The sequence below is a fragment of the Callionymus lyra genome, chromosome 19 (genome assembly GCF_982586985.1).
Source record: "Callionymus lyra chromosome 19, fCalLyr1.hap1.1, whole genome shotgun sequence".
Classification (NCBI taxonomy): domain Eukaryota; kingdom Metazoa; phylum Chordata; class Actinopteri; order Syngnathiformes; family Callionymidae; genus Callionymus; species Callionymus lyra.
In genome coordinates this window covers 10357440-10424104 of record NC_141836.1, presented here as the reverse complement: position 1 = coordinate 10424104, position 66665 = coordinate 10357440, and the positions used below count along the sequence as shown (strand labels likewise).

Here is a 66665-nt window from a genome sequence, read left to right as displayed (position 1 = left end):
TATTAACAGTCAAAAAAGTGCCAAAAGACAGTGAGGGGAACCAAACATTAGTCTGCATTAATGAGTAATAGCTTGAGTGAATGCGAGTAACGGTAGTGTTTGGCAGACACTTATTTTCATACGTTTAATCTCAACATTATAGCAGCAGAGTGAGACCTCCTGTTTTCTCAGAGGGTTTTCATCCAGTTCTTTTACTGCAACCGTTTTTTACTTGAAGGTTTTCAAATCCTCTTCTTCCTAAACTTCATCTTTTTATTGTAAACACAGCATTTTGTGACTGTCGTGAACCTTTGGACCCGTATTTACACAGAGTTGTGTTTCAAGTCTATCAATAAATCAGTCATTGATCAAATGATTCGTCTGGACAAACATGTTTTTCTTCATCCATGACTCTAGTTCGTTTGCTTCTGTTGCTGCGTCCCATTCTTTCTCTGACTTCTATCTTTGGATTTTCTTTTCATAACCTTCCTCCTCTTCCTCCTCCTCCTCCTCCTCCAGCGCTCCCTCCCTTTTCTGTTCTCTTGACTTCCTCCCACTCTGATCACACAGAGAATCTTCATCCACACAAATCAATAACAGCGACAATGACGACCTCAGTAAACTAAACAAACGTTCCTTCTGACATTTCACTTTAATATCTATTTTATACCTCGAGTTTTAATCCGACGTATGTTTTAAAAGCCTTGTTTGGTGTGTTTACTGTACCTCAGGGCTCTGTACTTGGACCCTTGAAGCTGCGGTGGCCAAGTTTTTTTGGAGCCACAGTATATACTGAAAGAGTAACCAAATAAATATTTATATATATTTATAAAATAAAGATTATTTAAGAATATAAGTATTTGGCAATACATTTTTTTTTACGTAAAATAAAAGTATAAAAAAATCTATATTTTTTAAAGAGCATTATAGTCTTACAGTAAAAAAAAAAACACCCCAAATTTTTACAAACACTACATACTCTTGACAAAAGTATTATTAAAAACAAACAAAACATATATTTTAATGAAATATTTTTTAAATAGCTACTTAAAAGCATGATGATCAAAATAAGGACATAGAAAATAAACTATACATTAATCCCCTGAATAAAAAATGTAATATATACAAAGTGTAAATAAATAAAAAAAAACTCATGAATCAGAGTTTTGCTTCAGGAGGTGTTGCTTCTTCAAAAGTGTAAAGTGACTGATGCAGGAAATCAACTTTTGCACTGATTGTGTGAATGTTTCAGATCCTCCGCGGTTATATCATCCTCATCATCAAGTCCACCCATGATCCTCCTCTGCATTCTAGCCGGCGAGTTGAGCAAGTGTTGATACTATAGTTTTAATGGCTGCGACCGGCGGTGGGAGTCGAAACTGTGTGGACGTGATGATTTATCAGCGACGAGAGCGTGGACGTGTGAATAATAATGTTTGCGTGTATTTCTGGGCTTTGGTGTGGAGCAGTAACACAAATATCAAGTATATTCAGTCAGACACAAAAACAGTGAAGTTTCTAATCAACCCTTGTGTTATCTCAGGGTCATGGTGACCCGAAGCCCGGAAAACTAATGTGTTTGTGGTATCCTTGTGTTGTCTCAGGTTCAAAGTCTAAAAAACAGATACGTATATGGTATTCCTCAAGGTCGAAGTGACCCGAAGGCCCTAAAACAAATATGTCTGTGGTATCCATTGTGGTTTCTCAGGGTCAAAGTGACCCGAAGGCCTGCAAACAAATGTATTTGTGGTATACTGTGTGTTGTCACTGGGTCAAGGTGAACCGAAAGCCTGAAAACTAATGTGTTTGTTGTATCCCTTGTGTTATCTCAGGGTCTAAGTGACCCGAAGGCCTGGAAACAATCGGTTTGTGGTATCCCTTGTGCTATCTCAGGGTCTAAGTTGACCTGAAGGCCTGAAAACCAATGTGTTTGTGGTATCCCTCGTGTTATCTTGGGGTCAATTTGACCCAAAAGCCTGAAGACAAATGTGTTTGTGGTATCCTGTGTGTTATCTCAACGTCAAGGTGACCCAAAGCCCCGAAAACAATCAGTTTGTGGTATCCCTTGTGCTATCTCAGGGTCTTAGTGACCCGAAGGCCTGGAAACAATCAGTTTGTGGTATCCTATGTGTTATCTCAGGGTCAAATTGACATGAAGGCCCCAAAACCAATGTTTTTTTTGGTATCCTGTGTGTTGCCTCTGGGTCAAGGTGACCCGAAAACAAATGTGTTGGTGGTATACCTTGTGTAATCTCAGGGTAAAGGTGACCCGAAAGCCTGAAAACTAATGTGTTTGTTGTATCCCTTGTGTTATCTCAAGGTCAAGGTGATCCAAAGCCCCGAAAACAAATGTGTTTCTGGTATCCCTTGTGTTGTAAGAAAAAAAAAATAATAATAATTTTAAAGAATACTTATGTAGAATACATCTTACAAACAGATAAATAACAAATGGATAAATATAACAAACACAAAAGCTTTCTTGTGACAGAAACAGTTACAAATATTTGTGTTTCACTGTAAGATTAATGTTGTGAACTCGCTCGTCACTGCCTCGTCCTCCTACCTGTGCAACATTCTTGTCCCAGTACTTCTGTGCTTGTGGGTTCATGTTTACAGGTGATGGGACACGATGGGATTACAGAAATACACACACAAAAAAGTTCCTGATAAAACACTCACTTTAATGCACGTCTTCGTCCGACAAACACGCTTCGCTCACACACCTCTGAACCTGGATCGGTGTGGGCTGCAGATCCGCCGCTTGTGTGGGAGAAACAAAGTGCGATCATCGCACTCTGAGCTGGAATGTAAGGGAGATATAGAATAAACACCGAGTGTGTTATCACTTGTTACATCTGAAATAATTCTAGCAACACAGGTTTCAATGGAAAACTATGATGGATGAAACCAAACCATCAGAACCTGTAGACGCTGAAATAAACATCAATAAATACAAATAGAATTAAACTCATTCATTTATACCTAATTACAGCTTTTACTTATTAAAAGCTTTTGGGTATAAAGTAACAGGAATAATGTGAAAAGAATAAACGGCTGTAAAAACAATGTGTATAATATAAATTATTACATCACATTTTACATTTATATAAAGTCACTCCACCTTGCCTGCACTCTCTTCTTCGCCTCTCTTGAGCACTGATCATTACTGATAGACAGTAGAAATGTTAAATAGTGATAACAATTATAAATTATTTTTGAACAGTCAAAGCATTGGTCAGTAATTGACAAGTCAAATAAATATAAGTTACCGTGTCATAAATATTAAGACTAATAGCTTTGTTCTTGGAAATTATTTCCAAAATTGAGCTTCGAAGTAAAGAATTATTCATTTAAAAATGGGATTTTCATCCGTATTTGGTTTGATTTTTAAAAAGTATTTATATGAATATTCAGTACTAAATTAAATAAATACAAATTGTTCGAGTGAAATAAAGGTTCAGAAACTGGAAACTTATAAACATAAGAAACATTATTATTATTATTATTATTATTATTATTAAATAGAGTAAAAATCTTTCCTCGTGATTTCTTCAGTTTAAAACAAAGGCTAAATCAAATCAAAAAGCATTTCGCGCTCTTGTGGTCAAGTTATAAACTGCATTCTCTGCTGCAGTGAAAACTATCAAACACTAGAGGGCAGCATAAGATTGAACACTGGGAAACGAAAAGACTTGAACGCACCATTTGGCTTTTCGCCTAAACATTATGACCACCTGAGCTGAGCTTAAATGCGATTAAAAAAATATTTAAAATATTTACACTGTTTTATTGCTTTAAATAACCACAGTTTTAATCTATAAATAAGGTCATGTAAATGAGATTTAGATTTATTGCTGTAACATTCAAAGTAATAAAAAATGTGTTGAGAACAAATGTGAGCAGATTAAACTCAAAGGGCATTTGATTTAGCGTCAAAACTGGAACTAGCTTGCTGTCTTTTCCGTGTGTCTTTATTTATTTATTCATTGTTAATAACGGCGTGACCTTTCCTCGGGAGCATCTTCAGGGCAGCTTCATGGATCGAGACGCCATCACGAGCTGATGCAGCGACACAAAGGTGAAAGCTATTGATCAGATCAACCTCTTTAGAACTCGTCGTGTCCGCGCACGTTAGAGTTCGTCCTCGTGACATAATAGTGTCATCATCGACCGAGCGACTGAGGGACGTTCTCGGTGTTTACATTAGTGCACATTATCGCAGACACGACTGACCTGTTCATTGTCTTCATTGTGTCTCGTCCTTTTCATCAGCTCTTAATATAATAATATAATTATACAAAATATAATGAAATCTATTTACAACTTACAAAGCTGTTTGTGAAGTCTCCATTCCATTCATCCTCCAGTTCATCTGTACGTCCATCCAGCCAAGCATCATCCATCCATCCTTCCTCCACTTCATATGTCCATCCATCCATCCTTCCATCCTTCCTCAAGTTCATATGTCCATCCATCCATCCATCAATCAATCCATCCTTTCTCCAGTTCATATGTCCATCCATCTATCCATCCTCCAGTTCATATGTCCATCCATCTATCCATCCTCCAGTTCATATGTCCATCCATCCATCCATCAATCCATCCTTTCTCCAGTTCATATGTCCATCCATCTATCCATCCTCCAGTTCATATGTCCATCCATCTATCCATCCTCCAGTTCATATGTCCATCCATCCATCCATCAATCCATCCTTTCTCCAGTTCATATGTCCATCTATCCATCCATCTATCCATCCATCCTCCACTTCATAGGCCCATCCATCCATCCATCTATCCATCCTCCAGTTCATATGTCCATCCATCCATCCATCAATCCATCCATCCTCCACTTCATAGGTCCATCCATCCATCCATCCTTTCTCCAGTTCATATGTCCATATATCCATCCATCTATCCATCCATCCTCCACTTCATAGGTCCATCCATCCATCCATCCATCCTTTCTCCAGTTCATATGTCCATCTATCCATCCATCTATCCATCCATCCTCCACTTCATAGGTCCATCCATCCATCCATCCATCCACCCATCCTCCAGTTCATATGTCCATCTATCCATCCATCTATCCATCCTCCAGTTATATATATCCATCTATCCATTTATCATCAATCCTCCAGTTCAATCAATTTCCCGAAGGAGACCTCCTGAGGGATCAATAAAGTTCTACCTTACCTTACCTTCATATGTCCATCCCTCAATCCATCTATCCATCCATCCTCCAGTTCATCAGTCCATCCATTCATTCATTCACCTATCCATCCATCCATCCATCCAAATATGCATTGAATTGTGACATATTTCAGACTCTGCAACAATAACAAAATGTAAAGTTTTAATTGTTTATTAACTAATTAATGATTTAATATTTTGCTGTCGTATGTCGAGAACACATCTCATGGTTTCATCTAATACATCCAGATTCCGTCTTTTAGTAGTGATTATCCTTACGATTTTCCCTGATTAATCATTAATGTAATTGTATATGCAAAATCCAAGAATAAATCTAAAAGTTGTGTTAAGTGCACTTTTATTTCAATGTTCTTCTACAATATAAACTCATTATCTTTGACGTTTGTGCAACATTTTTCCACTCTTTTCAGAAACACATATTTAGTTTAAATCTACACATCAAGTTAAACTAATGTGTGTATTTAAGTGTGTCTTAAATAGATCTTGGACCTCAATTGTATCATCAGTATGTTTCTGTTTGTACAAAACTCTTTTCATTGAAATAGTTACATCAGAAAAAGGGGTTAAGCCACGCCCACTCTGCTGTGATTGGTCAAGGTTTGTCACTGCGTCTCAACAATCCCTGAAGTCTCCACCTCCACGGAACTCGTTGTATAAACAAAGCGGGCATGATTACAGCTGGCTGGAGGCGGGGGGAAGACATTATTACGTCGTAATGGACTCCGCTCTCGTAACCTCTCGTTCGCCGAGATTTCAGATTAGTTCACATTAGTTTCCCTTTGAAAAATGTAAATATAACAGGGAACATGATAATAAATTAAAGATGATTGCCACTGCTAGTGTATTATTGATCGACAATCATAGAGATTAATGTATATATATATATATATATATATATATATATATATTGTGTGTACTTGTAAAAAGTCGCACACAAAGCAATTATAAAAAGGTAAACAGATGCATAGAACCTCCAAATACAGGAAGAAAACTGCTTCAAACAAAAGCTGCTGTTTTTTCCATTATTATTCAAATGTCATACAAATGCAAAGTTATTTTTTCATTAAATGATAAACAGTGACTGGAGGGAATTGCGTTTTAAAGAAATCAGATTTTATTATTCTCTGGCGTTATCTGGTTTATTGAAGCGTCGATCAACACACAGAATTGTCTTGATTTCTATACGTGTGTGTATTTTACCTTTGAAGCGTTTCTTTAAAAGTGTCCGTGAAGAATCGATGATTTTACTCACTCAATAGTGTCAATCATTTCTGACGTGTGTGTGTGTGGGAGTGTGTTTGTTCATGTGTTTGATCCACGTGAGCGTCTTCTTAATAATATTGTCTGACCTTTCGCCCGCGTGACGTGACCCGGGCAGTCGAGCGTTGACGTCTTGAAGCCTGTCAGAGCGTAGGGATTATTGAAACACACACACACACACACACACTCTCTCTAATCATCAGACCTTCTGCAAGGTATGTGTGGAGATTCTCGTCAGGTGTGTGTTTGGAGTGTGTGTTGACGCCGCGGAGGCATCTCTCTCATCCCCTCTACTGTCGGTGTAATTACGGCGTTGAGTTGATAAACTGCTCTCGCAGGACTCGCGTCAGCAGCGAGGAAGAGGAGAAGATGAAGGAGGAGGAGGAGCAGGAGTGCGAACAAGGTAAAAGAAGGAGGATGATGAGAAGAGGAGTGCGACAAAAGAAGATGAAAGTGGAGGGGCAAAAAGGGAAGATGTTGGTCTATAGGAAGGGAGGAGGATGTATTGATTCCCACCGACAGCGGTGATATTTCATCATGAACCTTCGCACACTTAAACGCTCTCACACGCCCTTATATGGTCTCTGATCAATTACTTTTGACTTAATTTCAAGATTAAAAACCTTGAAGTCGCTGTAAACGTCTCCTGGTGTTCAACAAGGGCACGTCCTGGGACCCATCATCTTTTTTTTTTCAATTTCCTGCTCTAGTGCAAATGTATTCAAAAGGCCTTTTTGAGTCAAACTCATGGTCTGTGGACCAAATATGGCCTGCATGTCATTTTATATAGCAGAATAAGAAGGAACATATAGTCAAAGCCAAAGGAACTGCTTAGCATTAAAAACAGAGTTTCAGTAGAACTTATTGGGACCAAATTTTGCCAAAGTGAATGTGTTTTTAAGGGGAGACTTTAGGTGCAATTCCCATCTACCTTTTTTTTTTAATGATACTGCCCGTTCTACTACTCTGAAAACAGGGTTCCAGGTGGGTATTGGTATGAAATTGAAGAACCTTTTTTGTTAGCATTGAAAAATAAATTCTGTCCATTAGAAAAGAAAGTTTCATTTTAGGAATGATCCGAAATCTTTTATATCTGTAATATCAGCTACTGAAGCTAACATCACCACCTGACGGTGCTGAGGTCTTCTTCTCACTGCACCTTCTCAGGCCTGACAAGTACATGACCGATCCATCACCCGTCCCATGACCCTGCTCGGGTCGGAGCGACATCCGTCATGTAACCACCTCAGGCTGCAGATATTTCCACGGCGACTGACACTGAAGTATTTGTATCTGCAACCAATCCTGTTCTTGATGTCAAATCAATAATGAACAACCTTACGTTCACATCCAGAAATGATACATTTAAGTTTCTTATAAGCTCAGTTGTTGAAATTATTTTCTTCATCTTTTTCATCGCACCAGTAGAAACAGAGGGAAATCTAAAGCTGTCAATCAGAGTGATTGATCCCTCATGAGCCGTTAGTTTCGACCAGTGATCGGAACACCGGTTCTCCTGGAGATCGAGGATGAAGAAGAAGAAACAATTAAAAAACATTTTCTCTTCATGATCAACACCTGCAAAAAAATTGGTCCATATTTAGTCTTTTCACTGCTGGAAATGGAGTGAATGAAATGATCAAACACTGGGTTGAGAGATGGATATATAAGATAAAACCATTAGATGTTTTTTGACAAACGACAAATAAATATTAAATCATAAATTAGTTAATAAACAATTAAAACTATACATTTTGTTATAATTGCAGAGTTTGAAAATGTGTCACAATTAAATAAATATTTGGATGGATGGATGGATGGATGGATGTGTGAATGGTAAATGGATGGATGGAAGGATGGATGGATGAATGAATGGGCAATGGATGGATTGACCGATGAACTGGAGGATGGATGGATGGATGGATGGACTGATAAACTGGAGGATTGATGGACATAGGAACTGGAGGATGGATGGATGGATGGACTGATAAACTGGAGGATTGATGGACATAGGAACTGGAGGATGGACGGATGGACATATAAACTGGAGGATGGATGGATGGACATATTAACAAGAGGATGGATGGATGGACAAATGAAATGGAGGATGGATAGATGGATGAACTCGAGGATGGATGGATGGATGGATGGATGGGCATATAAACTGGAGTATGGCTGGAAGGATGGACAGATGAACTAGAGGATGAATGGAAAGATGGACTAATGGAATTGTGGATGGATGCCCTGATGGATTGACCAATGGATGGATGGACCGATAGACTCGTGGATGGATGCTCGACTGCTTGTATAAATGAGCTGGTGTGAGGCTGGATGGATGAACCAAAAGACCAATGGATGGATGGATGGATGCACCAATAGGACAATGGATGGATGGATGAACCGATGGATGCACCAATAAATGGATGGAGATACTGATGGACCGTGAATGGAAGGATGAATATAGTTTCTGTTGCTTCCTTTGGTTGTCAAGATGCTGGTTCTTCAATATTTCAAAGTGTCTTTAATTCTCTTCTCAACATGAGACTCAGTGTCCAAACATGTATTTATTATATTTTCTACTTTCTTAAGCCACAGGATGGAAGTTGTATTTCCTGACATCCCTGATGAAACATTCAGAGCCACAAAGAACAAACATGTTCAGCGGAGAGAAAAGTGCGAAGCATACAAGTGTCAAAGAGATGAATGAACAGGTAAAAACAATAAGCGACCAACAGAAGGAGGAGGTGCAGAGGGATGGGGGGAGAAGCAGACGAGCAGGAGGAGGAGGAGAGGAGGAGGAGGAGGAGAGGGAAATTAATTGCCGGCCGCTGGCTATTGGCTGCTCGTGCTGCCACCGAGGCTGCTGTTCCTCCAGCGAGGGGAGGATGCTGCAGAAGAAGAGAGAGCAGCCGGCAGAGCTGCAGAGCTGCCGAGGAACCGCTCGCTGAATTTAACATCTCGCATCCGAGGGAAGGAGGCGCCGGAGAGACGTGAACGATCCGAGGAGGCGAGAGGAGAAGGTGAGCTGAGGGAGGACACGATGGTTTGCAGGAGCTGCTGGCGTCACGACAGAACCGGCCGACGTGACATGAGTTAAGCAGGTTTATTCTAGTGAGACGTTTCCTGTTCAACTTTTAATTCCATAGGTTCCCAGACGACCTGCAGTCGAAGATAGAGTTACACACTTGTTTGATTTATATTCCAACTTTTCCATTTTTAAGGATTGACTCCATTATTCAGGTTGAATTTGCCGGCTTGTGATTGATTTTTTTCAAATTACTTTCTGCACGTCTCTGCTTTAATTCCCCCCCGAGGTCTCTGTTAAGACTAAGTGATTCCAGATACATTGATTTAGTGACTTATTGCTTCATTAACGTTCAATCAACAAATTACACACATTGATTAGGTTTATTTTCGGTCATTGTTTATAGTTTAAAAAATAATGTAAAATCTGTTTAAATTAATATAAAACCCATCGTTTTATATTTCTAACAACCTTTTGAATAAACATTGAACAAAATGTTTGCGTTAAAAAAAATGTTTTGTAACAACCGTTTTGAATAAATATAAAACCCAGAGTTTTGTTTCGTTGTAAGAACTGATTAAATAAAGATAAAATCTTTTTTCTTTTTTTTTTCAAAAGCGTTTTTTGCAACAACTTTTTAAATAAAGATAATAGATAAAACCCATAGTTTTGTATTTTTGTAACAACTGATTAAATAAAGATTATTTTATTTTTCAAAAGCGTTTTATTTATTTTTTTAAAGGTAAAATAACCCCAAAAAAAACAACAACTTTTCATTAAAACTGTTTAAATAAATAGTATAAAAATAAATAAATAAACCCAGAGTTTTGTAAAAAAAGATAAAATCCAGCTTTTTTTAGTTTTTCAAAAACTTGTTTTGCAACAACCTTTTAAATAAAGATAAAACCCATAGTTTTGTATTTTTGTGACAACTGTTTAAATAAAGATAAAAGATCAAACCCATCGTTTTTTCTTTGGTTGTAACAAAGGTGTAAATAATGATAATAGATCAAACGCAGATTTTTTTTTTCAGCTGTATAAATAAACATCAGAAACATTTGTTGTAACAACTGATTAAAAAAAGATAAAACCCAGATTGTCATCTTGCCTGCTTGAGGCCTTGGCTCCTGCCGTCTTTGAGTGATCCCACTTGTTATCTCTAAAAAGAAGAACAATTGATCTGAGCCTGAGCAGCATATTTACAGTTATATTATGATACTTTTCTCACACGTTCTCTTTCCTCCTTTCGGGAAACTCAGGAGCGAAACTAATCCGGATTTAACCTTTGTGGCTACATGACGGAGCGAAGATGAAGGGATGAAGTGAGGCACGGAGGAGTCAAGGCCACTGGATCCACCGGCTGAAAACGCTCTTGGGTTGCAACACCAGCATCTTCCTCGACCGGAAGATTCCGCGATCACCTCCGCGGATTATCACTTTCACAAAAGGATTTTCGGGGGGGGATTGAGGAGCTCAGTGTCCTGTGGTCAACATGAACCACTGCCTCGCTGTGGAGGAAGCATCAATCCTGACACACATCTGGTTCCCTCGTCACTGAATCGTTCAGAACTTCTTCTTTTTTTTCATCCGGACCAGATGACGGATAACGGCGGCGACAACAGATAAGTGATGCTCAGCGGCAGAGGCAGCAGGGAGTAGAGGCGGAGATCACACCTGCAGTTGTAAAGTGTCTGCGGGGGCGACCGAGGTGGCAGCTGATGGAACCAGTGGGAGGCCGACGCTCCAGATAATAGCGGCAGTTTGGGGGATTTCCTGAGCGGGAAAAGCTCGGTAAAAGGATTTGGGAATTTAATTAGATCATCATTCAGACGTCTGGTCGCAATGACAGAAGTTGATGGAAACTCTAAGGGACCGTTTTGAATTATTTAAAGACTCTTTTCCCCACTTTTTAATGACTTTTACCTGCTAAACAAGGAAAGTTTTAAAATAAAATGTGAAACTAATGTGAGTAAACTTCAGAACAATAAGAATTTCCACACATTTTAAATGATTCTTAACCATAATGTGACTCATTCTAACACACACACACCTGCAACAGATGGTGCATTCAACAATTTCTCCATTTTTCACAAGCTAAATGGCATTTCAAGCACTATTACTGTAAACAGACGTTCATATTTAAGTCATAAAATGACACTTTATTCGAATTAAAGCACATTAAATCAATCAAAATGACATCGCGGGAAAATATTCAGTAAAAACACTGCAAAATCTTTAAATAAAATAATGTTTATTATGCATTTTTGGTGAACAAGCACAAAGAAAACAGTAATAAATGTGTAAACCGTGAACTGACATCATTAATAGCACAACCATATCAGACACAGTGAATATATCTTTACTTTAAGAGCGACGTTTTCTACCGAACACGGGACGTCAGAGAGAGTTTGTTTAATATTTGAGAGGTAAAATGATCCGATTTCCAATCCGTCTGCGTTCCCCGGTCGCCGGAGGAAGAAAGAAGTCGCTGATGTTCGGATGAATTATTGAACTGACGCTGATACAACTGGCAGAAGAAACTCACAGCCTGAGGAGGAATTTGTTTTTCTATTTTTTTTTTATATCGTGTTTCCTCCACACGCGACCCTGGCTCCACTCAAACCTGTCTAGTGTGTATTAAAGGCTTCAAGATTGACCCCTTCAGATGAGATCCAGGTATAATGTGAAGCAGATCCAGGATGAAAGCACATGTTTGACTCTCCTCAGCAGCACCTCTCCTGCAGGGCAGCGACAATCTGTTGAGCAAAGTTGATTATTCATTTTTTTTTCCCTCTGAAGAAAAGACGCCGAGCTTTCTCTCTCTCCGCCTGCAGGAAGACACTTGAAAGAACTTTAATGCGGCAGGACAAAAAGAAAGAAAAAAGGAGGATTCCAGCAGAGACTTTTTGTTTAATGCTGCGCTATTTCTGTCTGACGGCGACTGAAAGTGGGATTCCCTCGGGACTTTTCCCCAGCGTCACTCACATCTTGTTGAACTTTACGGGAACGATTGCATAACATTCATCCAGAGGTCTGAAGGGCTACCGTCTCAGGAATTCCGTCGTCCGACCAGCCTTTTATTCCGGTCAGAGGTCAACGCTAGAACATCTTCATGGGACAGTGAGGACCGACCTACGTTGAAGGAGACGTGAAGACCAGACCGGACGCCACCATGGGCTGCAACATGTGTGTGGTCAAGCGTCAGGAGGAGCAGTACAGGATCATGTTCCAGGTAGGACGCCTTTGTCTTGAGACTTCCTGAAACGTCAGGCAAGCATGTGACCTGAGGCTGCTCTCTCATTGGTTCCTGTGTTCCAGGTTTGAAAGCTTTTACATCAGCTTGTACATTTGGAGACACAATTAGAGACGAGACGTGAGAGATGTTGTCAATTGGCCCTGGTGTCATCTCTGGGTCAAGGTGACCTGGAGGCCCTGAAAACAAATGCGTTTGTGGTATCCCTTGTGTTTGTCTCTGAATCAATCTCCAACACTGCAAATGTATTTAGGGAAGGGGGAGGTTGTTTTTTTTGTTTTGGTCAACCTTGTTCGGGCCACTGGGTCACCTTGACCCAGAGATAACACAAGGGATAACTAAGGGAGGTATAAAAAGGGATTTTTCTTAAGATAAATATTTGATATCTAATGAACAAAAACAGAATTTCATATAGTAAACTGGACTTAATTGGTATCGTTAAAAGACTAAATAAGAGCCGGATTCAAACATAGAGTGAAGCAACCGAGCAAGAAAATACACAGAGGTTTATGAACTATTGAAGGTGAACTATTGTGAAACTCCAACTCTCCTGACTCACCCACATGTTTCAAATGTTGAAGTCTTCCTCTCCAAGATGCAGCAAGTCTCTAATCATGACCATGTTTTCAACTTCTTTATAAAGTTCCGTCTGAAATCTCAGCGAACGAGAGGTTACAAGAGCTGAGTCCATTATGACGTAATAATGGCTTCACTCCTCCCCCAGCCAGTTCTAATCACGTCTCACTTTGTTTATACAAAGAATCCCCTGGAGATAGATCGAAGATAAACATAGTGATGGACCAATCACAGCAGAGTGGGCGTGGTTATGGTGAACAAGATTTCAATCTCCAGACAAACGTGTCAAAAGTGTCAGTGGACGGGGCTTAAGATCATTTTCTAATGTACATATTTAAACGAAAAGAGTTTTGTACAAACAGACACCATTTCAATGCAGAAGCGTACAAAATCGTAAATGTCCACATTAGTTTAAAAGTTAAACTGCACTAAACCAGACAGAGATCTGACCCTGGACGACTAAGAAAGAAAAACATGAGAACGAAAAAATGTAATTCACTATAGAAACAGAGATTAACTCCTGCACAGTGTAACGCACATCAAAGGTTACAATGTGGCGCCTGTTGCTGGGGAAGAGCTGGCTTTAAGCTGTCGAGTTAATGAGTTGACGAGCTGCAGCTGCAGCAACAGGCGCCGTGGTCCTGAGTGAAATTATGGAAAAAAAAACAAGTGAAAAGACTTGTAAGCATCAGTTTTGTAGGATGGATATAGATACATTTAGATAAATAAATATAACTTAATTCCACAGTGTACAAAGGTGTTGCCTTATCATATCGTGTGTGTATCTTTGTGTCACTGAGTGTGTGCGCCATGAACAAAGAACGCTTCGGTTCACATGTTGTTGGTTTTTGTCAGCAGTTTCTTTTCCACCAGTGTTTACTGCTAATGCGGTTTGTCTTTCCTCCGCCATCCTGCCGCCGTAACTCATGTTCACACGAGTGTTGCTCACACTAGCTCTTCACTAGTGTTGTGCACGTGAGACCGGCAGAGACATGCCTGGTGTGTAGCTCCAACCCAAGAAGTGCCGCAACATGTTCAGGATCAGGGTTTGAAAAAACCGACGCCTGCTGCTGCTCCAATAATTACCAACATCGCCTTACACCTTACGTGCACGCACACATGCACACACACAACACTCACACACCGAAAGATATAATCTTCTCAAGGACACTCTAAAGGTCACGCAGGTGCGATTGTGTTAGCATACCTGCACACACTTTCAACACATTTAATTTAAGATATACCTTTAAACATCATAGCAATGGCTGGATTTATGGTGAAGGTAAAAAAAAAAGAAGAAGACGAATCTATTGGTTCGCGACCTTCACGTGCACACTTCAGCCTGCAGCGTTATTTCACAGACAAACACACACATCTCTCGTCGACATTGATATGCATCTCTAATCCCATTAATCCAACGATACACATTCCCACGCAGAATCTCTATCTCGTCTTTCTATGAAGGTTTGTCACCATCGTGAGATTAATGGTGACCATGATGGATTCTGATGACCTCACCAGGGTGAGAGCGGCGCCACTACTGGATTTTAAGTCATTTATTTGACGGTTTGTGTGACGAGATGTACTAATAAAACTGAGCGATTCCTACTTATTGTTCAAATGCACAAATATTTAACTCTTGGTTTTGAAATGGTTAGACTTTGGATGCGCCTGAATAAAATAGTAACATTTTAATGGGAACGGCAAGTGTACCTAGGTTGACTTGGAAATGTAAAGAAAAAAATTGAAGTAAAGGCAAAATTGCAATTTATATGAAATAATTAAGTTATAAGTTACAATTTATAAATAGATAAATAAATAAACGAAAATGAATTGTTGTAAATAATATAAATAAATGTACAGTATATATGCATAAACATAGCACTGTCGTTTGATTGTTAAATACTAATTTATGTATGAATTTATTTTGATATTCTGACAATTATTTGTTTATTGATAGATTTAGTTCTTTATACTGATGTAATTTATAATCTGTAGCATCGATGTACTGTAGCTGCAAATATTGCTGTCTTCGATTACGGCTACAAGTGATTTAAACACAACTTAAATGACCATTTCACAGAGAAATGTAAGTTTAAAACGATCGTTAACTACATATAAACTCTCTTGCCTGCAGTTAATACAAAACTCTTTAGCGAGAATTCTGACCCGCTCTAGTAGGAGAACTTACATTTCCCCGATCCTTAAAACTGGTCTAGAAAGACGCTTTACAAATAACCTTTACATACTTACATACTGTTTTATTGGATATTGTCTTTTTGAGTTCATTATAATGGGAGATTAATCGTCTTTAAAAATGACTTGTGATCAATTTTGTGGTTTAATTTTCTGAAACACCTTCAAACAATTTCAATCAATCAATCAATATACTTTATTGATCTCCATAGCGAAATCCCACGGAGAAATAATTTAATGACAAATAAAAAGCCTGATTAATCTGGATTAGTTCCAGGCCCTGTTTGTACAAATGATTGACAGAGAAAGGTTGTGTTTGTGAACAACTATTAAAACAAAGCTCAACCTCCTGAGAGGAGAATTTGGCAGCAACAGCGTTATCTGCCGCCGTCAGCTGTTGCTCTCTTTAGCCGTGTGTTTTCTTTGTTGGCTGCCTGGTGGACTCGTCTCTATCCCGACACGACGTTCAATCAAACGTGTGCCTTCGCATCACAGATAAGGACGATCGCGACATGAGAGTCGTGATGGAGGTTGAGGACGTGTAGATCAGCAGCGACAAGGCTACGCTAACGTTCAATGAGCCCTGAGCTAACGATGTGTTCAAGATCACCCACAACATCGAGTAAACAAACCTTTTTATTTTATCACTTTGGCGTCAGATTTATTGAGACTGTTAAACTCAGAGCAAACAGAGGAGCCTCTTCTGTTCACTTCAAGGTTTATGATACATTTATGTAATTCAATATAGTAAATCTGGTCCATTGATTTCTATTTAGGGATTAAAAACTACTATGTGGCATAACATGCGACAAACTCTGAAACTAATTTACAATTTCCTGAAACTCATTTAGAAACGCTAACACATTTGCAAACTCTGAAACACATTTAAAATTTCCTGAAACATATTTGAAACACTAACACATTTACAATTTCCTTGAACACGTTTACAAACTTTGAAACATATTTAGAAACGCTGACACATTTACAATTTCCTGAAACATACTTTGAAACTTTGAAACATATTTACAAAAAGCTAACACATTTGCAAACTCTGAAACACATTTAACATTTCCTGAAACATATTTAAAAACAGTAACACATTTACAATTTCCTGAAACACATTTACAAACTTTGAAAAATATTTAGAAACACTTACACATTTGCAAACTATGAAACACATTTAGAAACGCTAACAAATTTGCAAACTCTGAAACACATTTACAATGTCATGAAACATATTTAGAAACACTTACACATTTGCAAACTATGAAACATATTTAGAAACGCTAACAAATTTGCAAACTCTGAAACACATTTACAATGTCATGAAACATATTTAGAAACACTTACACATTTGCAAACTATGAAACACATTTAGAAACGCTTACAAATTTGCAAACTCTGAAACACATTTACAATGTCGTGAAACATATTTAGAAACACTTACACATTTGCAAACTATGAAACACATTTAGAAACGCTAACAAATTTGCAAACTCTGAAACACATTTACAATGTTGTGAAACATATTTAGAAACACTTACACATTTGCAAACTATGAAACACATTTAGAAACACTAACAAATTTGCAAACTCTGAAACACATTTACAATGTCGTGAAACATATTTAGAAACGGTAACATATTTACAATTTCCTGAAACATATTTAGAAACGCTAACAAATTAACAATGTCTAGAAACATATTTAGAAACACTTACACATTTGCAAACTATGAAACACATTTACAATGTCGTGAAACATATTTAGAAACGGTAACATATTTACAATTTCCTGAAACATATTTAGAAACGCTAACAAATTTGCAAACTCTGAAACACATTTACAATGTCATGAAACATATTTAGAAACACTTACACATTTGCAAACTATGAAACACATTTAGAAACGCTAACAAATTTGCAAACTCTGAAACACATTTACAATGTCGTGAAACATATTTAGAAACGGTAACATATTTACAATTTCCTGAAACATATTTAGAAACGCTAACAAATTAACAATGTCGTGAAACATATTTAGAAACACTAACACATTTGCAAACTATGAAACATATTTAGAAACGCTAACAAATTAACAATGTCTTGAAACATATTTAGAAACACTAACACATTTGCAAACTATGAAACATATTTAGAAACACTTACACATTTGCAAACTATGAAACACATTTAGAAACACTAACAAATTTGCAAACTCTGAAACACATTTACAATGTCGTGAAACATATTTAGAAACACTTACACATTTGCAAACTATGAAACACATTTAGAAACGCTAACAAATTTGCAAACTCTGAAACACATTTACAATGTCGTGAAACATATTTAGAAACACTTACACATTTACAATTTCCTGAAACATATTTAGAAACGCTAACAAATTAACAATGTCTTGAAACACATTTACAATTTCCCCTGGCAATTGAACAAACGCTGAAACAAATTTACAAACAAAATTACAATTTCCTGAAAAAAATCCATAAAATTCTGAAACGCATTTACAATTTCCTGAAGCGTATTTACTAACTACAATTTCGAAATACAAATGTACTAATTCATCTAACAGATCTAGAATTAAATAAAATGGTACATTTTTCATTGTGATTAACAAGTATATAACTTTAATAGCTACGATGTATTCAAATGATTAGGATCAACATTATTCTTCCTACTTCACTAAAAACAACTTGATTATTACCATTGTAAGAAAATTACAACTTTACTGTAATCAATCACCTAGATTTAACACACATTTCAAATAGTCACTTGATTAACTGATAATCTTACATATTTAATTCATATTAAATAATCCTATTCTTGCATTGCATTCACTTAAACTAAACTCAGGTTCACAACTCAAAGGCCGAGGTCACAAAGCCTTGCACACACAGAAAGATTAAACAATCCCAGATTCCAGGACGTCTGGACACCTGTTTGAGAATTCACTCTAAAGGACACAAGTCGCTGGGAACAGATTCTTGAAAACAACAACTTTTGGTAAATTTCCACTACGATCACGTGCGACCGGCCATCTTAGAATCAAATGTTTACACTTACTGACCAATCCTACATTCACATTTGACTAGAGGCGTTAACCTGAATATTCTACTATAAAGATCCACCATTTTGTCTGATCTTTGCGTTCTGGCATTCGAAGACGTCTGCGTTAGATCTCTCTGCTTGCTAGCGCCCGTGTTCACGTAAGTTTGTCTCTGACTTTTGCATAATTCACTAAACGAGCATTTTTCTTAAACTCATCCATGTGTCTGTCCTTCATTCCATCACCACGTACGAGGCTGGGGAGGGGTCGGTTCATCGGAACACAAAAACCCCTAACACCATTTAGTCTGAATTGTTATTAAATGCCTTTTTCAAATCAATGGCTATATTTAAAAATGTGTTTCCTGCTGAAAAACAACAACCACGAGCCCCAACAAGAGCCAACAGAACAACACGGTCCAGCTGCAGCTGCTCTGTAATGGTTCTGGCCGGAGATCACCGTCATATTTACTGTCACAGATCGAGCAGAAGTTGACGTTCTGAGCCAAGAGGGTTTTTTTTGGCTGAGACCAGAGAGCGTTCTGCCAGAGAAGCTGCAGCCAGTGAACGCTCAGGTTAATTGGAGGACAAGATTTTTATGCCTTCTTTTCACCACCGATGTAAACAGGACAAGACATTTGATGTTCCAGGAGAACCTCAGAGATTTCTGGAGACTCCTCTTAAAATAATCCTGAAACTGAATCAACCCACTGGAGGGTTGTGTGCGTTCGGAATGTGTGACACTGTGAACAGATTGTAACAGTTGAACCGACGCGACACAGAAGCATCTGGATTGTAGCAGGAAGTGTCATTAGACGGCGGCGGCTAACAAGACCGAGCAGATGCAGGTGCGTCCGTGACTGATGGCTGTCAGCTGGGTGTGGAGGTGTGTCACACCTGTGCACCAATGAGGTCCAAGACACAATTTAATTTGGTGTTTATTACCTATATTCTGTTCATTAATAGTCTCTTAATATTAAAATAAGGTTTTTGTCTTTCGTGATTTAAGTAAATAAATAAAAAAGAGGTTGAGGAAAAAAAGGGCTTTTTATATCAGATTCAAAGCAAAAAATACAAGAAATTTAACCTAAAAATAATACTTTTTGACTGTTTAGCTTGATTTTATGCTTTCGATTCCTTTATTTTTGCTTGACGGTCCCTAGAAACGACCCCAAGAAAATGTGGCCCTTAAGGAAATTTAATTGCCCACCACTGCATTAACTTTCAAGATAATATTTTTTGTTGGATATCTATTTATTTGTGGCTTTACTGACAATAAAATGAACAAATCGTTGAGTGTGAATAGTGGTTACAATCCATACATTTTTTTTTAAATAATTACAAAACCAGATTTAATTGTATTATTTTTTTTAATCTCAAAATATTTTGGCATTCGTGGTCGTGGGTTGAACATATTTTATATTCACCTTGTCTTAAGCAGGGAGTGTCAAATTCCCATCAATATCAGTCTCTGTTCCTTATCTTATCTTAAACACTGTCATCTTTAAAGGTCACCATAGCAACATGAACGTTCAAGTACTTTTATTTTTGGGGGGCTCTGCTCACTATCTTCTCTGAATAACACTCTTGTGAAGATCAAACCCTCTCCAAAATAAAAAATGAAAGTCTCGACCGAAGCTCCTCTCCTCCCTCTAATCCTCCACTCTCTGTTCATTTGCAGAGTCCATCCATCCGCATCCATATTTTTTCTTTCCCGGAGTCGTCTGCTCCTGTTCCTCCTCACTTCTTCACCCTCCGCACTCGTTCCTTCCAATCCTAACTTGCGCTGTCAGATTTGTCTCAATGAGATGCTGTTGCCGCGGTAACCGGGTCATTAGTGAAGCCTTATTTATGCTCTCTTACACTGAGCTGGCAGGGACCCCCTCCTCCCCCCATTCTGTCTCACACACACACTTATAGAGTTTGGATAGACAGAGCCAGACCTCACAAGAAAAATCTGGAAAAACAAAACCTTTAAATTCTTGTTTTTCATGTTGAACGGATGCTCCTCCCATTATGCAACACTAATAGACTCAGGGACTCATTCATTCCTCGTGCTATTAGGTTGTTTAATTCTGAGATTGTTTCTATCTATCTATCTATACTTGAATTTAGTTTGGTTGAAAATAAAAGGTGTCAGTCATTAAGATAAGATAATGGACTGAGGTTAAGGATGTCAAGAATTATGCAGAGACTTGTTTTTTGTTATTATTGTGGCTCCTTGTGTGATTTTGACACCCCTGGCCAAACAATACCATACATTCAACTACCTACTGTCCCAATTGCTATCCACGATTTCAAATGCTTAAAAAGGCATCAGAAGATATTGATCAAATTAATGAAGGGGGATAATAGTGGCTGAACATTGGCTGCTTGGCAGAGGTCTGCGATCTTTGTGCGCTTTTAACAAAAAGTACAGTAATTGTTTTGCTTAAACAACATTAATAACATTTAATTACATTAATTTAATACAAATGTAACTCAATTTCTAGTCACAAAATACACTTAAGGACATACTTTTATGTACGTTCTCATTCTGTTGCCAATTTGTCTCAATGTCATTATGGATATTTATAGTTGTATTTATGTTTTTGGTCAATTAAGGCTCTAAATCACTTCACAAACAGTAAACACTCAAGCTCTCCCGGGGCACGTCAGACTCATTACTAAACCTGATTATTATTCTTTTAATTTCCTGCGAACAGTGTCTATTTTAAGTAGATTTCTATAGATGTGAAAATTCCCGACAACGATGACGGTAACTGAGAATCCTCTCTCATCACCGTCTTGGTGAGGAAATCATCGGGTTCTGATTCTTTAAGGACTGCTGCTTTCAGAGAGTCATCAAAAGAACATTATCCTTAATGAGCCGTCAGAACATTAAGTCCAGGATTGACACTCCGGGGAATAGAAGTGTCCGCGTGGCGCTTAATGGCAGCTGGTGACATGTTGCTGCTGCGCTGTTGCATCCATGCGACGGCGTCGTTAACCAATTAAAATGACAAATTAATTACTTATATTTATTCTTTGCTCCAACTCTTCCATGTTGAATTGAGTTATTTGATCAAAAAGGTACAGATTCGACTCGTATGTATAATAAAAGTAGGTTAGATTTATATATTTTTTGTTTCATGAAGCTAATTAAACTAATAATTAATAGAAATTCATTATTGTTTTAATGGATTGTTAGTTTTCTAAACCCTTAAAAAGGCTACATTGTAAAGGAAAAAAAATCATCAAAAACATATGATGCATAAAGGCTCCCATTCAATATTTAAAAAAAATGTAGGTTTTGTGTCTATGTTGAATTAATAACATTTATTTTAATCTATTTTTATTAACACGCTTAACAAATGATAATATTTCACCCAGCACTCAAAAGGAGAGTTTAAATTAAATAAAACAAATATAAAAAAAAGTCAAATTTTTTCATCGCCGGGTCCACACATTTTTTTTCAATCTGAGTTTAAAGGTTGTTTTGTATTTTCGTGTTTTGTGAAATTACATTTTTTTAAATGTGTTTGGTACTGAATAGAATAGATTGAAAAAAACCTCCACATATTCTTCAACTTGAATGAGAAGAAGTGGTTTGTGTTCAAACTAAACAAAGATAAATCCCCAAAAATTGCTTTAAAAAGTGATGTTAAGTCAGTAAAAGCATGTTTTGTAACATACCAGAAAAAAGTATTACATAGTTTGATAGATAGATGGATAGTTCTATTGATAGTTTCGTAGTTCCATAGATAGTTTAATAGATTGATAGTTCCATAGATATTTTGATGGTTCCATTGAGAGTTTGACAGATTGATAGTTCCACTGACCAATAGATCCAAGGATAGTTTGATAGATCGATAGTTCCATAAATAGTTCAATAGATTGAAAGTTCCATATATAGTTTGATAAATGGATAGTTCCATAGATAAATTGATAGTTCCATAGAAAGTTAGATAGATGAATAGATTGATAGTTCCGTAGATATTTTGATAGTTCCTTGGAAGGTTAGATAGATCCATAGTTCCATAGATAAATTGATAGTTCCATGAGTAAATGGATAGTGCCATAGAAAGTTAGATAGATAGTTTGATAGTTCCGTAGATATTTTGATAGTTCCATGGAAGGTTAGATAGATCCATAGTTCTGTAGATAAATTGATAGTTCCGTAGATACATTGATAGTTCCATAGATATTTTGATGGTTCCATTGAGAGTTTGACAGATTGATAGTTCCACTGACCAATAGATCCAAGGATAGTTTGATAGATCGATATTTCCATAAATAGTTCAATAGATTGAAAGTTCCATATATAGTTTGATAAATGGATAGTTCCATAGATAAATTGATAGTTCCATAGAAAGTTAGATAGATGAATAGATTGATAGTTCCGTAGATATTTTGATAGTTCCTTGGAAGGTTAGATAGATCCATAGTTCCATAGATAAATTGATAGTTCCATGAGTAAATGGATAGTTCCATAGAAGGTTAGATAGATAGTTTGATAGTTCCGTAGATATTTTGATAGTTCCTTGGAAGGTAAGATAGATCCATAGTTCCATAGATAAATTGATAGTTCCATGAGTAAATGGATAGTTCCATAGAAAGTTAGATAGATAGTTTGATAGTTCCGTAGATATTTTGATAGTTCCTTGGAAGGTTAGATAGATCCATAGTTCTGTAGATACATTGATAGTTCCGTAGATACATTGATAGTTCCGTAGATAGATTCTCCAAGTTTAAGTAATAAATCTTTGATGACTATAGAATTTTCCCTTATTTGTTTTATTCTTATTCAAACTGCATCTTAAAATGAAAAATCCATTTCGTTTCATAACCTGTCAGCGTTTGGTGCGTCACTCATGTTGACAACGAGCCGTATTGTTCTAACCTCAGGTACGATGTTTATGCTTTTCATTTGAAGACAAAGAGGAACGGTTCCGCGACAAATCACCCGCTGGAGAATTACCATTTCAGTTGACAGAAATGCCTTTCTTGTGATTCTATTTTCACATCTTCGGCTCCACGGTGTTATATTGATGTGGAGTTGTGACACCACAAACACTGGCTCATGTCAATTACATGTAGTGAGCATGCAAAAAAAATCCATCATTCAACGTTTTTTCAAAACCATGTTGTTGGCTGCAGATTATTGGATAAAAATCTAGTTTTTCATACGTTTTTGTTACAAAATAATGAAAAAATGTAAAGTAAAATTACTTAAAAAAGGAGAATTGATGTGGTTTTGACTAAAACAAGTTGTGTGTCTAGAGTATTGTGTGTCTACATTGTCAGACATGGAGACAAAAGAAGGTCAGGATCGTCTGTGCTCTAATGAAATGATCATTTTCACGGAGCACATTTTAAAATGTACAATATCTTTGATCCATGTTCATAAACGACTGTTATTTCAAAGCGAGGCGAGCTGGATTTGCATAATACGCACACGAGCGAGAGAAAAAAAAGTGTGCGCTGTAATAACTATCACGTCGTTGTAGAGCTGATAATACACAATTTCAATCATTCCAATGTCGCAGTCATGTATATAGTTGTGCTGTTATGGATGTGATGGGATGTTGCAAATATTTATGTATGAGTGAAATCTGAATAATATGGTTGTTTGAATGAAGGATTTATTTTCCATAAGACATCGTTGAATATATATCTGATGATAACAGAAACATGATAGGGGGGGATACACGTGCCTGGGGGGGTGCACCGGATGGCTTAATCTTTTAGTGTGTAATTGGTTAACGATGTCAATAAAATGAAATGTCTTTTATAGTGTTTGTAGTTTTGAGTGATATCAAATACTGATGAGCTCACTGGGACAGCAAGTGGTCGTAATGTTTCAGGACTTACTCGCACAACTCGGGAATAACATGACGACATCATGGAGTTGGTGGATTATTCGAGACTTTGCCTTCCGCTTGAGGACGCCCCAAAGATGATCTATTGGGTTTAGGTCTTCGGACATGCTTTCAGTGGTTGTCTTAAAGGTGTCTTCGAGGTCATGGTCATGCCCAGGATCATGCTCTGCCACAGTATTACACAGTACATGTTTCCTTCAATGAAATGTAACTCATGCAGCCCCAGACCATGACATTCCCACCACAAAAGCTTGACTGTAGACACACTTATCTTTGTTCTCCTCACCTGGTTGGTCGCCACACACTCTTGAGACCATCTGAACCAAACCAATTAATCTTGGTCTCATCGGACCAGAAGGACATGATTCCAGTAATCCATGTCCCTTTGTCTGCAGTAAACTGTTTGCTGGCTTTCCTGTGTACAGACTTCAGAAGAGGCTTTTTATTCTGGGGTGACCAATTTGATGTAGTGTGCGGCGTTAAGGTCTGAGCACTGACAGAATGACCCCCCACCTCTTCAATCTCTGCAGCAATGCTGACAGCACTCCTGCGCCTATCTTTCAAAGACAGCATTTGGATGTGACGCTGAGCACGTACACTCAGCTTTTTTGGACGTTTTAGGCATTTAGGGGTGTACTCACTTTTGTAGCCGGTGGTTTAAGCATTAACGGCTGTATATTGAGGTATTTCGAAGAGAAAAAATAAATTTACACAGTTAAATAAGCAATACACAGACTACTTATTTATTGTGTCAAAGTGTTATTTTGTCAGCGTTGTCACATGAAAAGATCAACTAAAATATCCGCAGAAATGTGAGGGGTGTACACACTTTTGTGATACACTGTAGTTCAATAGATCGTTAGTTCTATAGATAGATTGATAATTCCAGAGATAATTTGATAGTTCCAGAGATGGATCGATAGTTCCATGGATAGATAGATACAGTAAATATTGAATTTTAATTTAAGGGTAAGAAAAGAAAACGGTATATCATAAACGGAGAACCACAGGGATCAATGCTTGGACCGCAAATGTTGACTAGTAAATAAATTAAACACAATCCTACTTGAGAACCAACTCAAATTCATTTTTAACACTCTAGAGAAGTACCTTAAGTGCATAAAATGAAGCTAAAAAAGGCAAAACATGAAACTATTTTAATTAAAATCCCACAAATGTCAAACAGTCCCTGTTCCCATGAACCCAACACGGGAAAAATGTAAATCCTCCAGAACATCAATGAAATTCCTCAGAGCTTAAAATGGAAATCTTGCACGATGGATCCAACCATAACTCATTATCAATTTAATTAATTAAGTATTTGTGCTCAGGGGGAAACCCCCGACAGATGTTGAGCCGAGTGCAAAAAAAAAACATGCTCACTGCACTTTTTGCAATTAAAGGAAAAAGGTAGAAGAAATCGTGATGGTTTGGGAAAACTGCTGCCTTCAGGTATGGTCAAAATGTCAGGAAAGAAAGGCAAAAAAGAGAATATCAGAGGGATGAGGAAAGGTGGATGTAGCAGCGGAAGAAGAGGAAGACAGCCAATGAAGTTTATGGAAAAAAAGACGAGTAAAAAGATGCCTTTTTCTTTTCTGTTAGTTCAGGAATTCCAATCAATTACAGTTCATTTTTCTTCTAAGGATTAGTTCAGTGAAAACGAGTGAACTCTTAAACAAAATATTTGTCTATTGTCAATAGTAAAACCAAGTCAATATGTCAACATTTAACCAGTATTTTACTGCAGATCTACTAAAGAAAATCAGGTTTATCCATCTATATATCCATCTTTATTTTTTCTAGAATTCCATTTCTTAGTTTTCAACCTCTAAAGTCCGACAGTTTGATGGAGGTGAAAGGTTAGCGGCGTCAAAGAGTCTCCACTTTCCACATCTGGCGCTTCATTCTCTTCCAGTGATTTCACCTTTTTTATCCATCTAGATTCAACCTTCATCTCCTTCTCTCCTCCGGTGGCGACCACTCCCTCTCCCACTTCAACTCCCCCTCCCTCCTCCTCCTCCCTCGCTTTCTCTCGGGCATGATTACAGTCTCTCTCTCCGTCCCAACGGCACTGTGCGAATGAAAAATGGATCCTCCTTCCTCCTCGCTGTGGCTTGGAGTGCATTATGGGCGAGTGGGTCAGTGAAGGAGATAAATATCGGGGTGTTGATTCCGACGCTGGCGATGGATGCCACGGACGAGTGCGTAGCTAGATTTCGGTAAATAGTTAATGAGCGAGGCAGGAGAGAGAGAGAGACGTCGACGTCTCATGGGGTGATATCGATGGAGACATGGACGACAACAACACCGGTGTAATCAGCTCCATATGCTCATGTGTCACACGGTCTTCATCAAACTAAAGAAGAAGAATGTCGCCATCCTTCATTAAAAACTAAACACAGCTGGAGTTTTTAATTGAAGGAGTGTCACGCTTTTCTAGCAAAGTCAATAGTTGCCTCGCAATCAGAACCCTTTTTACTTCCTCACACGTGGCTCGGATCGCTTTTCATTACCGGGAGTCGATGCTTCCTCCGGGTCTCCTAAATTTAGTTAAATACTCGGAAGGTATTTTCTTGCTTTGGAATGAAGGCTTTTGTAGCTCATAAGGCGAGAAAACCCTCCAGAAGAAGTATCCCTTACAATTAAAAGTATAGCTTAGGGGGTTTTTTTACATTTATTTTTAGCATTTTTGAGCAAAACAACAATTTTTTGACGTAGATTATAAGTAATTTAATTGAAAGTGTAACCACTGTAACGGTTTGCACTGATGTCCCGGGGCGGAGTGTGCGACAGAATTTCTTATGTATATTGATTGTTCATGCAAAATTCCGATTTAGATCACTTTCTGCCTAATAGACAGTAATGAATGTCTATGCTAATGTATCAGCCAGTGCTCAGTTTTCTTCATCTTCGTCCACAAAAGACACTTAAAAACATACCTCCAGACTGCTCGTCTGTAAAATCCCTCTTATATTGAAGCCTGGAAATTAGGAATAAGTAAAAAAAAAAGCCTAGGTCTATCCTCATTGAAACACATTGTAAGTGTCAGTGAGCAAGATGTACGCTGCTAGCCTAGCAGCATCCGCTAAAAAATATCTTAAAATAAAGACTTGTTTGTTGTTTTTTATCGATATGAATATCGAGGCTTAAATACAAGATGGACGTTACAGACAAGCAGTATTTGGATGTTTTTAAGTTCGTCTTTTTATAAAAAGACAAAGACAACCAAGCCGCAGTCTCTACATTAAAATGAACAAACATTTTTTGACTCTAACTCCAAAAAAGGAACAGATTACTTTGAAAATAATCCCAACCCATAGTCGACATGAGTGTGAGTAGAAAATGAGTGAATTCTTGGGGAATGAACCTTTTAATAAATGCCATAGAGAAATAAATCCACCATATCTGTGAATTATTTCACCTGAATTTTTCACTTTTTCGGAATTTCATTGAATTTCATTTCATTTTAACTGTGTTGTGGGTTCATGGGAAACTGGGGGCCTGGGTCTTGAGTGTTAAAAATGAATGAGTTTTTTCTCGGGTAATATTGCGACATATTTGCTAGTCAACATTGGCGGTCCAAGTATTGATCCTTGTGGTTCTCCATTTATGATACGTTTTCTTTCCTTGCCCAGTCAACAAACTGAAGTCTATTTTTATAATTTCTAATTCAGCAGTTTTTGTGTGTCATGCATGTACTGTACTTGAACCTTGAAGGTATCTTTGTGAATTTATATGTTGCATTATCTTGGGTTCAGGTCAGCAAAAGTCGTAAAAGAGCGCCACCTCTGGTCACATGCAATCATCGACATAAAACCTATATATATATATTTAAAACAAATGTCATCGGTGATCCTTGTCCATATCGTGGTTGACTTTTATTAGAGATAGATTGAAAGAAGCTATGGTTTGCTCAAAGGCACCGTGGCAATCATTGGGTGAGAACGCACCAGTTTTCCTAATCAATATCCTTATCGATCGAGTTACTGTGAGCCAAAGTATTTAAAAGATTACAGATATCTTGAGCATTATCAGCTCCTGACTGCACGTTATCCTTCAATAACAACAGGCTCCTGATTGTTCTCTCCTGAATGAGATGCAGCGACTGGTTAAGAAGTCAATCGACCAAAACCAGTGACAGTGAACGATAAGTGTATTTGTCCGTAATGAGGACTTACAGGAGGGCGTCTTGCTGATCGATATCCTATTATAATGAAGAGTAATGAAGTCTCGCTGCAGGTGGCGATAACGAGAAACACTTTTTTTTTTTTTACTCCAACATGGATTCTCACGTGTTGCTACTCAACCCATTGATCACTCTTGAATCTGTACGTTGATGAAACAGCTGATCTTGATCCCAAGATTCAAGAGGGAAGATGGCATAAAAAAAAGAGACGACTTAGCTCTTCTCTGGCGGCGGCTTATTAATTTCACACTTGACTTAGCTGTGATTTCTGTCGGGCTAATGTGGCAGAGCCCGGTCGGGGCGCGAGTGGTTGCCAGGCCTGTACTCGCCATAATAATGAAGCAAAGTGCAGCTGGGAGATGGAGGATTGTAATTATCGGGCTCGCTTTATCAACAGATCCTCCGACAATTAGACAGAATGATGCTGGCCAAATGGAAGATAATAACAACAAAAAAAAAGCGCAGTCTCATCTCACTCGGGATCTTTTTTTTATAGATAATCATAGACGTCAACAAGCAAATGAAATGAGAGGTCTGGTGAGGATCTTATCATTCTCAGAGCTGATTGGACGCCTCATATTAAAGATGAGTTTAGTATTTGGCTGACAATAATAGTCAAAATGACATCAGGCAGGAATCCTTTTAGTTTGGCCACATGTTCCCAATCATTAGCTGGGTTTTCATTATTGATTTATTTGCAAAAATATACGTTATTTTTTCTCAAAATTTCACTTTAAATGTGTAAAAAAACAACAAAAGTTATGGAAATTTAAAAAAAAAATGATATAGGAACTAATCATAATATTAATAATACATTAAAAACAAGTGCAAAAACAACTGGCAAACCCAGGAGTGAAGACATTAAAATAAACCTAACCCCTGCAGGTGTACGTTCAAATATATATATATATATATATACACTGTATATATATACACACACAGGCATCCGATATAAACTTTATAGCAGTTTTTAATACCGTAATGTCTGAAAACCTTTTCAGCTTTGAAAAGAAACTTAAAAGTAAAGTCTAATGAATCAATAGAGGAAAGAGACTCTACATTAGAGCTAAATGACAAAAAATAAACGGAAAAAAATGGGTTAAATCCCACATTAATACAACATATAAATGAAATAGTTAGGTTAGAAAAATACAAAATGGATGACAAACAGCTGCGTTAATCAGGAGATCAGGTGCAGCTGCAGCTGCAAAATTCCCCAAAAACAATTCCATGATGAATCTTTTCAAGCAGAAAAACAAGAGAAAATATCTACTGGTAAATATTAATTTAGTGTCAACGTGTTGCATTGTTGGCACAGAGTTGTAGCATGAAAAGTAAGATAGTTAAGAGGCTTTAAACCATTGGTAGCTCACAATCTAAATGTAAAAAATATGAAGATATACAAGATAAATACTTGGAAATAAAACAAGAATAGAAACGACAGTGAATATTTAAAATGTATATTGTGATTCAGGGGTTGTTGCACAACATGTGGGGGGGAAAGGGGGGATGAATTTAACAGCCTGTTACTAATTAACTAATGATATCAACAAATGTAATTATGACTAATTTAATTGAATTTCCATTTGAATTATTCGACTTTTATTCAAATATAAGTCATTAACAGAAAAAGAGACAAACATTTAAACATGATTTATTTCTATTTATGTTGAAAAACAATAAATATTAAACAAAAACAACTATGGATTCTATTTTTTAAACCCCCCTTGAGTGTCGACGAGGGACCCCAGGATAGAGACGTCTTACACTTCTGGTCATCACAGATTTACGGCTTTATAAAGCGTGTTGGACAATGAGTTAATTGGTCGAAACACAACCGTGCTCGCCACAATTGAAACACAATGCATGTCGCGGAACAATGGCAACAATCCTATTACACACACACACACACACACACACACACACACACACACACACACACACCTGCACAATGTGGTCACAACACTGTGTGGGAATTCCTCGCTGACCTATTTTAATGGCAGATGAAACACAGTGTGGCCACAAACGGGATGATAGATGATTGTGGTTATTGAGTGGGTATTGACTGGCACAGAGGCCTCGTGCACGTACACACACACACACACAGCCTGCTGAGACGGCGTAATGCATAGCAATCAGCTCGGAAACAAAGGAGGGGGAGGAGAAGTTCCTGGAGCAGCCATGCAGGAGCTGTGAGTTTGAATGTATATGAGCCTGATCGAATGTGTTTGTTTTTTTTTGGCCTGCGTTCACTGCTGAGATGATAAACCCAGGATTGATTTTCCCAAAACTCCACCTGTCCCTACGCTGACATTTCAGTTCACACGAGCAGCCACGACACAAATATTAGCTTTGGTTCCCGAGACTTCAATTGTTACCTATAATGATGTCGACACCTGGAGTCGTATTGAAGTGGAAATGAAACCTGAGACGCTTCAAAGTTTGACATTTGAAGAGCAAGAGACACAGAAGAAGCTGTGAATGATTTTAAATTACATTTTTAAATAACCAAAACCACAGAAGAGGAGATCTAGAACCAGGTTTTTGTTCCCCAATAGTCACTGGTTTCCTGCCTTAGAGTCAAACAAAAGGTTTGGGTTTTCTTTGGCCCCATCAAGAGCAGAAATAGTTTAACAAATCTAACTTTTTTCAGTCTCAATTTAGTGAGATTGTGCCCATTTTACTTCTCAGAAGTAGAGCCTTAACCAAGGTTCTCCATTCTGGTTAATACTGGGCTGTGTTCTGGGCACCTTGCACTCATTTTCCAGATTCATCTCTACCAGAGGGTGCACAGCACACAGTTTAGTTTGGTTTTGGTTCTATATTCCTGTGACTCCCATATGTTGTTCAACATTCTGAGAGCATTCCTCTCTCTATTGATTCTGTTTTCATGTCAATGGTCTTGGACTTGAAAAACCGACAGTACTGCCAAGAACCTGGTTCTCCATATTTGATCGTTCTCAAGGACGAAAGAAAGCCTAAAAAATGGGTTCGGCTAAGAAGATGTGCTAAGATACCAGTGTTTCTCAGAATCTTTCTTAACTGCCTTCTTATGAGAGAACAAAGACGCAGAGTGTGTGCGCGGAACCATCAGTAGATTCTGATCCACAGACCTCAGAGCCCGAGCTGGGGTGTAAGTCTGGATCAGATTACTGATGGAAGGAGTAGCCTGAATAGTTCTGAAAGTAAGAGCCACAATTTAAAAATGTATCCTAAAAGAAACTGGCAGCCAGGGAAGAGTTTTAAGGATCGGTGAAATGTGAGTTCTTCTACTAGAGCAGGTCAGACTTGTCATTGTTTTTTCCTAGATGATTGTAAAATGTTGTTGTCGTATTTGGTCCTATTTTCGAAAGGGACGGTTTTAGGTCATCTTGACCCTGAGCTTTTCCATTCTTAAAGACTTGCCACATGAAAAAGTAGACCCAAATGCAGGAGTTTTAATGTTTTTAAGTGTTCAAGTCCAAAACAATAATCCATACATAATAGTCCAAAGAACTCCCAAGCGAGGTCGACAGTGTAAATACAAAAACTCCAGTGAGGTGCAGGCACAGTCGCGTGGGCTCCAGAAACAGCACATAAATACAAAAATATAAAACAAGAAAGATAAAAAAATTAAAACCATCACAACGCCAGGAATGTCCACGAATAAAACTGCAAGTAGTCCAGAAGGATCGGAAGCAGAACAAACCTTTACAGATCCAAGGACTATTTTATTTTCTGGCGCTGTGTTCAGGGACGGAGTGGACGTTGCTCAGCACTAATTATCGAATTGCCTTCAGCCGCTGCATTCCCCGACCTCTGTCAAAAGATAAGACAAACAGGAACCAGCATAGGTATAATCCCAAATTAAAAGGAAAAGAACTCTGCATGTTGCTTCCGTTGAATTTCTTTCATATACTCAGCAGGCTTTGTGAGCAGTAGTTCAGAGGGTCAAACTTGTCACCATTAAACCAGATATCTTCTCTTTGAGAGCCCAAGAACGCTTCCGCGATAACCTTGAATCTCTCCTTGATTTGTATCTTCTTTGGCTTACATTTGTGTACATTGTATTTATGTTATGAGGCCATTTGTCTTTCATGAAATATGGTTTTAAATCGGTGTCCTCCAACTTCCAGTCCGTGAGCCGTTTGTAAATGGGCTGCAAAGAAAGAAAAAATTAAGTTATTTTGATTGATTGGGTTTTAGAAAACAGATCGCTAAAGTAACACTAATCTATGATGAAGATGCTCTTTTTTTGTCAAGTTTATCTAAAAAATAAACTGTTACACTTGTGACAATGAGTGAAACACAAAATCCGTGATTCTTATGTTTTAATCTGAAGGTTGGTCCATGAAAATAATGTCGACCTTAACCAGGTAACTATAATACTTTGAATCAGTGCGAGGCTCTCGACACATGTGGCCCACTAGCCCGCATCCCTGAGTGTAAAATACAGCCATTTCGAGAGTACATTGATCTCAGCGATGAGGCAGAACCTTCAGGTAACACATAGCGACAGCTTGTAGGGGCAGAGCATGTATGAAGTAGAATCCAGAATATGGAAAAAAATAAATAAAAAATTCCCTAATAGAAACTGAAACAACAATGTGTGACCCAGTATGTTTGTGTTTCATTCTGCCGCTGTCACAGTTGTGTGTTATTATTTATGATTCTGTTTGTGTGTGGTTTTGTTTACGTGCCACGGGAGCCATACGTTTGAATTGGCCAAAGTGGCGTTCTGCTGTTTTATGTGCTGCACTGAACCGAAACAAAGCTCCAGAGACTCTGAGCTGATTTGTGTGCAACTGTGGTTTCGTTGTTGTGGTTGCGCTACACTCAGCTGGTGCCACACAAATAGAATGTGGATTCAAAAATAACTGTAGTTTCTTGTCCGACGTGCTTCTCTACAATACCTTCTTTTGTATTTTGATTTACCCCCCGCGAGGCTGACACTATCTATCCTTGTCTCCGCTTCTCTCTCATTAGCAAAAAGGCTGGAGCAACTCCCTGCGGCCGATCGACAGACAAGGAAACCAAAAGGTATTGTGCCATCGCTCAAATTTACACCATTTTCCTTCCACGACCGACCCACTCTTTGTCTAAGACTCCCCCGACTTCTCCTCCTATCAGTCATCTTTAATAAGGTTCTCTTCCCATAAAGCTGATGAGAGATAGAGTATATCTTCCAGGACTGTCAACAACAGCGGGAATCGTTGCTGATTTATCTGATGGATAAGATTAGAACAACCCTTTGAGCAAAGTCCGGGTTATTTCTTATGTTCATGTGCACATTTATGGCCGATACATTTAGTGCGAGAGAAAAGCCTTTGACAGTGAAACCCCTCGTTATACCTCTAGACTCACCCTTTTTTTTTTGTACTGACACAAACAATGGTCATCCTCCCCAAAATAATATTTAAAGAATTGTTTAAATAGACTCTGAGTTTTGAATTAAAATAAGCTTCAAGATTATGCCATTATTAGAGGTGAGTATTGTCAAGAATCAGCCAATACAGTGTGTATCACGGTATAGGGGCAAAGATATGATATATTGCGATACTGTAGGAACGAGGATATATTTGTAGTATAGTCGAATACTTGACTCAGAATTTACAGACCACATGACTCTTGATGAAGTCGTAACTGCTTTCATTTGTTTTGAAACCAAGCTATGTCCAAACTTTAGTCGAATGTATCCTCTCGTCCTTAGTCCTCGCCGGGATCTTGCGGAATATCAGTGGTTCTTTGGCTGCGGAGCACTTAATGATTGCAGCTGAAAGTTTAAATGCAACCCAAAAACTAAATATTATCCAGTTTTAAGTTGTAAGCAGGTCAAATAAAATGGAAAAGGTATGTCATATTAACCATGTGTACATTAGCGTGTACATTATCTTAATCATGACACATTTTGATTTTAAACCAAAATATGTCCAAATATAAGCTTTAAAAAGCTGCTGGGGTCAACTGCATCCTCTCGTCCTCAGTCATCACCGGGATCTTGCGGGATTTCAATGTTTCATTGTTTGGGGAGGACCAAATGACTGGTGCCATCTAGCGGCCAGAAGTTTAATTGCAACACAAAAATGAATATTTGCATGTTAATTAATATGGGTTAATATTTATTAAAATATAAACCATAAAAGAAAAAAAAAAGTAAAATATGACATAAAAGCAAATTAATTATAATGTATTTCTAATCAATAAAGTAATGTTGGATATATCGTGAAGAAAACTGTGATATTTGCGTGTATTGATATTCTTATACACCTCTAGTCATTCTTAACTGAATAACCTTACTTGCCAGGTTTAGCTAAATTAATCTTTAGTAAGGGCTTAGTGAAAGTTTCTCTATGTATTATATAAACATACCATAATTTATCTATTGTGTTTTTTCAGGTCAGAGGTAGAAGACCTTCCCAGCTACCTCTGGACAGACCCCAGAATCCCCAAGAGCCCCTGCGTCACAATGCACCGCCTCGCAAAGGTCACAGAAGAAAAGGTAACTATAGCTTTATTCTGCTCGACATAATGGCAGCGGCCATGAACGCAGGAGAGCCCCTCGATCCTCAAGTACCTTCCCAAAATATCTCTGAAGAACCTCATTGAACTCCATTTGTGACAGGTTTTCCTACATCGAGTAAACAGATGGAGAATTCTTATTTAATTTCCCGTTATCTTTCATCTGGTGTTTCCTGTTTTTCTGTTTATATCTGATCAGATCTCAGTCATTTCCCTTCCTTGTCTTATCTTTGTATCCTGCCGTCATCTCCTGAGATCAGCCTCCTTCATCGCCTGCTTTTGAAGAACTAAATCCTCTCTTAACCTCCTAGTTTGGGAACATTGAAGCTGGTCGGGATCTAGATTCTTCCTTTGGCTAAACAATCTAACCTCTAACTTTCTCCAACACCTCAGCGATGCTCATGTGCAGCGGCGGCAACGGAACCACCAGCAGCACCTCCATCTCCTCCTCCGTCGCCATGGTCGCCATCCCGGACTGCGTCGACAACGGCACCCAAACCGAAATCAGCTTCCAGCACATGGCGACGCTGGGCAGGAGCAGAGGTCACCACCATCACCACGGCGACTCGTCGTCGCCACCGCCGCCGCCGTCGGCCCCCTCGCCTCCCGCCCCGCACCTCGTGGGACCCTACGGGATCAATGACTTGTATGTTCCGCCATGTTTTATCAATAACCCACTGTCACGGTAAGTGGCGAGTCTTCTTTTTGGATGGACTTTGATTTTTTTTCTTAAACTCCCGCAGCTACGTGTTCGAGTACAACGACCCCAACGACTACTTTGACATCTCCAATCACGAGGTGGACCGGCAGGAGGACCTGGAATACGAGGTGGGAGTTTTTTTCCGCGGTGAATTGAAATTACAAGACACAAACGACTTCTTAATGAAACAAATGGGCTCGAGGTGGAAACGTGTTAACGATCTTCCACAGGAACGTTATTAAACTATAAATACGAGGCTGGTTGTTTGTCTGCGACGAGGCTTCTCTCGCTTCATTTGCTTTCTCTTGTTTCCTGACACGGACCCTGGTTTTGTCATTAAAGGAGTCGGTCGAATGGAAAAACTCTTCCATCTTGTTCTATCTTTCTTATCGCCTAATCACTTCGCCATGTTCCCAATCCATACTCATCATCCCCTCTTTCCTTAGTTACCTTTTTTTTCCCTCCTCTTAATATCAACATCCTTCCTCATAAACAGACTACAGGTTTTATTTATAGCTTGAAAATGAAAGGCTTTAAATATTGAATTTTGACCCAAAAAAGTCAAAAGAAAGTGTAATGAAACGTCCATCATATTACAGTGGCCTCAATATGATCAATATCGTGGATGAGAAAAGCTTAATTTTCTCACATTTCTACATCGATTTTTCGCTCCTGCTGTGAGCCTTTTCGCCTGGACTGAAATAAATATCTTGCCAGAAGCCAGGAATGAAAGGCTGCACACTGTTCTTTAAAAGGCTCTCAAATAGTTTTATGGTCCATTTCATCAAAAAAGATTATATTAAATAGAAAACATAAGCGTAGCTTAAAAGAATGAAACTCAAAACTTGTCGAATTAACCCGATCACCTCACAGGTGCTGATTATTGCACAGGTGTGCAGTTAAAAGCCACGCCCACGCAAAGAATACCTGCATATCTCTGAGTCGTCGACATGCACGCCGCCAACTCTGCTCCTCTGAAATCTTTGTATTTCATTTGAAAATGAGTCTTACTTGAATAGGTAGCCAAACCAACTTGAGTACAATCTCAGCACTCGCACAAGTTTACACAACCATGAAGAAACAAACCCGCAGAAACGTACATTATGTCCAAGTTTTTTTAGACATGTTTTGAGAAATCAAAGGTCAAAATCCCTCAAAATGCAGCATTCAAACAGTGACGACAGGTCGCAACACACTTTTGCAATAATGAGTGTCAAGATGGAATCGATCCAAGATGCATCCGGACGGATTTATGAAAGATTTCGCCCAAAGAAAAACAACCCTTTATTGCATTTGGGCTTAAAACCTTTTTGTTTTGTTGTATTGAGATTCAACTGATCTCAAACTTGCTGTATGTGACATGATTCTGCAGCCCTCCATTTCTTTTCTTTTTTTTGTCTTTTGTTTTAATAGGGGACTCCATTTTCCAATGTCAGATGGTTAAAGATCATCACATTAAATGTTTCATTTATATACCTTTGATTATTAAGTAAGTTAAGGGTATTTATAAAGCACCTTTCTAGACCAGGGTCACAAAGCGCTTTAACAATCAAAAACAATACAGTTATAATATACAGTATACTATAAACGGTCAAGACACATAAGACAAACACAGGAGTCCCAGAAAATCGGGAATAAGCACAAATAAAAATGTCTTCAGATGTGTCTAGAAGGAGTCAGTAGATCATCAAACACAGAGGGAGAGGAAGATCGTTCCAAAGCTTAGGAGCAACAGTCTGGAAGGATTTCTCTCCTCTGGTCCGGAACCATCAGTAGTTTCTGATCCACAGACCTCAGAGCCCGAGCTGGGGTTTAAGGCTGGATAAGATCACTGATATAAGGAGGACCATGAATGGCTCTGAAAGTAAGAACCAACATTTTATAATTAATCCTAAAATAAACTGTCAGCCAATGTACAGTTTTAAGGATCGGGGAAATGTGAGTTCTTCTACTAGAGCAGGTCAGAATTCTCGCTGCAGAGTTTTGTATTAACTGCAGGCGAGACAATAGACCGTACAGAATAGGAAAATGGCCCAGATTCACAGTGAATCACATCAAAAAAAAAGTTTAAAAAAGCTCTGCAGAAAGACCTGCAATTAACCGCTCGTGACCCCCAGGGAGTTGAGTGTGAGACCCAAGTTTTATTTAATCAGCTGAGTTGTAGTGAACCTCTGAGGCTATTGTAAATCTTCAGTAATCACCCATTCATATCAATTGGTGATTTCGTCCAAGTTTATGAATATATCTTTAATTATTTTACATTATTCATGCATTTAGTAGACTCTTTTGTCCGAATCAACTTACAAACTTTCCAAGTCATTTACACACTAACGCAGTGTTCCAGGAGCAATCAGAGCAGTGATTGAACCTGCAACTTCTTAGGTCACAAGCCAAACATCTTAGCTTCTCCACCTCTTTATTTTTCAAATGAATTACCAAATAGTTACCTTATGACTTTTCCAGGAGGTGGAGCTCTACAAGTCCAGCCAGCAGGAGAAGTTGGGTCTGACCGTCTGCTACAGGACGGAGGATGAGGATGATCTGGGGATCTATGTTGGAGAAGTGAGACACCACCATTGCTGTAATTGCAACAGTGGATCATATTATCACTGTGTGTGTCTTCCTCAAGGTGGATCCGAACAGCATCGCTGCCAAGAACGGCCGCATCCGAGAAGGAGATCGGATTCTTCAGGTACAGAAATATTGACTCTTCAGAGTCTTCCCACATCTTCACTGTCAAGATTTGAAGAACGTAGGTGTGAGCAGCCGTACGGTTTCCCTCCTAGAGACGCTTAAGAAGTCACAACGATTACACCCCCTACTGTAGTTTTGTCACGTTTGGCTCCCGCTTACTGTTTCTGGAAACTATTGAGATTTTCAGAAATGACAACGTTTATATAATTAGGGTATTTATAGTCCACAGCTCGGTCTCGGCACCATCTGGCGAAGTCCTCCAGAGGTTTGTACATCAGATATGTACCGCCGCACATATAGAGCTTCACATTAAGCATGTTTTATCTTTTCAGGGAATCTCTGTCACTCCGTTATATGACTCAGTTGCTAAGGATCTATTTCAGAAATGTCGATTCATAGAAGTGCCATCCAACCGTAGGCGCTCTCCCACGTTTTTCACTTTGCGGAATCCAAAAAGCTCTTGGTGCGACTCCCACTCTCATTATCCTTCGGACCCTCCAGCCGCCGGAGTGAAAAGTTTCACGGTGCGATGGAAATAGACTGGCATCGCCATGGTTACCTGTAACAGGACGATGCCTGACGCGCTGGTTCCTATGACAGCTGTCACGGCACAGATAAAGGTTGAATTCTCATTAGGGGGGTGGGGGGGGGGAAATGCAGCTGTCACACACTCTTATAAAAGATATCCAGATATAAGTTATAAATGTATATATTTCAGTGGAAAGAACATTGAAAATATACAGGAAGTTGTTGGTTTATAGATTTCCGATTGTTGCCCATTTGACCAAACTTGTCAAGTAGAATAGCCACTATAAGACGTCACGTCTCTCCTGCAGATCAATGGCGTTGACATCCAGAACCGAGACGAGGCAGTGGCCATTCTCACCAGAGAGGACAGCGTCAACTTCTCTCTGCTGCTGGCTCGGCCTGACATTGAGGTGAGAATGAATCTCTTCTTTGTTGTTTAAAATATGTGGCATGTACGCTTCTACTTCATGAAATGGGGAGCTTTGACAGTTGCAGTACATTATGGCAATGGTGATATGTTTTTACGGGTGTTGTGTTTTGAAAGTAAGTCATGCCCGTAGTTTACTTTTGAGAACTTTAAATTCTCCTCCAGCGTGGCCACAGAGGACGAACGTTTTTTAAAAAAATACAATTCCTCAGAGGTCAGTTTATTTGTGGTACGCTGACCCAGATGTAGGAAGTCTTGTGTGTACTTGGTCAGAACGGGTGTGTATTCTCTTAAAGAAGATCTTTAGGATACGTTCAGCATCGACCTATACGTCTAAATGTATCCGAGATGGTTGATGAAATTATTCCTTAGAAGGTGTGTGTTAATACACATGTGGACATGATGGATTTCTGCACACACACACCCGCCTGCACTCGCACACACACAAGAGCATGATAAATGTCTTGGGTTTGACAGCGGCTCCCAGAGTGTGTGTCCACTTCTGCTGACAGAGGAGGAACTGCATGACGGCGTATTCACACACACCGGTGGCAGATGAATCTTGTGCACACACACAGACACACACACACATGTGCGTCAGTCAAAAGAATGAGCCGTCACTCGGTCTGTATCCATGCATGTCCGACCCGTCAGCGCCGTCCTATCTTCATGTAACTGTGAAACTGGAGATGATGGATGTTTCATCCTCGAAGTAAATGAGAAACTGATGGAAGACGAGTGTTTACGGCAGAAATAATTTTGGTTCTTTAAGACACGGGGTTCTGATGGAGTGAAGTAGCTGTTGGCTAAATGGAGTGTAGTCGTGTAAATTAGTGCTGACCACGAGAGAATACTGCGAGGAAAGTCGTTATTTCAAGGAGAAAAGCCACGTTCAATCTTCACTCTCAACAGGAAGTGGATATTATTATTTGGAAGAAAAATGACGCGAGGAACCAGTTGTGTTCACAGGAAGTCAATGGAATAGAAGAATGCAGGGCGACTTATTTATCTTCCGTGGCCTGGTTCTCCGTGTGTCGGATGCATCATGTTGACACAAGAAGATGCATCTGCAGGTTTAGACACTATAACTGTCCAGGCAGGTCCACCAACAAACATCCATTAGAGTGAGACGATCCCTGTTGAAAACCCTGTCCAGCAGAATAATGAATGGAGGTGGTCAATAATAGATGTTCGCTCGACCTTGGTCGGTTTTTTTTTCCTCTCTGCTGCCAGAGCTGTGTTGTGCGTCCTCTACATGCTCATTAGGAACCCACTACTCGTTCCACCCACTTATTCCCACTTGTGCTATCGATTGTACATTGCAATGATGTCACTCTCGTTCAGGTTAGTGATTAGGTAACCCTCAAAGTCGGGTCGAATCTGGGTCACTTCAGCCTGCACACCAAGAAGAGTAGAATAAAAAGTGTCTAGATAATTTTATAACATGCTTCAGCTCACATTGAATGCATCTAAACTACAAAAATGCAGATTTTCATCCCCTGCTGAGATGCCGCTTGGCTGCCTCCTCCCTCACTTTCTTACTTCCAAACTTGCAAATATTTGTACCCCAATAACATTTGAGTTTTAATGTGGTTCCAGAATGACAACATGGATCCAGAGGAGGACGTGCTGTTAGAAGACTTCCACCAGAACCCCCGATTGTCCCTCACCTCCTCTCACATGTCTGGCTATTACCACCTCCGTCCTGCCGGAGGATGTCCGGTGCGCTCGCTGGATGGAGATGGTCCAGGGATGGAGGTGGAGGAAGACGGGAACGATGGGAGGAATGTAGAGGAGGAGGGCAGGGTTGACGGAGAGTCACCGGTTCCGCTGCCGCCTCTCCTGAACCTGGCTCCTCTGCTGTCAAACAGCCAGGAGCTGGACAGCGGAGTGGGCAAGACGGATGACAGTACTCGCTACGAGGATTTGTCCGAGCACGACCTTCTTGGCGAGCAGACCAGTGCGTGCAACACCAACACCACCAACACCCCGGGCAGTGCCAGGAAGTTCAGACCCGGACCAAGTCCAAGGTAAGATCCACACAGATTCCTTTTTGGACTAAAACGCAAAGTACAATCCTTAAATATTAAATAAATTATTTTAAAAAATGTTTGAATACAACTTTGGTAATGTAAAAAGCCACACCATTGGGCTGCGTAGTTACTTTGAGGCTGCACTGCAAGGCTTAATAGTATTACTCCGCAAGGCTTTATGGTATTACTCCGCAAGGCTTAATGTTATTAATCCTCAAGGCTTCATAGTATTACTCCGCAAGGCTTTATGGTATTACTCCGCAAGGCTTAATGTTATTAATCCTCAAGGCTTCATAGTATTACTCCGCAAGGCTTTATAGTATTACTCCGCAAGGCTTTATAGTATTACTCCGCAAGGCTTTATAGTATTACTCCGCAAGGCTCCGTGGTATTACTCCACAAGGCTCAATAGTATTACTTTGCTAGGCTTCATGGTATTACTCCGCAAGGCTTCATGGTATTACTTTGCAATGTTTAATGGTATTACTCCACAAGGCTTAATGGTATTAATCCTCAAGGCTTTATGGTATTACTCTGCAAAGCTTCATGGTATTACTCCGCAAGGCTTCATGGTATTACTCTGCAAGGCTTCATGGTATTACTCCGCAAGGCTTCATGGTATTACTCTGCAAGGCTTCATGGTATTACTCTGCAAGGCTTCATGGTATTACTCTGCAAGGCTTCATGGTATTACTCTGCAAGGTTTCATGGTATTTCTCTGCGAGGCTTCATGGTATTACTCTGCAAGGCTTCATGGTATTACTCTGCGAGGCTTCATGGTATTACTCTGCGAGGCTTCATGGTATTTCTCTGCGAGGCTTCATGGTATTTCTCTGCGAGGCTTCATGGTATTACTCTGCAAGGTTTCATGGTATTTCTCTGCGAGGCTTCATGGTATTACTCTGCAAGGCTTCATGGTATTACTCCGCAAGGTTTCATGGTATTTCTCCGCGAGGCTTCATGGTATTACTCTGCAAGGTTTCATGGTATTTCTCTGCGAGGCTTCATGGTATTACTCTGCAAGGCTTCATGGTATTACTCCGCAAGGTTTCATGGTATTACTCTGCAAGGTTTCATGGTATTTCTCTGCGAGGCTTCATGGTATTGATTCGCAATTTTTAATAGTATTACTCTGCAAGGCTTTATGGTATTACTCTGCAAGGCTTTATGGTATTACTCCACAAGGCTCAATAGTACTACTCTGCAGGGCTTCATGGTATTACTCGACAATTTTTAATAGCATTACTTCATAAGGCTTCATGGTATTACTCTGCAAGGCTTCATGGTATTACTCCCCAAGGCTTCATGGTATTACTTGGCAAGGTTCCTTACTACTACTCTGCGAGGTTCCGCAACACCATGAGGCTTCGTAGTCATGAGCCCAGAATACTCAAATCCATACTGCAGCTATGAGTCATGCACTCACAAATCGTGCCTTATATTGAGGCGTCTCTCTCGGTTCCACAACACGTTAATAACCAATTTAACAATGACCTTTTCATCCTCCAGGCCCAGTCCTCGACCCAGCCCCGGTCTTTGTCCCAGCCCCCGACCGAGCCCCAGCCCTGGACGCAGTGACACCACCCCCCCATTCCTTCATTTGAGGGAGCTGCAGCTGAGCTCCGACTTCATCCCTGGACTGGACAGGGCGGCAGAAGGAGGAGGGATGTACAATAACAACCATCACCACAAGGTTGGACTTTGAACATTGTTACTGTCGGAGCATGTGTGTCACCGTGGCTCAGGGCTAACTCTGGCTAAATCACTGTCTAGTTGTCCTACTTCAGCGCTAATACTGGAGCATTAATTGTAGGTTAATCTGTTGCTAAATTAAACCTGGATCGTCATTGAAGCCGCAGTATCACAGAAAACTAATGTTGCGGTTGATTTATCATCACAATTATTCTTCTTGCAGTTGGAATCTGAAGGTCGTTGACTCGTTCTGAATATTCTGCCTTCTGGAATTAATGAATGTCCCGCGTGATATGGAGAATACTGCGGCTCATTATTGCTTATTAATAAAGTTGCCGCGCGCTAAGGAAGCAGAGGTCGGAGGTCAAGCAAACGGCTATAAATAAATCAAAATTGTTAACAAATGAATTAATAAACGTAGCATCTGAGCTTTTATTTTGTAATCCATTTCTACAACAGACTGATGTTCTGTGATATGTTTTATTGATGGTGTTAATACTCTACGTTTGCATTAATAATGAATAGAAGATGGTGGAAATATTCATGTGTGACCTTTGATCCCCCCGCCCCCCCGCAGCACTACCACCACCACCACCACAGCCCTCTGACGATGATGATGATGATGCCGGGCCTGACGGAGGAAGAGTGCCAGCGCTACCAGGAGCTGCTGGAGGTCAAATGTCACTACGACAGATACGTGGGACGCAAGGAGGCCGGAGGGGACGGAATCAAGGATGAGGAGGACGAGCGTCTGATGTTGACCGTGAGCGAGCACGAGATGGCTCTGATCGAGGAGGAGCTGCGTCACCTGGAGTTCAAGTGCCGGAACATCCTCCGCGCTCAGAAGATGCAGCAGCTCCGCGAGCGATGCATGAAGGCCTGGATGATGGAGGAGGAGACGGCGGGTCGACAGAGCTCTAATGACGCCGGTAACCGTGACAACTGTCAACATAAAATGTCACCTGGAAACGCAACGAATCTGTGGTGCACTACCATGATTTTTACACGTGATTCTACCATGATTTTTACACGTGATTCTACCATGATTTTTACACGTGACTCTACCACGATTTGTAAACGTGATCCTACCACGATTTTTACATGTGATCCTATCACGATTTGTAAACGTGATCCTACCACGATTTGTGGACGTGATTCTACCACGATTTGTGGACGTGATTCTACCACGATTTGTAGACGTGATCCTACCACGATTTGTAAACGTGATTCTACCACGATTTGTAAACGTGATTCTACCACGATTTGTAAACGTGATTCTACCACGATTTGTAAACGTGATTCTACCACGATTTGTAGACGTGATCCTACCACGATTTGTAAACGTGATTCTACCACGATTTGTGGAAGTGATTTTACCACGATTTATGGACGTGATTTTACCACGATTTGTAAACGTGATTTTACCACGATTTGTAAACGTGATTCTACCACGATTTGTAAACGTGATTCTACCACGATTTGTAAACGTGATTCTACCACGATTTGTAACGTGATTCTACCACGATTTGTAACGTGATTCTACCACGATTTGTAAACGTGATCCTACCACGATTTGTAAACGTGATTCTACTACGATTTGTAAACGTGATTCTACCACGATTTGTAAACGTGATTCTACCACGATTTGTAGACGTGATCCTACCACGATTTGTAAACGTGATTCTACCACGATTTGTGGAAGTGATTTTACCACGATTTGTAAACGTGATTCTACCACGATTTGAAGACGAGATCCTACCACGATTTGTAGACATGATCAACCACGATTTGTAAACGTGATTCTACCACGATTTGTAAACGTGATTCTACCACGATTTGTAAACGTGATCCTACCACGATTTGTAAACGTGATCCTACCACGATTTGTAAACGTGATTCTACCACGATTTGTAGACGTGATCCTACCACGATTTGTAAACGTGATTCTACCACGATTTGTGGACGTGATTCTACCACGATTTATGGACGTGATTTTACCACGATTTGTAAACGTGATTTTACCACGATTTGTAAACGTGATTCTACCACGATTTGTAAACGTGATTCTACCACGATTTGTAACGTGATTCTACCACGATTTGTAAACGTGATCCTACCACGATTTGTAAACGTGATTCTACTACGATTTGTAAACGTGATTCTACCACGATTTGTAAACGTGATTCTACCACGATTTGTAGACGTGATCCTACCACGATTTGTAAACGTGATTCTACCACGATTTGTGGAAGTGATTTTACCACGATTTGTAAACGTGATTCTACCACGATTTGAAGACGAGATCCTACCACGATTTGTAGACATGATCAACCACGATTTGTAGACGTGATTCTACCACGATTTGTAAACGTGATTCTACCACGATTTGTAAACGTGATTCTACCACGATTTGTAAACGTGATCCTACCACGATTTATAAACGTGATCCTACCACGATTTGTAAACGTGATTCTACCACAATTTGTAGACGTGATCCTACCACGATTTGTAAACGTGATTCTACCACGATTTGTAAACGTGATCCTACCACGATTTGTAAACGTGGTTCTACCACGATTTGTAAACGTGATCCTACCACGATTTGTAAACGTGATTCTACCACGATTTGAAGACGAGATCCTACCACGATTTGTAGACATGATCAACCACGATTTGTAGACGTGATCCTACGACGATTTGAATAGGTGATCCTACGACGACTTGTAGTCGTGATCCTACCACGATTTGTAAAAAGGTGATCCTACCACGATATGTAGATGTCCTCCTAAGATATGTAGATGTGATCCTACCACGATTTGAAAAAAGGTGAACCCTCCACGATTTGTAGACTTGATCTTGCCATGATTTGTAAACGTGATCCGACCACGATATGTAGACGTGATCCTACCACGTTTTGTAGACTTGATCCTACCACTATTTTCTTCTAGTAATGGACGACGACGTCGACGACGACCCTCATCAGCTGTCGGCGATCAACGAGCTCCCGGAGCGATCGGACGACAAGGACACCACGAGCGCCTACAACACGGGCGGCGAAAGCTGCCACAGCACGCCGCTGGTCAGCACCGAGCAGATCCAGGCGCCACAGGAGGAAGATGACGAGACGGGTCTCAGATCTCCACCTCCTCTCTTCCCCCTCGGCCGCCTACCCCCGATCAACTCCCCCCTCACCCCTCGGCGGCACAGACATGAGCGAGACCGAGAGAGGCGCCACTCAAACCTCATGAGCTCTTTCTCGCCGAGCACGGCCAGGAAGTACGAAACGGCCAACGTGTCCAGATCCACTCCTTCCACTCCCTCCAAACTAAGGTTAGAAAAAAGTCCTTATTCCTGCGTACTAAAATATTAACGTTTCCTTCAGATCTTTCCCCAGAGAATTGGGGTCTTCGTCGATAAGGGGCGTGGCTGATGGAGGGCGTGGCTCCAGAACGGGTAAAAAAATTAAAATTCCGAACTACATTTTTTGATTAATCTCAATCTCATTTACACATGTTTTCCCCCTATTGGCACTGAATACTTTTCTCATTACGACTACTTATTTTGGGACGGAGAAGCGGAAAATTGATTTGATTGAAATGAATTAAAAAGAAATCTAATCATGTTTTCTAAATGATTTGACGCAGTTAATAATTACATGCAAAGTTTAAAGTCCCTTGCATCACGGCCACCCGGTCGGTTAATTTGTTCGATCGATGTTATTTAATTGTCACTTGATTCTCTCTCCTGGGGAATCAAGATTTGATTAGTTTGTTATGAGATTTTGTAATTAATTCTTTATGTTATTTACTAAACAGTCAGACAGCCGGACCCCCTTGTACTTTTTAATAGATACGCTCATAGATGTTTTTCTTAGATTTATCGCTTGATTTTTAACGGCTGGTTTAATTAAAAGTACTTATAAAAGTGCAAATATAACGATGATAAGAAGTACAATTTTAATTTAGGAGATATTTTTAATGTTTTATTGTCGATAACCACCTTAGTTTTGCATTCATGGCTATGTAACCCAGTTTAATGTGTATTTGTTCGGTGCAGTCCTCAGCCGACCAGAAGGGGGCAGTGCAGAGTCCAGTCCGTACTTCAGCCGGCGCCATCAGGTCAACCCTCTCGAGCGATACCAGAGCTGCATCGCTCTTCCCTCCGAGGGTCTGGTGGACCCTCTGGACCGGGTGAGGGACCGGAGGAGGGGCGGGATGGAGGACAAGGGGTTCGGCAGCGCCCCCGCCAGTCCGAGGAGCGTCAACAGCGCCCCCTGTGGGATGGAAGACAACCCAAGGGCGTCGAGGCTGGGCCTGGCTTTACCGCTGAGCCTGACTCAGTCTTTGCCCACGGCTTCGCCGCAACGCATGGAGTGGAAGGTAAAGTGCGGAAGTACTATTTAATACATTTATTTAGAGGTTGAATTGGTTCGTTTTATTCATAAATTAATTCAATAATTTGTATATTTAAAGCTTTACTTTATTTTATTTTAATAATAAAGTGAAAAACTGAAATATTTTTAAGTAATTCAAACATTTTTACACATGGGGTTTAATTCCTTTTTGGGAATAATTCCAATATAAATTGTCTAAACTCAACAGTAATTGATTCATAGCCTTTTGAATTCAATTTTAAAATGTTGGTCACATGATGCCTGTGTGTCGCGTGATTGGCTGAAAGTTTGATCAAGTAGTTTGACACTATAATACCAATATTTATATAACGCTAATTATTGGAATTACTTTATCAAACTGTAAAATGTAAAACTTGACTATCGAATGTTTAAAAAAAATGTTTTTAAATTTTGAAAACATTTGTTTTCTTTAATACAATTCAAAAAAATTATTTCAATATACAAATAATAGAATTAAAACGTTTCAACATTTAAAGTGTTAAATTCAATCTCTCAATATTGATATACTTCCATAGTAAAGAGAATAAAGAGACTTTTAAAGTTGTTTTTTTTGGATTATTTAGCTGAAAAGCTAAATTCCATGAAAATAATTCCGATTGAAGTCCAGTATCACGAGGTCCTTCTCCTGCAGGTGAAGATCCGCAGCGATGGAACGCGCTACGTGGCCAAGCGTCCGGTCAGGGATCGCCTGCTGAAGGCCAGGGCCATGAAGATCCGAGAGGAGCGCAGCGGCATGACCACGGACGACGACGCCGCCAGCGAGATGAAGCAGGTGATTGAAGTCGGCCCGAGAGAACTCGGCGGGCGACGACACAGGAATGCTAACGTGGAAACACTGCAGGGTCGATACTGGAGCAAGGAGGAGAGGAAGCAGCAGATGCTGAGGGCGCGAGAGTACAGACGCAGGAGGGAGTTCATGATGCAGAGTCGCCTGGACTACCTGAAGGGAGACAGGTGAGGTGGCTCCAAACGTCGTAGGTTTTGGATCCCGTTTCAAAACCTTTTAATCTCCAGGGATGTTAACGCAAACAAAGCCGAGGATCAAAGCTTGGCCGCCCAGGTCCATCTCCGACACGGTTCCCCCGGCAACCACAGCGTCTCCTCCTCGCCCGGCGGGAAGAGGGTCACCAAGAGGAGGAACCGGCGCATCTTGGACAACTGGTTCACCATCCAGGAGCTGCTGGCCCACGGGTCCAGGTCGCCGGACGGGAAGAAGATCTACAACCCTCTGCTGTCCGTCACCACCGTGTGAGAGACCTTTTTGAACTCTCCTCCGGACTCGTCGTCTGGTCTCAGGTTTAGGACTCGAGGGGGTCTTCATAAACTTTTGCTCGGAGACGGTTTGGAATGGAAGGAACTCTGCAGTGAGACGGTCGAGTCTGTCAACTTGTGGTGTTCATGTTTGTTCCTGTGGTATTTGTAACATTCTTAGAGGCCTACCACGTGCTTTTGATTTTTGTACAAACCTTCAGTGTCTTAATGAAACTGCTACAAGTTTAAATGACTTTCTCTTTTGGGAAAATTCCTGGATTAAAATAATACAATTAAAAGCCCTTTTTTCTATTGAATTCATGACTAAACCTTTAAATTGCAACTTGCAAACCAATCTTTACATTATTCTGTTCATAAGACATTTGTGAAGCCAGATTGATCAGAAAATGAACTCTAAATCGGTAACGAATAACTTTTGTTATTTATTAATAATATATAAGATATTTATTATCGTTATTCTTAACATTCTCTTGCTTTTTTTGCGGTTTCATTGAATGTAGCCAATATTAAAATGCTTTACTATAAGTCGAAACCCACTCAGTATCAAGTACTGAGTCAAAATCTAGTCAAAAATAAGTCGTGTAATTTACCTTTTTACTTTTGCTCTTTCTTGATTCAGTGATGAATCCTTCAAAATAGTTGAGGATCCAGATGAACAACAAAGTGTTAACTTGCCATGTTAAAAAATATCATTAAAAAACGTTTTGAATTCCCTAATTGACATACAGTAGATGACAAGGCGAGTTGAATGTTACCTCAAATTCTGATTATTTTTTTTATCTTCAAAAAAAAAAGATTGAAGGGCGGAACAATTTTATTCCCTGTCAATCTGTCCTCCCCGATCAGCACAACCTTATTTATTTTGATTCATACAAACCACAAAAGTAAATAATGTCATTTAACATTATCTGTCTCTATGGGACATATATCTAATGTTTATATCTGGTTTTAAAATTGTAATACATGTCCCTCTTTTCTACTTTTTTCCAATTGAAAACGGTTCTATTTATTGACGTGTCTGTGTGTTGTTTGTTAAACATTGTGTTTTTATTTGCACAATAACCATGAGAAGATTTGAGTGAGCGGAGTGAAGGCGACGTGGAAAACTTGGGTACCGACTTGCATGGGTTTTCTCTTCGGTCGCTGGTACATCATGTATTAATCTAGACTATGAAAAATACATTTGTAGTGTTGGCAGATTGTGTACAAATAAATCTGTGTGAATTTAATTAAAATGGATGTTGTTTATTTAAAATTGTTGCTGAATATACACTTTATTAAATAAGTTATCTACCTTCGTATTATTTCTCTATCTTTGGATCTATGCTGACCTCTGCTGGTTCAAAAATATATCGTATATTTAACGCAAAAATATATATATATATATATTCATAATGATTTAAATCCTTTTTTGGTTCACGATTTTAACAAACAAAAAAAAACGTCAAATTTATATTGGTTTTGGGTGTAGTATTAAAGGTTTAGAAAGGCAAAATAAAAATGTATACCTACAGCATTATTGCCAGCAGGTGACGCTATAACCCAATAAAACTACCTTCTTGAGGTTTTTATTTTGTAACACCTATAATTGCTAAATATCTTCTGTGTTGGGTCTTTATGACTCATATTACATTAACCAATTCAAAGTAAATCAAACGAACATTTATTTAGAGAGAAATCACTTGGAGAAAAAAAGAAACTCAAAATAATGTATTGAAAATATTGCAAATAAAATAGTCAAGGATGTGCTCTCACTCATTTTTCATGGCGGTGCAAAAATTCTCAAGTCACTTTTGATTTTATTTTTTATGAATCCCTTTCATACAAAGTGCGAGGTCCCTATCATGCCTGGTTGCACTTTTGTTATCATTTTTGCCAAACAGCTATTAGATAGTGTATTCGTTTTGTAAACAAATAAAGAAAAATCTACAATTATTTATTGATTTATACGAAGACAATTGTATAAATTCATTAGAAATCCTATAATATAACCATGTTCTTCTTTCTATAGTTGGAAATATATATAAATTTGAACCTAATCCCACATTTAAAAAATAGTGTTATTTACGCAGACAGCATGAATATATCATGAAGGTATCAGACAGAACTAGTCTTAAAATAATTGAAAACAACAAGAAGCACTTTTTTAACACGTTTAATTTGTTAAAATCAAGCGCCAGAAAAGCCTTTGACAACAGACAGACAGGGCGTTATATTACAATGATGGTGATGATGATGATGGACGGCATCAGCTGGAACCTTCACACACAGGAGCGCACCAAGGGAGAAGCAAAAATGAAAAACAAATAAAAGTTTGCGTACAAATACACAGAATCATAACAAATACTTCTTCCTCCCCCGCAGCCGAGTACAAGCACAGGTGAACAACTATCAAGTACAGCACAGCTCCTGAAAGCTCGTGATGTGAACGGATGGAGGAACTCTCCAATAAAATCATTACAAATAGTTCAATTGATCTGGCGTTACATCGACTGAACACAAGAGGGCGCTGCAACAATCACATTGGTGCTTAAAGGCTTCGCGAGACTCGTTGAAATAAATATACTTGATCCGTTTTCAGCATTGTCGTGATTCTGCAGCGAGCGTATCAATTGTGTAGCAAAGAGATTTTCATTTTTTGGCTTTTATTACAAAATAAAATATCCTGAAGTGTTTGATCTTGGTTTGCACCTCCATTCATGCTCCTCAGAGAAATATAAATCCTTCATCCCGAGTTCTTCTCCAAAGGAATGTTGGTTCGAGTCCCATTTCTTCATCTTTGTTTTGGTTTCCTCGGTGACGGTAACAAACAAAGTTTTAATTCATTGTGTTTGGTTTAGTCTTTTTCCTCTTGTTGTTGTTGTTGAACAATATGAACAGAAATAGTAAAGCTGCATCCGACATGATAAATCGTACAAAAAAAACATGTGTAATGGAGGGAAAATGACACGTGACTTCCGAATGAAAACCCAAAAAGGAGTATTGTAGCGACAAAGACGCATTTCTACCAAAAATGCCACAATAAAAAAGGCAGTTTTTCAGCATAATAACTTATTTTGAACAGATCATTTACAGAAAAAGTGGATTTTTGTGCAGTAGCAGATTCACATGGGGAATCTACTGAAGGACGTTTGTTTCTCAAACAAGTTATTTTATGCAAAAGTATTATTCAATTAATTTAAATTAAACATGAGGGGGAAAAATATTTAGGTAAAAAAAGAGAAACTTGGCTGAGCTATGAGCTATCTTGGTGTGAAAAAAGTAGAAATCTGTTGGATTTTTGCTTGATTTTTAGTTAAAAAATATGTCTTGAGTAGAGACACCAACAGATGTTTAAATGACCAAAGACGTAAATCATAAAGTGGCGTTCAAAGACTCGGTCGACCACTTTAAAGACAGTTGTAGACTTTAGAATTGTACCTGGAAAATGACATTTAAAAAAAAGAAGCAGATTTGCATTGTTGTGTTTCCTCCTGATGTGAATGGAAAAGGCTCCAGAAGAGTTTGAGAGATGATGGATTCAAGGGTAGGAGGTGGTGAGAGGAGAGCAGGCAATAACGCTGCCTCTTCCTCTGTGCTGGTTTGATGGCGATACAGAAAGTCTTCTCTTTCTTCAGGTGGTCGAGGGGCAGACGACAGGACGTCTATCGTCAAACCACGGCGTTGAAACTGCGAACCTGGGTCTGCCTCTGTATTTTGTGCACAGAGCAGGACGCCGCGTCTTCCTCTCCTGGTCCTTGGCGTTCCGACTCGCGCTCGCGTTTCCCTGTGATTCCGCCTCTCGAGTGAAAGAGTCCTGGACACGGAGACACGAAAAAACACCGTTAAATGCCTCGTCTTGACCATGTTTTGAACTTATTACTTTAAAAAAGTTTTGTAATCCCGGCGAACGAGAGGTTATAAGAGCGGAGTCCATTATCACGTAATAATGGCTTCACTCCTCCTCCAGCCAGCTGTAATCACGCCCGCTATGTTTATACAACGAGTCCTTTGGAGGTGGAGACCTTTGTTCATATTTGTGTTGCATTTAAGCTTCCCGCCGCTAGATGGCAGCAGTCATTACGTCCTCCAAAGACACAATTGAATACCGTGAGATCCTCGCAATGACTGAGGACGAGAGGATACAGTCGACTCCAGCAGCTTTTAAAGCTGATGTTTGGACATACTTTGGTTTTAAAACATAGTGTTTTTTAATCGTTTTACATCATATCGTTCCCATGCATCATTGATTGTATCGTATCGTCGTAGTAGCGGATGAGAATTTTCCTCACCTGGATTTTGAGGCACAGCGAACTCGTGGTAAAGTCGACTGCTGGTGATGGTCTGACTGGCGTCTGGCACTGAGGGATATCCTGCAACGACCAAACACACTTTTTGTTAATATTGTGTAGAAGGAAGATCACACTAACATCATTGTTTTAATCGAGACTGTGTGTATGTTGTGTGTATATTGTGTGTTATAGTGCACCTTGCTGTTGCTTTGGAGGCAGCGACGGTGCACGTTGTTGCTGTTGTCCGACGCTCCTGCTTTCTTTTTCGTGGTCAAAGTTGAGCAGGATGCTGCCGCTCGCATTTCCTGTCGTGACGGAGGTCCCCGACACCCCCGAACCTGAAGGACAAAAAAAAAAAAAGCTATTATAGACCAATCATTACAAATAATTATGATAGAAATAGACACATTTCCACTGGAAGCCATTTTGTCTAAAAAAAATAATGTCTTAAATGCTAATTAGGTTTTTTTAAGAAAAGGTCATTTTCTAATGACATTTATGATTAACTTATAAAGAATGTGAAGAAAGGAACAACCACGTCTGAGCTGAGCAATGGCAAGTGGCGCCACCTACTGGCTAAACCAAAGCATTACATGTATTATCATAAACTGCGTGACTCACTAAAACTCTTCGTTTTCAATAAACTAAGTTGCTTTTTTTAACCGTTAAGCTCATCACGCATGCAATACGCAGACACACGTGAACATATATATATAAATATATATCACTTGATGCCTCAACTCTCAGTGGCAGGCGGCCATCTTGTAATCTATGTTTTGATTAATTTCGGAGCCATAAAAGAGAAAAAGACTTACATTGTGAGTTGTTGTTGTTGCTGTTGTTGGTCCCTGGTTGTTGCTCTCCCGGCGAGTAGGCCATCATCGCTCCATTGCCATTGCCATTTGTGGACGGAACAGATGCCAGCAATCCTGGGAGAAAAGAAGTAAAACATCGTTTTTTATTTGTCTTTGTTTACAATAATCGTTTGTGATGTTGAAGAAAAACTTCAACTTTCTAAAACTGTTATTGGGCTTCAATATTTTTAAATGAATGGCAAGTGTAAAAGAGAGCGTCTCACCTAAGCCCCTGTATCGACTCAGTTGTTGGTAGATCTGCTTCATGCGTTCGATGTTGAGGCGGCTGGCCTCGGCGTGGTGGACCATGGGCTTGGGGTAGTGGACGCCGATGACGCACCGGGCGGCGATCTGCACGGACTCCGGGGCGTTCCACGGGTCGTAGATGTACTTGGCGGGGAAACCTCGGAGGACGGGTAAATACCGTCTGGAAGCACAGGGAGGATTAGATGTGTGTGCTTGTGGAAGGTGGTTCGTCAGGAGGAGAAAAAACATGAACAAATCTAAATAAAGTCAATATTTTACAGCATTTAACATGAAAAATGTAACTTGTAAAGCAAATATAGTGAGTTGTACATGTCTTTCATGTATGATTTATGGATGTTAGACATGTTTTCTTTCTTTGGTTGAAATTAGGATCTTTCAAACAGTCACAACACAGTAAAACTACAGTAAAAAAAGAGAGTGAAATAAACAAACTACCAGCACTGACGTTAGTTAAAGTCACAGTGCAGACGAGAAGGAAACATGACCAACATTTGTCGAACCAGAAACGACACTTTACCAGTGAAGCCAGAATTAAAACCAGGTCGAGATCGGAGCGACGTATGGTGACATTTCTTCTTTTTCTTTTTCTTTTTTTTTTATAAATCCAGGGCTGGTCCACGTGACAAAGAGAGGCCACCTACCTACACTTGGTCCGATCTTACCGAGTCCGAGGAAGGGAGACAGACGGGATAGAGGAGGGGGGCAAGTGGAATTGTGGGTAGTGCAGCCCAGAGAGAGGGATGGGGGTGGGATGGGGGGGGGGGGGGGGTGTCTGTGGCGGATGGTGGTCCGGTGGCTACAGAGATTGACCCAATGCTAGGAGAGATCACTGGTGCTGCTTTAGAGACGTCTACTATAAGAGAGCAGAGCGCTTTAGACCCCACCCACCTGACCCACCCAGACCGGAGCAGGTGCATAGTGGAAGAACTTCATCATCAACCATACCTGAATTATCACTTTTGGTTAGAAAAGTTATTTTTCTTTAATATAATTTCGACAAAAAACAAATAACTAAGGTGTTAATGATAGAAGTCTTCAATTATACCTCACATGCTCCAGGCCTGACCCGTCCACAAACCTCCCTCCCATGATCAGACAGTGGCGTACTAAGAAAAGAGCTCACCCTACTCCCTCTGCCCTTTAGACTGTAGACGTCGTCTTTTAGGTGGTCAGCCGACCCCGCATCGTCCCGTCTCAAGGCCACAGCAGCACATTTAAGGCGGGGCAAAACATGGAGGTCCACTCATGTCAACGAAAGTGACCACAACCACAGATGAAGACCAGAAGCCCAGTAGTAGAAGACAGTATGAGCTTTTTACGCTTCACCATTATATATAGTATAATATATATTAAGTTTTTAATAAATATACATTAGAAAAACTATTTTAAAGTGCTAATTTTTACAGTTCGATTCATGCCAAATTCACTTTTTAATAAGTGGTCCCTTTAAAATAATTACCGCAGCCACCTTACTTATGGTGCCAACAAAACTCCCATAATGCCTCTCTACACTTTTGTTAACACAGTATTCTATTTAAATTCTATGTCTATGACATCCATCTTTCCATGTCAAAAAAGATTGAAAGCTGCGATTGGTTGGCTGGGCGGCAAAGCATTATGGGAACTGGTCAAGTAAAAGTTACTGAGAAGAGGTTGTTGAGATGGATGACACATCATCCAAGTTTAAATAAATGTTTTAAGATAAAATAAATCAAATGTGGGAATTTTGTCAATCTCTAAACAATCTTTAGCAAATCTGCAGCTGACAAACTTCTCACCACCTTCAAAAACATGCTTCATAATCCTCTAAACGACCCTTCAAAGAGGTTGAAATCCCTTTTGGGTGGAAATGAGAAGCGACCAAATGACCGACCCGCCCCGAGTGTGCTGCTGGGCCCTGATCAAAGACCCGTCCATCAGGGTTTGCAACAGTACTAGAGCGACCGCAACAAAGATTCTCACTTTGCTCCGTCAAGTGGCTGGAGGTGCGAGAACGGCCGATCGACTTAAAAGCAGTCGGCTACAATCTAAGATGGAGAGAGGGAAAGCTGAACTCTCTCCCCGATCCAATGGAAAGAGATGAGCCAAAACAAAGACACAAAGCATCCAAAGAAAGTCAAGAAGTCTAAAAAAAAATCAAGTTCAGCAGAAACCACACGCACTCACCAGACACTTCCAAAACATTCACAACGGGTACTAGAATGAACCAAAGACAGGACTAGTTTTTACGGAAGTACTGCCAATGGGAGTGAATTTCTTTTCCGAAAGCATCAACAAACATGTTTAAACGAATTGTCAAACATGTATTAACGTATAATCGAACACGTTTAAATGTATTGACGATCTCTTCTTCAGAAACACGTAAAAAGCGGAAGTATTTTACCTTAAAGATCATTGAATTAACACTTTAACGACGACAACGACGGTACGTTTAAACGTGTTCGGTAATACGTTCGAATGAGAAGCACACTCAAAAGAAACTCACTCCCATTGGCAGCACTGCCGTAAGTTTTCCACACAGAGAAGTTGAACGTGAAGCACAGGGACGCTGGAAAAGTAAGCGATGAGGAAGTGAAGATGTGTTTCCTTTTTTTGTGACTTACCAAGAGAGCCGAAGTCCCATTTGTCCCTCTCCCTATCTTCTCGTTACTCCCTCCAGAATGGTTTGGGGTAATAACTTCTGAACGTCTTGTTTTTTTTAGATAATATGGAGCATCACAAATGACGATGGTTCGATCCTTCAGTAAGGTTGGATGTATGTCTGGCTCTCTAATGAAGTGTGTGTCGTGCAGGGAGATGGAGGGAAGAAGGGTGCCATCCAGCGGGGATCAGCGGTTGGCACCATGTGTTCGATGCCAAGAATGTTACCCACCTAATGAAGTCCCCGTTGGGGTCGGTGCGTCTGCCGAAGCCCACGGGGCAGTAGCAGTGGAAAAACTGCTGGAAAAATGAGCTGCAGGACAACCACATCCAGCTGCCGGCGTTCACGCTCCAGTCGGCGTCCAGGATCAACTCCTCGAACACCTGCGGCGTCAGAACAACAACTTTAGATTCCACTCGAGATTTTGGGGGCTCTTGACGTGCTCACCTTCATCCCCTCCTCCCAGCTGATCCATAAGTCCCCTCTGGTGAGGAAGCAGGCGACGGCGTGCCGGGCCAAGTGGTGGATCCAGCCCTCCTGCCTCAGCTGCGTCATGATGGCGTCGATCCAAGGGAAGCCCGTCTTCGCCTCGGCCCACTTCGCCAGCGCCTCGGGGTTCTTGTCCCAGGGGATGCGAACACAAATGGGGTTTCCCTCCATCTTGTCGAAGCGCGGGTTGTTGGTCGCGGCCGTGTAGAAGAACTCCCTCCAGAGCAACTGCCCATAAAGTGAGAGTGGAGGGGAACTGTTCTTTTTCACCTGAAAACAACAATTCATGCGTTATTACACATAAACACAGCACAGGAATTGGTTATGGTGGCAATACAGAATATTAATATTAAATAAAATGAACAAAATAAATAGTAAATTAGGCACAATAATTAAAAATAAATGAAGAGACATTACTATAAATTAAATAAAATGAATTACATTTAAATAAATATTGATTTCTCTGCTCGTCTTTGACACACACGGATGATGCATTCAATGACTTGGGGATTGACCTGGTGCATTCAAGACCATAGGACAGTTTTGAACAGCAATCGCTTCAATGAAGATATGAACACATGAATTTGACATTGTGGATTTGATGAGTTCACGGTTGTTTACACTTGTTTCTTTTAGTTTTTTTAATTGTATTTACTTTGAGTTTTGTATTATTTGTTATCCATTTCCCTTTAAAGGGTGTTGTGTTTTAATAGTGTTATAGAAGGTGAATTGCTTCCTTGACTCTACACAGTCCAAAACAACTTGGATCATTGACTGTAGCTCACCTTGCGGTAGAGGTCCGTCAGCTTGAAGTAGAAAAGGCGACAAGACAGGCAGCCGAAGCGCAGGTAGGGGCTGAGCCCCGTCGGGCTGGCCAAGAGAGAGTTGGCGTTCATTCTGGGACGCTCAAAATTGGCCACCCATGCCTGAATAAAATAAAATAAAAAACACCAGTTTAGCCTAAATACATTTTTATTCACTTATTTCTTTGAGGCAAATTAAATTGAACACTTCCCACCTTTCTCTCTAGATGGCGCTCGATTCTGGCCAACGCCTCGGTCTCTCCACCCGGCCACACAGCTGTGGGCAGACCCTCGATGTCGAAGCCTACAAAAAAAGCAGAACATTAGTATGTCGGCGGAAAGAAAACGTGCCGCTCTTTAGGAGCAAAGCCGATAGTTAACAAGATCAAGTCAACAAGCAGACGACGGACATCTGGACCCGGGAAGCGTGAAAGGAGATGTACTGAATGGGACTCGGACCTCTGGACCTGATTAGACCTCGTAAGAGGTTTAACCGTGTCACAGTTATTGGGGACGGATGAACAGCTTGTTTGGAATAAACCGTGAGTGAACGGAGCCAAGTTAAAAAAGGGGTTTGTATTTAAAGCTCTGGATCTTTAACGATCAATCAAACGGAGCCTTGAACAGGTGTCGGCAGCAGATGGGAACAGTCTTGATGTACTATCAATAGAAACCCGTTATCCGTTTTTACAGGCAGAGTATGAGTACTGTGGCTGGTTTTGTATCATCATTTAAAGCAGTCAAGTTTACTCACCAAGCTCCTCCAGCGATGGTACCCCGTACTTGTCTCCGTGGTCATCAGAAATGGGGGTGACACAGCGACCCATCGAGCTGCCCGACAGCGTCTCCTCAGGCATCTCGGGTGGATCCAGTCGACTGATGAGCGTCTGGAAACGCTTGTATGTAAGGGGGGGCTGCCCACCGTTCAGCTCGATGATCCTAGAGGAGGAGATGGAATTAATTTTAAATAGAAATGACGTACGATCGACGGGACGCGTCGAAAGTGGCATCTTTCTTACTTGTCCAGGTCGTAAAGGGTGTGTGAAGTTTTGACCATGACCTCCACTCCTGCCTCCATGGCCAGCTTTTTGATGGCGGCATCTCGCTCTTTACCAAATGGCTCCGAGTCATACTCGAATGTCAGCCGCGAGATTTTCCATTCCTGAAAAAAAAAACCCCTTAATTATCATCTGAAACCAACATGGAATGAGAAGAAGAACATCTCCATCGTGGACTTGCACTGACCTTGAAGAGCCGCGGGAACACGTTGGCTGGTTGGCCCCTGATGACGAAAAGCCGGGAGTTGAGCTTCCGCAGGTTGGAATCCAGATCCTCCAAACACTGGAGGAGAAACCTTTAAAAAAATAAAAGTCTGATCAATAAATTGCTATTGCTGCATCTGACCTGGATTTTTCTATTAAAAAAACAAGGGATAATTTAATGAAAATCAGTAATTAATTGATAAATAAGTAACATTCAGCATTCAATTTTTTATTATTATTAATATTTGATTAGTGTAGCATGATAACATGATTCTAAATCTTAAGTATAAGAAAAAAAAAAAGAGGCTTCATGAAGTTATTTATTGTGTTAAAATAGACTTAATAATCATTTACATTCTGCCGTATTTTGCCTGAAACCTCCAGCTTCCACCAGCAGGGGTGAATATTGCTGTGATCTTTTGTTTTCAATTATTAGAACAAGAATCTCTAATCCAAAGTCAGTTGAATAGAAAGTGCTGTAAATTAACACATCAAAAATAAACGTATATATATATACGGGTCAACAGTCAGAACAGTCAGACCAGTCAGACCGTTTTCACTACGACGACACAATTTGAAACAATAAAACACAAACTGTGATTGTCGTCAACCAATTACATTCATTGTAAGAAGAAAATGAGGCTTGTCATTCAAAGCCTCCAGAGGCGAGACATTTGTGCGTCATATAACATTAACTTTCTATTCAGCCTGTTAAACGGAAAAAAAAGCCATTTTCCATCAGTTTTGTCTGCAATTTGAGGGTCTATTAGCGCGTATCCGTCAGATGACCGGCCGCGCGAAAAATGCCCCAGAAGAAGTAGGTCACGATCACATAACCACAATTTTTCTTACACTGGCACACTAACCCACATCTTAATCTGTGATTTTCTAATAACAAATCGATTGATCGTCTCCAGCTACACGGCAACAGCATCTTTTAATGATTGGCAGGTCCATGTATGAGGGGTTTCAGTAAAAACTATTCATCAGTGTGCATCAAAATATCAATATCTATTTAAAAAAAGTGAATTTCAATGAGTAGAAAGTAAGTAAATTTTAATCTACCTCCATTATAACAATTAAAATAAGACAAATGCTGATGTCAATTATGATAAATTAGCTTGAAAAACTACAACGCAATATTAAAACAATGTATCTTATGCCTCACCTGATGAATGAGCATGTATGCCAACATAAGCCTGGCACAGTTTAAATTGGATTAAGCTTTTAAACGGGAGAGCCTAAACCTTCCTAACATCGTGACCCTTGTTCAAGATAAAAATAAAGGAGTTAATTGGATAGAGAGTCTGGAAAGAACAGTCAAGCAGGTGTCATGGCAGCTGGATTGCTCTTAATGCCGTTCTAACCCTAAATTTAGCCATCATTACTGCTGTGTTGGCATATGTTTTGTAACGCTGTAGCAATACACTCACGATACCATTTGTCTCGCTTCAATTTTTAAAATGCATTAAGGCCAAATAAATCACAAGATGCCACTAGTATTAACTCTCTTGTGATTAAATCTATAAACTGTCAGCCAAAATGTTTCCGAGCATCAATTTTAAAAGCAGCTAAATCAACTGTATCCTCTCGTCCTCAGTCATAGCCGGGATCTTGCGGGACTTCATCGCTCCTTTCGCTGCAAAGGACGCAATGTATGCTGCCATCAAGCGGCCGTAAGTTTTAAATGCAACACAAAAATTAACAAACTATGCGAATATTTACATGTTAATTGTAAATAAATAAAAATAAAATTTCAATAAAGTGTGTGTAAAATGTTTTTTTTACTTAGAAGAAATATGATAAGAATAAAACTTGATTTGAAAATAAATATCAGTGTATCTTTTATTATCACATCTTTCCAAACTGCATTTGTTGCTTTGAACCTTTTAGGTTGTTTTTTTACAAACAAACCAAAATACAATAATCAATAGATTATTGATGCGTATATCCTGCCAGTCAACCGACAATAATGCAACCATGCAGCTTCTACTGTAGGTCAGTTTTATAAGAGCTGGATCACTGACCCAAAATTGACTTGATCCACAAATAGCATCTTTGATTAAATCAAACACAGTTGGAAAATGGGCGTTAAGAAGAATAAAACCAACCTCTAAGAACATGAACCAGTTTGACATCAGAAACAGAGAAATACTGACATCTGGTGGCCTGATTGTGTATTGCAAAACAAACATCTATTTGGTTCCACGGGGTTTTGAGCCTCAGAGGAGGTTTTTCAAAATAATATACCTGAGTAATAAGCAGATAAGAGATCAGATCTTACCTCCACCTGTTGACCCCGACATTAGAAGAGCCTGCAAACCACGGGTCGAGGAAGTACACACAGCGAACCGTGCCGGCCCCTCGAATCGCCTCCTGAAGTGCTGGGTTGTCGTGGAGACGAAGTCCCTTACGGAACCAATGGATGGAATTCGGAGCCATATTTATCTGCAAAAGAATGTTAAATTTGAGTCTTTACTTCTGGTAGAACAATAAAAACGGCAAGGTTAATAAAAAAGATAACCCTTTGCTCTTTCCTATAATACTTAGTCGGAGTAGTGTTAAAATGGAGCATGATTTTCACTGTGAATATAACATTGTAACTGTTGCGTAGAGATTTTAAACACATAAAATGCTTTCCCCAAGTTGTGAAAATTATTTTTTTATTTGAATTTTGCGATTTTATTTGAGAACATTTTTTACTAGTTGCAATTATCAAGCCTAAACTCAGATTTTGCAATACATACAAAGCACACAACATACTTGTTGCAAACAATTTATTGCAAAAGTTACTTTCCTTTTCTTTTTTTTCAAGTAAAACAAAGACCCAAATTAATGGTGATGTTGTAATACATGATTATTGCATGCATTATTTAACTTTCTCTGTTTTTTTTTTACCTGAACTTCAAACAAAAATATGCATTCTTTACCATTTGTATTTTTGTTTGGTTTTCTAATGTAATTTACTATTAAATAATACTTATTTTATAATAACTATGAGTGTTTTGCATCATTTTTTGACTCGCATCCCGTGCAGGTCACCCAGGAGAAAGACATTACCTCAATCATTACCTTGTTATTATAGAAAATACATGTAACATCTTGACTACTTTATGGTTAACAAAATGAGTGAGATCATCATCCATCATGGGTTACATTTTTAGGTCCACCAAATATATCCAGAACAACACAGTGGACACAGCAGGAAGCCCAACCACTCATTACCCAGACTGCACATGATTTCACAACAGTGAAGAAGTGACACAAGTGTGTGAGGAAGAGCCAAGTGACGTCAATAGAGACATGTTTTAGTTAGAGCCAGTGGAAGCTTTTCAGAAATATACTTCAGGAATATCGGATAAAGAAAGAATTCCCCAATAGTTAACATGTCAATTTATGTTGTAGGTCGCTGGTAAGTAAGCTATAGAATTATTTGAGATGCACTTTGGCAGGTTTGCTGACGTAAACAGAGGAGCCCTCTAGTGAACAAACGCTTTTACAGACAAATAATCCAACAATTTAAAGCATTTACCCCATTTGTAAAAATGTTCTCTCTGACATTGTCTCCTTAAAAACAAAAATAATTATATTTAAATCAATATATTTATATTTAAAACTTATTATCTCTGACTGTTTACATTTTAAATATAAATTCTTAGTTTTTTTAAACAATGGACACAAGATTTTTCTTCACACTATTTAAACCAATTGTTTTTTTAATCTCTATTGAAGCTTCTACTTGTCTCTCTTTGGGTTTAAAAGCCCCTCACTTAAGTCAGGGTTGATAAAAAACAATAATAATAATAGTTAATAATGATAATGAGTCCCTTAAAATGAAACCACATACATAGATATTTATATAAACAAAACTACTTGTAAACGTAAATGTCATTCATGAAACACGGTTTTCTCATTTCTTAATACTAGTTTTATTTATTTTTAAATTAAAGCGAATATAGAGGAAGTTATATTAAATAATCATTTCTATTAACGATGTAAACTTCTATGGTACCTTGGAGTTATGGAGATGGGAATTAGGTCACGATGTTCCTTATACAACTGTGGAGCAACTAATATTATTCCCCCTGAAATAAACCTTAACCATGTGTAACTACAAAGTAACTACACCGTCAAAGACAATGTTGTCATTTGAGATTAATTCTTTTGAACAGAATTCAGTTGAAAGTCCGAGGAAACAACATGAGAAACGGGGTCACAAGAATGATCCTTACATAAGGAGTGGCGCTGTTTTCCTATTCAATTCCAACTTAATTCACAACCAGAACCCTGCAAAAATGGTTCTTACCGTGCAGTGGCTCCCGGCAGGTGATATTTATGTCCGGTCCAAAGACAAGAGCATTTCTTGCGCTGGTTTTGGAGTAAAAGCGGTTCCCGTGTGACCGCTGGGTGAGAGAAGTAAAGCCTGCTCGCCTGTCTCCAGTCTCACTGTACCTACTGCCCCGCGAGTATGTTTCATAAGACTTGGAGCCACTGCGCATGCGTGGCCTCAATTCGCTCCACTCTCGTGCTGCGTTAAGGGACCAAACATGGAAACCGGAAATAGATCATTTTATCCTAAATTAAAATAGTATAAGAGCAGAATCTTCCTACATCTTTATGTAAATAAACCGTTTAAATATTGTTTTTAATACAAAATAAAATTAAATGCGATTGAAACTCTTTAAAAATGTATATTTTGTCCAACTGTCTTTAAACGCGTCTATAGACAAAGCTTTCCGATTGGTCAGATTGTGGACACGTGTGGTGTGTTGAGTCACGTTTAACAAGCATGGAGCCGCTTGAATCATTCTATAAGCGAATTAAATAAATAAAAAAATGTTTAATAGGTCATTCAATTATTTTTTATTTGAAGGGTTCGTGGGTTTCTTTTTTTAAATAGTAATTTATCTCCAGCTATGTTATTATTATTAATGGTTTAGTTTCATAAAACAAATATCACAGTGTAAAACCTTTTGTTTTTTTTAATTCTTTTTTTAAATTGTAAGTAAGTGAGTAAATTATATTTGTAGAGTAATTTTCCAGACCAGGGTCACAAAGCGCTTAAACAATCCAAACAAATCTCAATAAAATATATACTAAAAATGTCAAGATGCAAGTAAAGAGTTGTTGATTTCTAAGCTTTTCATTGTGAATTACGGTTATTTGAAAAAGCCCATTAAAGTTTGAAGAGAAATGAAACTGTTTATTTCAATTAAAAAAAGAAATGTAATTACTACTGTAATAACTGTGTTCTTTAGTTGGACTTGTTTCATATTATCATGAATGTCCATGGTTTGTGTTTGAATTAAATAAGTCAATGAAATCTTGACGACTTGTTTTATATTTTTATCCATCAATGTTTACGCACTGTACGTATTAATAATCCCCATGTTATTATGGAGCCGTCTAAGAAGCATTGAAGTTGTATATTTCCCCTGAAAGACAGCTCTACATGCAGCTGAGGAGGAAAGTCTGGGCCTCCCTGCCGAAACTGCTGCCCCTGCGACCCCAGACAATTCGGATGACAAAAAAAAAAAACTGTAACAACTACACAATAACTAACACAACGTTAATACACTTTTTTTTCCAACTGCAATGAATTTTAAAATAGATATTTTAATTATGCTTTTAATGATTCAGTATCATACAACAAGCAATATACTGAAGATATTGTGTGAAATGCATTAGAGAATAAGATAGATTAGTATTACAATAGCATTTGTTTAAGGCAAGCCACCTATAATAGATGCGAATGTATGTCACTGTTGAATGTATGTCACTTCGTGACCCTGGTCTGGAAAAGCGCTCTACAAATATAAATGAGTTACTTACTTACTGTGCTATTTGACAGGAAACGTCTGCGTTTGCTTTTGTTTCTTTGACCTTTAATAAATCACACAAGATAAGACTTCACTTAAAAAATAAAGGAGTTGCAGTTTTAGTTTTATCTGTTAGCGATGTTATGACACCTCCCTTGAATATCAGGGGTCACAATATTGTTACGCCTTGAACGTGCGAGTGACGTATTTTCTCAAGGTCGCCAGCTTCTTGCCGAGGACCTCCGAGACATTGACGTTAGTTCGGGAACGAAGAGGAAGATAAAGCTTCAAGTTGATGAGCCACAATAGTTGTAATCTTGGTACGTTCTATTCCAGAACATCACACAAGACTAAATGATGCAAAGTGAAAAAATATTGGTCGCACAAAAGTGTATAAACCAAACAACCTGTGATAATAGTCAGTTTAATTTAATTAATTAAACTGACTATTACACAGGTTAATAAGCAATACTACTTAAATTATCAATTGTGTCCTTTAATGACCCAACTGCTTAATTCAGATGAAAAGTGTTGCGTCCACACATGATGACAAAGTGTCCATCTGTCCACCATCCATTGATGGTTCTCCAGAAGGATCTCTTGAGTCACTGTTCAATACTTGCTCGACGTCATTGACGAGAATAGAAGCTCTTACACAGAAAGAGAATCCTACTCAGACTTGTGATTGATACCATTTTTGACGTCATTTAAATATGTTATTTTTTCAAATTTAGCTTAAGTTTTATTTATGGAATAGTAAAGTAGACATTGATTAAGAGAATAATCAACAAACAAGTGTTTTTTACATGAAAAATAGTTAAAAACATATTAAGCTTTTTAACTGAGAAAAATCTCTAAACTTAGGAAAATGGTGTCACAACACGATCTGGAGCTTGTAATCCATGCGTTTGTGTCTTCTCTACTATTTAAACAGTTTATTTTGGTGTCTAAATAAGAAGGAGCTGTCTCGCCTGCAGTTAATACAAAACTCTGAATTTTTGCAGCGGTAATTCTGACCTGCTCTAGTAGAAGAACTCACATTTCCCCGATCCTTAAATCTCTTCACTGGCTTCCAGACTGTCTTTCAGGATCAATTTTAAAATTCTGGTTCTTACTCTCAGATCTATTCATGGTCAGACCTTCCATCAGTGATCTGATCCAGCCTATCACCCCAGCTCGGGCTCTGAGGTCTGTGGATCAGAATCTACTGATGGTTCCTGAACACGCTTCAGGACCAGAGGAGAGAAATCCTTCTAGGCTGTTGCTCCTAAGCTTTGGAACGATCTTCCTCTCCATCTGTGTTTGATAGATCTACTGACTCTCACACTGGTTCCTTGTGGGTCATAATGTAACACCTTCAGATCCATGTGCAACCTGACACGACCATTCACACG

At 39.3% G+C, this 66665-nt stretch overlaps 1 protein-coding gene and 1 pseudogene across 3 annotated transcripts; one reads left to right on the top strand and one right to left on the bottom strand.

Annotated features, from left to right (window-relative positions):
* The first annotated feature begins 12574 nt into the window (after positions 1 to 12574).
* Positions 12575 to 49966, top strand: LOC148059444 (PDZ domain-containing protein 4-like; annotated as a pseudogene). Its single transcript, XR_015709378.1, has 16 exons — positions 12575 to 12707; positions 33573 to 33626; positions 34983 to 35085; positions 35499 to 35751; positions 35849 to 35933; positions 38269 to 38367; positions 38435 to 38497; positions 39336 to 39437; positions 41054 to 41484; positions 42997 to 43180; positions 43757 to 44108; positions 46128 to 46509; positions 46562 to 46632; positions 47236 to 47558; positions 48225 to 48365; positions 48435 to 49966. The product of XR_015709378.1 is annotated as a PDZ domain-containing protein 4-like (transcript).
* A 1038-nt stretch (positions 49967 to 51004) lies between these two features.
* Positions 51005 to 63913, bottom strand: LOC148059443 (cryptochrome-1-like). Of its 2 annotated transcripts, XM_087782386.1 has the most exons (14): positions 63759 to 63913; positions 61737 to 61900; positions 59436 to 59544; positions 59210 to 59352; positions 58945 to 59129; positions 58406 to 58494; positions 58173 to 58313; positions 57346 to 57657; positions 57130 to 57281; positions 54215 to 54417; positions 53952 to 54065; positions 53334 to 53474; positions 53137 to 53217; positions 51005 to 52661 (listed from the first exon to the last, which is right to left on the bottom strand). In XM_087782386.1, exons 2-14 carry the CDS (start codon positions 61892 to 61894, stop codon positions 52516 to 52518), a joined length of 1974 nt encoding a protein of 657 aa, XP_087638512.1. In that variant the 5' UTR covers positions 61895 to 61900; positions 63759 to 63913; the 3' UTR covers positions 51005 to 52515. The 2 variants fall into 2 exon arrangements, with proteins under 2 accessions (XP_087638512.1, XP_087638513.1); XM_087782387.1 differs by lacking the exons at positions 51005 to 52661; positions 53137 to 53217; positions 53334 to 53474; positions 53952 to 54065; positions 54215 to 54417 and adding an exon at positions 54481 to 57071 and having other exon boundaries at positions 57106 to 57281.
* Between the last annotated feature and the right edge of the window lie 2752 nt (positions 63914 to 66665).

Excerpts from the sequence above, each read along its gene's own strand:
- LOC148059443 (XM_087782386.1), bottom strand. The coding sequence starts at position 61,894 with ATGGCTCCGAATTCCATCCATTGGTTCCGTAAGGGACTTCGTCTCCAC. Across the intron at positions 59,353-59,435 it reads TGTTCCCGCGGCTCTTCAAG|GAATGGAAAATCTCGCGGCT; the intron begins GTCAGTGCAAGT and ends TTTTTTTTTCAG. Across the intron at positions 54,418-57,129 it reads CCCAACGGGGACTTCATTAG|ACGGTATTTACCCGTCCTCC; the intron begins GTGGGTAACATT and ends CTGTGCTTCCAG.